The following is a 72,089-nucleotide window of genomic DNA, read 5'->3' as shown; positions in this document are numbered from 1 at the left end:
CCACTTTTATGGAGATCTAAAGAGGCAGGATTTCAGTTCCTCTTGTCACTTTAATCCCTTTCTTGCCCCTCTCTTTCTCCATCTTACTCTCTTAGCAGATAATAAAGCCCTTTACTGTATTTTCTACTTGCCAATCACTGTTCTAAACGTAGTACACCTAGTAACTCAACAACATCCTGTGAATATATGGCAGAGTAAGATGCAGGTAGGTTGGGAGACAGAGCATAAAAAAGCATAAAGAGGTCCATATAAATGCTTCTAGTCTCTCTGTAAGTGAGCAACAGGCTCTATTCATTTTGCAGATGAGGAAGCTAAAGCACAGAGAGAGTAAGCTGTTGGTTGGCGACCACATAGCTGCAAAGTGATAGAACCATGATTCAACTGTGAGCAGTCTGATTGCAGAGACTGTACTCTTAGCCTTCAAACGCTACTGCAAAACTCCTCCTTGGTTGAATTCAACTCTGTACTCCCCCCTGCCTGTCCTTGGGAAGATGAACAGAATGGAACAAAATGATCATGCTGATTGTTCACCTTCAAATGCATGGCTTGGCAGAGCCCTGAAAGCCTACTCTACTTTCCAAGTCAGCTCATTTGTGCATTATTGCATGCCTCCTCTCTCTTCAAGCCTCTGCTGTGCTTCTCCAGTCTTCACTCTGCTGAGGACTAAGTTCCCATTTCACTGAGAAGATAGAAACAATCAGAAGGGAACCTCCACATGTTCCCACCAACACATCTGCAGATCTACTTGCACTGGGCCCAGTGTTTGCTGCCTGACCTCTTACCATGGGTGAATGTCTATGCTCCTGTCTAAATCCAATAGCTTCTTATTATGCACTGCATCTCATTACCTTACCTTCTCCAGGATTAGTGTCTTTCAAATCTATGCTCTTTACTGTATCATCAATTCTCCTACTTCTACTAAATCATTGCCATCAGTATACAAATATTCTGTACTCTCTCCTATATTAAAAACAAAACCAGACTTTCTGGGTTTCTGGTCTGTCACATAAAGAGGTAAGCAATTGTCAGTCTGTCCTAACAATAAGTAAAAAGCTGAACACATTGAAAAATCAACAACTTTTCTTAGATCCATCTGAGAAGTGAGGTCACTGGCAAACCACTACCTCCAAATTGGAGAGACAGACAGGCAAATATAGAGAGTAACATCTTACTGGAGCAGAAACCTGCATAAGAACCATTGTTGCAATAGGAAAACCTGAACTGGACTTGATGAATTACTGGGAGCTCAGTGTGGACAAGGCTGAGAGTTAAAAACTCCAGGGCGACTCAAGCATTGGGAGCTCCCCCCCCCCCCCCCCCCCCCAATTTTGTGAGTTTTATCTCTAGGAACTTGACTTGGTTCTCACAGTGAATATCAGAAAAGAATCTGCTTATGCTTCTGGCAGGGGGTGGGGAGAGAAAAGAAACTATTCTGAATTACACAAGAGCATTCTCTTCTTAATAAGGCCTGCCCACAAGAGAAACTATATTATAGAGCCTAAGCTATTGAGATTTTAGCAGAAGGGAAATACCCAATTCCAGTCAGCTCTAGACTTCCATATGGGAGAAGGGAAATACCCAACCCCAATCCCTTCTAGCCTTACACATGCGGGAAGGGAAGTAGCCCCCTCCAGCTCCCACTAGCCATCTTGTCCCACCTGGGGGGCAGACACTGAGAAGCATTTGTGAAGTTCACAGTTTAGAGTACTTACTAAAAGACTACGACCTAATCGTGGACTTTAGAACACTTTCTCTCCCCCCACACCTCACCACCACATTACTAAAAGCCTATTTAATTTACCACATTTACTTTTAACCCATACATCATGTCTGGCTAACAAGAAAAAATTAAAAAGTGTACTAAAAGGCAAAAAAGTAAAAAATAAAAACAGTCTTAAGAGACAGCATGCATTAGAACTAGACTCAGATATCTTAGAGATGTTGGAAATATCAGGTCAGGAACTTAAAATAACTATGTTTAATATGCTCAGGACTCTAATGGATAAGGTAACTAGCACGCAAGAATAGATGGGCAATATAAGCAGGGAGGTGGAAATTCTAAGAAAGAATAAAAAAAGCAATGCTATAGATCAAAACAGCTGTAACAGAAATGAAGAATGCCTTCAGTGTGCTTCTTGGTACACTGAACACAGATGAGAAAAGAATCTCTGAGCTTGGTGATCTCTTAATGGAAACCTCCAAAACTGAAAAGCCAAGAGAAAAAAAGATGGGGGTGAGGAAAACAGAGAATAGAATAACCAAGAACTGTAGGACAGCTATAAAAGGTGGGATATATACATAATGGGGATAACAGAAGGGGAAGAAAGAGAGAAATGAAAGAGGGAATATCACCACAGTTTCCAAGGACATTTAAAGGATACACTGTTCACGAAAACTAACTCAAAGTGGATTATAGGCCAAAATGTAAAACACAATCATAAATCTCCTAGGGTGACCTTAGGTATGGTGATGACTCTTTAGATACAACACTGAAGGCATGACCCATGAAAGACAAAAATGATAAGGTGGACTTCATTGAAGTTAAACACTTCTTTGCAAAAAACAATGTCAAGAGAATGAGAAAACAAGCGTCAGGGTAGGAGAAGATATTTCCAAAACATATCTGATAAAGGACTGTTTTCCAAAATATACAAAGAACTCTGAAAACTCAACAATAAGAAAATCAACAACTGCATTAAAAACTGAGTCAAAGACCTGAACAGAGACTCTATCAAGGAAAACACAGATGGCAAATAAGCATATAAAAAGATGCTCAACATCATTTATCATTAGGAAATTGCAAATTAAAATAATGAGATACCACTATACACCTCTTAGAATGGTCAAAATCCAAAACACTAACAATACCAAAAGCTAGCGAGACTGTGGAGCAATGGGAACGGTCATTGCTGCTGTGAATGCAAAATGGTACTTTGGAAGACAGTCTGACCATTTCTTACCAAAGTAAACATATCTTACCATGGGATCCAGCGGTTGCACTCCTTGGTATTTACTCAAAGAAGCTGAAAAGTTATGCCCACACAAAAACTTGCACATGAAGATGTTTCTAGTGGCTTGATTCATGATGGCCAAAATGTGGAAGCAATCAAGAGGTCCTTCAGTAGTTGAATGGATAAACTGTGGCACATCCAGACAATGGTATATTAGTCAGCACTAAAAAGAAATGAGTTATTGAGCCATGAGAAGACGTGGAGGAAATTTAAATGCATATTACTAAGTGAAAGAAGCCAACTGGGAAAGGCTATACTGTATGATTCTAAATATGTGGCATTCTAAGAAAAGGCAAAACTGTAGAGGCAATAAAAAGATCAGCTGTTTCAAGGGTGGGGTGGGGGTGAAGATACGAATAAGCAGAGAGCAGAGGATTTTTAGGGAATTTGGTTCTGGGAAAGCCAGTTTATGGAGAAGGTCAAAGGATTGATGGTTGCTAGGGTTTGGGGGAGGAAGAGGAGGAGGATGAATAGATGGAGCATAGGGTGTTTAGGTCCATCAAAACATTAGGTGGGATGCTTTAATGGTGGATACATGCCATTGTACGTTTGTCTAGGCCTGTATAACGTATGTCACCAAGAGTGAACCCCAGTGTAAACTATGAATTTAGAATGATGAAATGTCAATATAGGTTCATCAATTGTAATAAATGTACCAATCTAATGTGAGATTTTGATGGTGGAGAGGGCTACGTGTATGTGTGCTCAGTGGGTGTATGGGAAACTTCCGTACCTTCTTTGCTATAAACTGAAACTGATCTAAAAAAATAGTTAATTTAAAAGCAAAGCAAAACAAAAGCAAAAACAAAACAAAGAACCTCCCTGGATCTCACATTCCCTTCCAACCACAACCTCATTTATCTGCTCCCTTTTAGAGACAAACTCCTTAAAAGAGCTGCCTATAGTCACTAGCCATTTCTATTTCCCTGCTTCCCATCTCTCGAATCTATTTGCACCAAGGGTTTGCCCTCTTTCACCAAAAATGTGAAAGTCCTCATCTTACCTGAAATGTGAGCAGCTTTTGACACAGTGATATTTCAGTTTTTTTGATAGACTTACTTTACTTGGTTCCTGGGGCCACCCATTTTTAATATTCTCCCCCTCCCTTAATGGGCCACTCTTAATCTCCGTTTACTAATTTCCCCCTCATGTCCCTAAATGCCAAGCACTGGAATGGACTGAGCTCAATCTTTGGTCTTCTTTTCTGTATCTATACTCTCTCTCTTTGGTGATCTCATCCAGACTTGTGGTTTTAATTAATATTGATAACTAATAATGATGCCTCAATTCAAAACCCCCAATTTATGGGGTTTTGGGAGAGTTGACTGAGCTAATATATATAAGCACTTAAATGACAGAGCTAATATACATAAGCACTTAAATCTGCATCTGGAACAGAATAAGCACTTTATATAATCAGCCAGAAACTTGCTACCTGTCTAATAGGCATCACAAATGTTACATGTTCAAAATCAAATTTCCAATTTTTCTCCCTTGGGTTCCTGCTCCTGTAGACTTTTCCAAATATCCCTAACTCTTTACTTCCTATCATATTTGCCATCTAGTCTATGAGAAAACCCTGGTGGTTCTACCTTCAAAATATATTCAAGACTCAACACTTCCCATTCTCATCACTATCTCTTTGTCCAAGGACCTTCCACCCACTCTTTTGTAAATTTACTGACCAGTCTCCCCACTTTCTCTCATCTCCCTCTGGTCTAGTTCAGCACTGCAACCAAAGTGATCCTCTTAAAATGTAAGTCAAATCATGTCACTCTTTTGTTCTAAATCCTCCAAGGGCTGTGCATCTTATTCAGGGCAACAGTCAGTATCTGTGCAATGATGGCCTACAAGGCCTTACATCAACTGGCTTGGTGCTCCTCGGATTTCATCTCTCCTCATTCTTTGTGTAGTCCACTCTACTTCAGCACATTAGCCTCCTTGCTGTTTCTCAAATATACCAAATATATTCCTCCTTCCATTACTTTTGCATTTCATTTCCCTCTGTCTAGAATGTCCTTCCTCCAGATAATTTGCTCAAATGTTTCTGCTCATCCCTTCTTGCCTTCTCCAGTATCTCTCTTAAAGAATTTTCTTCTCTTTTACAGCATCACAGCCACCAGGAGAGGACTTAGCCTGTAGACAAAGTTAAAACTTCAAAACCAGGTTCTTGATGACATCTTTTGAGCATCTAGATTAAGCCTTGCCTAATGACAGCCGTACCCTTGGACTGTTACATGAGGCAATCATGCCCTTTAGAACTTATTACAATATCTGGCAAACAATTTGGAATGCATCGTATGTGAAAAATATCATTAGCATTAGTATATTTTAATCATAATGTATTATTGTTCATATTCTAATGTGGTAGAATTGTATAATGATGAGTATTAGCAAAAAGAAAATTGTAATTTGTGTAAACAAAGAATGGAGAAATATATTGTTTAATCTTTTCTTCTAAAGACATTATTATGTTGTACAACATGAAAAGAGAAAAGACAGGGGAAGGAGACAAAGGGAAGGGAGCTGACAGTTATAAACTGTCGGGTTTTGTGCTGAGTGCTTCACATGCATTTTCTTCTTTAAAATTCAGCAACCCCAGGGCAGACTTTTTCTCCACAAGTTACAGATGAGGACGGTCAGAAGGTTAAGGTCAACGAACTATTCACGGGAGTAGTCAGCACTTGTGACTAGGGCTGTGTTACTCCAAAACAAGCCATTTTCACCATGCTGGGTTTGGTCTTTAAATCTTTCTACAATAAATAAGTACTATTTATTGAGTCAGTGAGTGAAGCCAGAAACCAAGCGGGGGAAAAAAAATTCTTTTCAGTCTGCAAATGTCAAGGGTGATAATATGTAGCTGTGTTCTTACCATTGAGCTTAAAATCTTGCAACTCAGGCTTTTGTGAAAATATGAGGAACAGAAGAAATTTTCCATCACCACTTTTAACTAATTAAAGAGTGATAAAATGTTACTGCTTACGGGGACAATAACCCACCTATTTCTTGGAACCCATTCTATGATGGAGAAGGATATGAATCAACTACAAACAGAAAAATCAACTCATCAGTTTTTATCAGATGCAGTGAAATTTAGTATCTAGGGTAAGTGTTGGTTTAAGAACTCCCTGAACTTTCTTTTTAGTGAGCAAAAATTTTCGAACAGTATATGTCTAAGAAATTATGATTATTCCCTGTTACATTGTGGTTTAAAGTATATTATATTAGAGACATTTAAAGAAGGATAATTTGATATCTGTCCCAAGAGAGATTCACTTCAAATTATGGTAAAAAACCAGGTTAGTTTATTCAAGTAACATTACTCATTAAGTGTCTATTTGGGCTTTGCACTCAGTTGGATACTATGTACAAAGAGATTATGGTGTACTCAAACTAGTCCATAGCCTCTAGAAGTCCTTGAGGGGCCCCTTCTTTTGTGAGTTCCCAGGCAATGCAAAAGCTATTTGGGATGAGCTATATATCCTGGGCACAAAGCAAGCATTTAAGTGGGCCAGCTTACCTCCTTCGTGGAATAAGAGAACTGAAATAAGGGCAGAGTATGCTTTCAAAATCCTTTGCACAACCAACGTACAATTAATCCTTTAAATGTCTTCTAAATTAAAAAGTCTTGCATATTAATTACTTTCATTGCTATTCTTTGAATCAATGCCAAAATACTTTATATATTCTCAGTACTGAGATACAAATGGACACAAAAATTTTCCAGTAATTCTTATGAAAAACATATATATTTAAAAAGTCATCATTTGGGGTTTTCATTGGGCTGGTGCCATAGCAAGATTTATTGTTGATATTCTAGCCATGTTAGTTTGATACCTACTTTTCCTTTTAGATCCAACGTTTCGTTCATTTGTTGCTGAAAATGTCCTCACCTCCATTAACATTTTGTGCCGTGCCAATTAAAACAAGTTTTTAATCTATATAACATTTTTGTTTGCTTGTTTCTGCCCTCTCAAGAATTTGTAATCGCAGCCAATCTCCATTTAGGGCCACCAGTGTGTTACATGCTTTCCTTTCATATAACAAGGAAGTTGTTCATGGTGTTATATCATACAGTTGAAAGATTCCAAGAAAAAGCGTATTCAAGTCCAAATTAGCCACACCTTTCAACACACATATATAGCAGTATCTGTACATGGATGGGAAAACCACTTGGCAAACAAGACGACAACACGGCTCAGGGAGGAGAGGGATGACACCCTGGCTATGAATTTTCGCTTCTGAAGCCAAGAGAGCCCTTAGGCCTGCGCTTTTGCACTCTTCAATCCACTCTGGGTTTCCGATGGTCCAGATTCAAGAAACCCTTATTAGTGCTGGGAGCCATGCCTTGCTTATATGGCTTCTATGGTTTCTGGAGACTGGGTGAGGCACCTATGATTGTTGTGAATGTGTTCGGGTATGATGAAATTTTCAGGGACCTGAAGAAGCGAGAAACCATGGCTACCAAGATTTAAAATGGTTACCATGATATAAAAATCATTTTAATCTTTCTTCTTTATCCAGTTATGGAATACACAACTTTGTCAATTTGTGGTCCTTGCGTAAGTATGGGGGGCAGTGTGGAAGAATGTAAGGAGAAAGCAACATTTCTTCTATGTTCAAACATGAGACTCCAAAACATATTTATAATAACACCTTCGAATTTAATGGGAAATATTAAGTTCTAACATGTCATTTTACTATTTTTATAGAAAGAAAAACCTAAAGTAAAATGTTTGAAAGACCTTCAAAGTTGCTAGAAATTAACTTGAATTGGGGTAAACTCTGGAAATAAGATTTTTTTTTTCATTTAATGTTGAATATGTGAAATAACTCAAGAATAAATTTTGTATTTTTACACTGGATATGTATAACTTAATCCATTGTTCCAAAATTTTTATTTAACAGGTTAATTAGATAGTACTGTTTAATTCTTTTTTTCCTGGGTTATCTAACTCAATAAATACAAGAAAATTTGATCAATGTAGTTAAAGCAAATCTAATTTATGCTCTGTACATGGGATAATGTCTATCGATTTTAGTATATTCGACTGAAACACTAACAACAGCTGAGTAATTCATTAAGAATTGGAGGAAGATGGAGTGCGTGGGATATGCAGGTAAGGGAGAAAATCCACATATTAGAGATCAAAATCTGACCCTTTCTGATGGTGCAACATAGTCAATAGAATGAACTTGGCTGCTTCTTGGGTTTGAGGGAATTGACTGCTAAATAAGATCACCATATCTGGTAATATTCAGGACTCAGTAGGCAGCAAGGCCTTTTGAGCCATTTTAAGAAACAGGAGCTGATTAACTCTGCTGTGTGGGCTCTTTTCTTGAACCATCTCAGGAATGAGCCTTACTGTAGTCTTCATTCTCCTGCACAGACCACCCTCAGGACTTCAAATCTTACTTCTGGCCTTATCTAAAGGCCAGCAGTACTTGATTTACTTAAGTCGTTAAAAAGCCTTAGAAGAATCCAAGAATTTGATCATTTTGGAAAAAATACCAAGCCTAGAATACTCCTTTGCAATGTTCCTTTACAATATTCCTTCAGCAATGTCATTTGACCGTGCAAACTTGCTTTTGGATTTTTATGATCCAGAATCTGTTATGGTTTCCTTATGCTTACAATGTTTTCAACCACGAAATCAGAAATCGCTCATGACTCCTCCTCTCCTCTGATTATACTGAACTACGGGCCATAACTGCTCACATTTCTGTCCCTCTGCATGTCAAGATTTAGTTAAATAAAGTATTATTTCTTGTTGGATATCTTCAGGTCCTCCCCATTTGAGTTAGGCACTCATCTCACATCCACTCATACCACACGTACATATCTACGACACTATATTAAATTCACCCATTTATTTTTCCATCTTCCCCATTGGACTGGGGCCTCGTGAAGAGGTTTTTTTTGTTTTTTTTTAATTTAACCTCTGTTATCCCCAATACCTAGCACAGTGCTTGTACATGATACCTGCACAAGTGTTTGTTGAATAAATGAAAAAGTTAAGATGCTTAACAAAGGAACAAAACTGTGGGCATTTGACTATTTTTTTTTCCTCCATGCTTGACTGAACTAGTCATTGGTAAGTAAACAGTGGTCAGTTTCTACGCTGATTCCTTCTCCTATAATGATTTCAGGTGAAATACTCTGCAGTTAATGCTATATATAATGACAGCACCTAATTAAAGCTATATATAATCACAGCACATTTTGGTCATTCTAACTATAAAGTTCTAGTTATAAAGACTATTGTGAGGATAATGTTACACTGAAAAGAAGGAAATGAGTAGATCACAAAAATTGAACGAATGGATTCATTAAATGGCTAAGTTTTTGCCTTGGGAGTTCACTGGTATCAGTGCATAATCATTTGGGTCCCAGGGTTCAGTATTCATTCTGAATGAACCTGCTGTGCCTTTGCCCAGTTAATTCATCTTGCAGATCCACTGCCCAGAAGTGAGTAGTTGAATACTCAGATAGTCTTCTAATTAAATCATAGTAATTTTGATTTTTGTATTGATAACCACAATACCCCCACAGTACACCAGCTAAGGTTGAAAATAAAGAGCTATTCATAAAATAATGCCCAAAAGACTGAACTGAGATTTGATTCTGCTTCTGACACTTAGTAGCTATTTGGCCTTGGGACATTTTCTTAACCTTCTAGGACTCATTTGCTTTTAATGGAACATAGGGATAATAGTACTCAGCTCACAGTGTTCTTGTAAGGAATACATGGAGACTAGCATGCAAAGAATTTAGCATGATGCTAAATAAAACATGATGCTTACTGGTACACAGTAAGTGCTCAATAGATATAAAGTGCTATCATCATCATCATCATTATTACTACTGTAACGGGCAGTTTCAATGTATATCAGTTGTCCTAGTATAAGTATTAAAAGAGTCTCTTCACTCTCCATGGTATCTCTTTCACACTCAAAAATGTACCAGTTTGGAAAATAAGTAATATGATTAATTATGAAAAGAGTTGAGAGCCTGAGTAATACAGGGTAGTAATATAGGAGGATGGATATGAGAGAAATCTTGGTGTGGTAGAATAACCAATAGGTATTTTTTAGTTCAAGCAGCTGGATAATGAAATCTCAATAACAAGGAGGACAAAAGAAAGAAAATAAGAATGAAGATTTAGGAGAGAAAATGATGACTTTAGCTTGGAATCTGATGCTCCAGCAGGATATTCAAGTTGAGTGGTGTGGTAGCTTATTGGAAACGTGAGGCTGAAGATATAGTTGCCCATATGGAAGTGATTACTGAAATCATGAAAGTGAATAAGATTTCCAAAGAATAGGGAATAATTTAAGATGGCAAAGAGGCCTAGAGGACCTCAAGGAAGGCCTATCTAGAAGATTTCTCAAATTGTAAATACTAAGTTAATAGATAGTTAATAGATAATTCTACAATTACCTGATCATCTTGAGCCCAGGCAAAATTATCAACAACTGCCTATGTGGAATGAGTCTGAAAGTAGCTGGTCAAGAAACCAAAGGGCAACTTCATAAACTTCCCTGCTTGTTATCATTTCATGACATTTGCATCAACATTTTTCTTGTGAATGTGAATTCCTCCCAAGTGTTAGGTTATACACATATTCTTAGCCCATGACTAGAAGTGATTGATATGTAGGTGAATTTCCCTTCCTCCCTTCTAGATTCTTTGGCTGGTCTAATAATTAAATTGGCATAAAACAGATTAGCAGGAGAAAAATAAATTTAATTTTGTACTCATGGGAGCCCCAAAGATAAGTAACTTCAAAAAGTGACCAAATCAGGCAGTATATCTTTCAGACAAAGAAACAATATTTGTGAAGATTTGACAAAACAAAGAGGTTTGGGCTTGAGGTAACAAACTAATGAAGAAGTAACAAAATGTGTGTGTGCAGCCTTCCTGGCCTTGAATTCCCTATCTTTGGTGATAAGAATACATTCTACCTTCTTGGTATAGGGAGGATACCTTCACATGGGAGATTTATTTCTTGCTTCCAGAGGGACACAAGAGGATCAGAGTGTCCTTGTTAAGTAGCTTTAATTCAAAACAATCAAAATGCTGACATGGCATAGTTTGGGGTGGCATATTCTGCTCCGCCCCAGATAGAAGGTAAATATCACAGTAGATGATGTGAACCACCTAAGTATATACATTCTCTGTCACTCACTTTCCTGTACATTAACATATGTATAAGGATAATAATACTGTTTCCCACATAACTTGCCATAGACTGTCAAGTTGAGAGTTTGCCCACAATTTATCAGTGATGACATGAACACTAAAGAACAGAATTAGGTCTGTATTACCAGCGCATTCAGAACTACATGGTATATTGACAAATTGTTTAGCCTTCATATGTGAAAGCCCATGACTCACTGTTTGATTTATATAGAGATGAAAGTCTCACCCACAGAAGACCAGGTATACCTTAAAATTACTATATGAAATTGATACACATTTATAAAAAGACATTTGAATTTAATTTTAAGGCTGCTTTGATAAATGAGAAAATAATCTTAAGGCTGTTTTGATAAATGAGAAAAAAGTACACTTAAAATGTTATATTTTAGAAGACAAATTCATATTCTTTTGCCCTTAAAACAAAGCCATGAAAGCATTTCAAATGCAAAACTTCATTTAACTGTGCAGAAAGTTGAAATTAAATAGCAGGAGTTCCCGCATGGTTTTTAAACTTGTCTTTTATGTGCTTATGTACATATGTATGTATTTAAGTAATCTCTGCACCCAATGTGTGGCTTGAACTCATGATGCCACAATCAAGAGTTGCATGCTCTACCAACTGAGCCAGCCAGGCGACCTAAACTTATCTCTTTTTTAAAAAAAAACTTTGGATGTTTCAGTAAATACCAACATTTGTAATTAACTACAAGTCTGAAAACAGTGACTTTGAAACTTCTATGCTATCTTTCCCCTCCATTTAACAAAATTCACTTTTGGGAGTAAAAACAGTTTAAAGTAGACAACATATTTTTCCATCTATCTGAAAACAAATGACAGCCCACTAGGAATTAATTTACGAAGGAGAAAAAAGAGCAGTATAATGAATCTTTCCAAGCAATTTCAATACATTTCAAACCTTAACCTACCGTCAAAAAGACAAATTGCACAGCAACTCTGCTAAGACTCTCTGAATAGCAGACGATGTGTTTTTAATACCTGCTTGGAAAAAAAATATATGTGTCAAGAATTCAGAGTCTTTGCCAATATTGTGAGATGGGCTTAGGTAACATGGCAATCTGCAATATGCAGAGCTCATTACTCATCAATGCAACCAATCCTTCCAGGTTGGCACTGGGATTTTTCACATGTAAAACTGAAAATTTGTAGTATGGTCACCATGGGAAGCTTATTCCTGATGGTAAAAAACACATACAGTAATAAGTTGTCAACAGTCAACAAATAGCTCTAGCCAGTCACTATGTTGTTTGACATTAATGGCCTCATCTTTGTTTTTTTTGAAAATGGACTACAACATTCATGTTATTAACAAAAATTCTGTAAACCATTTTTGGCAATGTGCTTAGTAAAGAATTGCCTACACAGAGCTGAGAAGTTTTCTCTTTTCCAGGATTAAACACCTAAATGATTATGTCAATGATATGTTCAGAGGATAAGGCAAAATAAACTGCCATCCTGTATGTTCCCTGACTTTCTAGAACCTAATTTTTTTTTAATGTTTATTTTTGAGAGAGACAGAGTGCAAGCAAGGGAGAGGCAGAGAGAGAGAGGGAGACACAGAATCCGAAGCAGGCTCCAGGCTCTGAGCTGTCAGCGTAGAAGCCCAATGTGAGGCCCAAACTCACGAACAGTGAGATCATGACCTGAGCTGAAGTCGGACACCTAACCAATTGAGCCACCCAGGCATTCCAGAACCTAATTTTTAAGGTGGAGACCTTGAACAGACCTCACAGTTCACTTCAAATGTTTTCTCCATTTTTAGGATGGCATTAACTTCAGTTTTCATCATTAACATATAGGCAAGTAAATGAACCAAGAAACCAAAAGTGGTCAAATGTGCCAAAATATTTCTTAAGATCCAATTTAAAGCAACAGCTTTTGGGGTGCCACAACTTCTGGGGTGCCTGGGTGGCTCAGTCAGTTAAGCATCTGACTCTTGATTTTGGCTCAGGTCATGATCTCATGGTTGGTTGTGAGATTGAGCCTGCTGAAGATTCTTTCTCTCCCTCTGCCCCTCCCCTGTTCTCTTTCTCTCTCTTTCTCTCAAAACAAAAAATAATAAAATAAAAAAAAATAAATTAACCAACAGCTTTAAATCCAAATATATGGAAATAAAAACAAAACATAAAAATATGTATGTGTCTTTTCTGAGAAGGCAATCCACTAAGTATTTCAGTTTCTATAAATTTCTATAGTTTTAAATAATTTGTTGGTAGTTACTATGGCTTTTACCTGAAAAGTCTTGGGAAAGATAAAGCAGTAATTTGGGGGGAAACTTTTCTGTTTCACAGAATCACTTTTTTTTTTAAATGTTTTTAATGTTTTTATTTATTTTTGAGACAAGAAAGAGACAGAGCATGAGCAGGGGAGGGGCAGAGAGAGAGAGAGAGACACAGAATCTGAAGCAGGATCTGTCCAGCTCTGAGCTGTCAGCACAGAGCCCGACGCGGGGCTTGAACTCATGGAGTGTGAGATCATGACCTGAGCTGAAGACAGACGCTCAACCAACTGAGCCACCCAGGCGTCCCAGTTTCACAGAATCACTTTAAGTACAGATAGATCTTTCTAACAGTGAGTTCAAAGCAATTATGTACTGTAACAAGATCATACTTTCAGCCACTCTGTAGACCCTTTTGTTAATTTCCCCTTAAGTTCTTGACATTTACTTATATTACACCTGAGTTTTCATGAGATTTTAATATTTCATACTATATTCACATACAGACTTTTTCTACTAAATGTTTAGCTATTAAAAAAAGAATCTTAATAGAATAAAGCAAATTGCTTTTTTTGAATATGAACACTCTTATATTTACAAAACTATTTCTGTCAAGTAGATTTTACAAGTAGTACTGCCTAGAAACATAAGCTACCTGGGTAAACATAAGGATCTGTGGTGAAGAATTAATGTGGGGGGGGAGAGGATGGATTTGGTACTTTATGAATCCCCCCAGTTCTGTCAGGTTTTGAAGAGAAAATTCATCAGCAAGGTTCAATCAAATATATTCTGTATCAAAGAAGTAGTGCACAAATCTAAATTTAGACTTCATTTCCATATCTGGCTAAGAGGTCACAATGAATTAGATTTACCTCCTGTTTGAAACAATTAAAAAGATGTCATATATAAAACAATGCTTTTCAAGACACTGAACATCAGACAATAGGTAGTGATCCCTAATAGACGGAAAACAAAGGTGAGTCCCTTGATTGCTCCCAGCTTATTGCCTGAAATTTCCAGGCCATAGGGCAGGAACGGGAAACCCAGGAGGAGATGGGAGTCCAGGAAGGCGAAGGCACCTACAATTTGCAAGACAGAGTACCAGAGAGAAGAAAGCCACACACAAAGCCACTCTAGAGATATACAGAGGGTCCCCCTTGTGTCTTCAACTAAGTAGTACTGACAAGCCCAAGCATTTCAGGAAACTATACAAGGCTGGAGGGAAAAATCACCTAAAATTTTAGAGAGAATAATACCCAGAGTTGATATAGAGCCAGAATAGTTCCTGCTCTCAACAATCAGAGAGGAAAATCTCATAATTCATGAGGCATCTGGCACAGTACTCATAAAGTTTTTGCCTCACTTGTGGGGAAAATTAGACCTAGACTAAATCTGTGCCTAGTAACTTAACTACATACAAAACTCAAGTATATTTACAGAAATACAAAAATATCCAGCCCTCAACAAGGAAAAGTTCAAAATGTCTAATATCTAATAAAAAATTCTCAGGTGAAAAAAGAAGGAAAATATAACCCATAATGAGAAGAAAACTTAATCAAAATTAACACAGATTATAGCTAAGAAGGGAGAAGAAATAAAATGAAATCATACATAACATTCAACCTAAAAACAAGGTAGTAAAAGGAAAAAAGGACACAAAGAACAAACAGAAACAATAGCGAGATGGTAGACTTTAACCCAATTGTATGTGTAATCACATTACATGTAAATGGTCTAAGCACCTCAGTTAATAGGCAGGGATTATTAGATTAGTTAAAAAAGACCCAACTACTTGTTGTCTTAAAATAAACCCACTTTAAATATAAAGACACGGGGGCACCTGGATGGCTCAGTCAGTTAAGTGTCTGGCTCTTGATTTCTGCTCAGGTTATGATCTCATGTTTCGTGGGATCGAGCTTCACATCAGGCTCTGTGCTGTCAGCTTGGGATTCTCTCTCTCTCTCTCTCTCTCTCTCCCACACCCCCTCTCTGTCCCTCCCCCACTCATGCATGCGTATGTGTGTGTGTGCACAGTGCGCTCTCTCTCTCTCTTTTTTTTTTTTTTTTTTTTTTTAATTTTTTTTTTTGTTTTTCAACGTTTATTTATTTTTGGGACAGAGAGAGACAGAGCATGAATGGGGGAGGGGCAGAGAGAGAGGGAGACACAGAATCAGAAACAGGCTCCAGGCTCTGAGCCATCAGCCCAGAGCCCGACGCGGGGCTCGAACTCACGGACCGCGAGATCGTGACCTGGCTGAAGTCGGACGCTTAACCGACTGCGCCACCCAGGCGCCCCTCTCTCTCTTAAAATAAATGAACTTTAAAAGTATATATAAAGACACAAATAGGATAAATGCTAGCACTTATCAGTTATGACACAAAAGGGCTGAAAAACCCTATTGACCAACTTGACCTAATAAACATTTATAGAACACCAACCAACAACAGCAGAAATGCACATGGGACATTCACCAAGATTAACCATACTCTGGGTCATAAAATAAGTCCCAATGATTTTAAAAGGATCCAAATTTAAAAAGTATGTTCTCCAGTCACGATAGAACTAGGAATAAGTAACAGAAGATTCTTGGAAGTTTTCCAAATATTTTGAAATAACACATTTCTAAATAACTCACTGGCCAAGAGAAATTAGGAAGTATTTTTAATCTGGATAAAAATGCAAATTTATAAGATACAGTATATCAATACTTATGAAATTCAGCTAAAGCAGTAATTAGAAGGAAATAAATAAATGTATGCTAAGATACTAAAAAAATTATGAAATGGCCAAACCTTGAAAGACACAAACTAACAAAGCTCACACAAGAAGAAATAATGTAAGCATCCCAATATCTATTAAAGATAATGAATTTGTAATTAAAACCTTTTCCATAGGGGCACCTGGTGTCTCGGTCAGTTGAGTGCAGACTATTGATTTCAGCTCAGGTCATGATTCCAGGTCATGGGATTGGGATCAAGCCCTGCACTGGGCTCCTGAGCCTGCTTAAGATTTTTTTTCTATGCCTCTGCCCCCTCCCTCCACCACTCGCACAAGTGGTACTCTAGATAAGCAAACAAGCAAACAAAAAAACCCTTTCTCCACAAGGTGGTTTCACTGGTGAATTCTACCATACATATTTAAGGAAGACATAATACACTGAATCTTCCAGAAAGGAAGACAAGGAGATATTTCACAAGATATTTCACAACTCATTCCATAATGCAGGAACAATATTATTCTGATCCCCAAACCAAAGACATTACAAGAAAACTACAGACCAACTCATCAGTTATGACCATAGCCATAAGTTCTCTAAATACAATTTTATCAAATCAAATTTAACAGTGTATTTTAAAAATTACATAAGAATCAAGTATAGTTTGTTTCAGGAATCAAAGCTGGTTTCACCACATAACATGTTACAATAAGAAAAAGCCATATGATCACTTCAGTAGATGCAAAAGCCAACACCTATTCTTCATTAAAACAAAACAAACTCCTCCAACTTTTAGTAAGTTAAGAAGATAACCTGCTCAATCTATATAAGGAATCCATGAGAAATCTACACTTAACATTACTTCATGGTGAAAGACTGAATGCTTTTCACCTAAGATCATGAACAAAGTAAAAATGGTTTGCTTTTACACTTCTATTCAATACTTAATAAAAGTCCTAGCCAGTACAATAAGGCAGTTTGGCCTTTTAAAAATGTTTTATAAAGGGTCAAGTAGTAAATAAGTCAAGCTTTGTGGGGCCATTTGATCTTTGTGGCAACTACTGAACTATCCTTGTAGCATGAAAGCAGGCAAGATAATACACAAACAAGTGTTTCAGCATAAAACTTCATTTACAAAAACAGGTTTCTTGATTCATGCACAATAATGCAATTATGCAAGAAAAAGAAACAAAACATATCCAGATTGGAAAGGAAGAACACTGTGTTTATTCACATATGACTCTCAGATGATCATCTATGTAGAAGACATGAAATCTACAAAAAGAGTTACTAGAATCAGTGAGTTTAGCAAGGTTACAGAATACAATCAAAATGCAAAAATCAATTGTATTTCTGTATACTAACCATCAACAGTAGCAGACTGAAATTTTAAAAAGTACCACGTACAGGGGCGCCTGGGTGGCTCAGTCAGTTAAGCATCTGATTTTAGCTCAGGTCATGATCTCATGGTTCATAAGTTCAAGCCCTGCATTGGGCTCTGTGCTGACAGCTCAGAGCCTAGAGCCTGCTTCTGATTCTGTAATTCCCTCTCTCTGCCCCTCCCCCACTCACACTGTCTGTCTCTCTCAAGAATAAACATTAAAAAAATTTTAAAAAGTACCATGTACAGTAATATCAAAATATATGAAATACTGAAGAATATGACAAAAGATGTGTAAGAACTACATACTGAAAACTACAAAACACTGATATTAAAAAAGACTTAAATAAAATGGAGATAGATACCATATTCATGGATCAGAAGATTCAATACTGAGATGTCAACTCCTTGCAAATCTGATCTACAGATTTAATGCAAGCCTGATCAAAATTCCATAGTTTTTGGTAAAAATTGGCAAGCTCATTATTCTAAAATGCACATGGAAATGCACAGAATCTAGAATAGCCAAAGCAACTTTGTAAAAGATTAACAAAGTTGGAGGATTATTCTGATTTCAAGACTTTATTAGTATAAAGCTACAGTCATGAAGAAAGTATGGGATTGATGTAATGACAGATACATGAATCAAAATACAGTTAAAAAAAAAACAACAGCTGAATTGTCAATGATGGTCAACAAAGGTATAAAGGCAATTCAGTGTAGAACATTCCTCCAATAAATGGTGCCGGAACAATTAGGTTGTTCACCGTGTGCAAAAAATTTAACTTATACCTATACTTTGGACAAGATAAAAAAATTAACCCCAAATGGGTAATAGATCTATATTAAAACAGACCACAAGTGTTAGTGAGAATGTGAGGCAAACAGAACTCTTATAAACTGCTGGTGGAAGTATAAAACAGTATTAACCACTTTAGGAACATTGTAGAGGGGTGCCTGGGTTAAGTGTCTGACCTCAACTCGGATCATGATCTTGTGGTTCTTGAGTTCAAGCCCTGCATTGGGCTCTGTGCTCACAGCTCGGAGCCTAGAGCCTGCTTCAGGTTCTGTGTCTCCCTCTCTCTGTCCCTCCCCTGTTCATGCTCTGTCACCCTCTCAAAAATAAACAAACATTAAAAAAAAAACAAACATTGTGGAAATTTCTTAAAAAGTTAAAAATATGAACTACACATTCCTCTTTTATGTATTTACCCAAAAGAAATGAAACCATATATTCATACAAAGACTAGTATGTAAATGTTCACAGTAACTATAATAGTCCTAGGAGATAAACCTAAAATCTACCAACAGATTAATGAATAAACAAGTTATGTTATATCCATACAAGAAAATACTACTTAGCAACAAAAAAACAATACACTATTGATACCTCCCGTAACATGGATATATCTCCAAATAATTATGCTGAGTTAAAATTTAAAAAAGAGGGGGCACCTGAGTAGCTCAGTCGGTTAAGCATCTAGGACTGACTCTTGGTTTTGGCTCAGGTCATGATCTCACAGTTGGTGGGTTCAAGCCCCACATCAGGCTCTGTGCTGACAGTGCAGAGCCTGCTTGGGATTCTCTCCCTCTACCTCTCTGCCCCTCCTCCACTCACAGTGTCTGTCAAAAATAAACTTAAAAAACATTTTTTAAAAAAAGAGTACATATGATTTTATTTAAATAAAATTATGAAAAATGCAAACTAAACCATGTGTTGAGGTCTTATTTGCAGAGGTAAGGACTACCAAGCCATGAGAAATATTCTGGTGGAGATGAATACATACAATATATCCTGATTGTGATTATTTCACAGGTACATACATTTATCAAACATAAAATGTATAGTCAAAAAAATTTTTAATGTTTATTTTTGAGAGAGAGAGAGAGAGAGCAAGCAAGGGAGTGGCAGAGAGAGAGGGAGACACAGAATTAGTAGCAGGCTCCAGGCTGAGGTGTCAGCACAGAGCCCAATGTGGGGCTTGACCTCACAAACTGCAAGATCATGACCTGAACCAAAGTTGGACACTTAACCGACTGAGCCACCCAGGTGCCCCAAATTGTATAGTTTAAATATGTATAGCTTATTATGTCAATTATACCTCAATAAATCTGTTTTGAAGACTTATGAAAAGAAAGCCATTTAGTTTTATCAAAGAAATTAATTCAGACATTTCTATCAATTTACCTCTGAAATTTGGCTTATTTTACACCTTTAAATGTTAATAACTCTATAAGCTCACATTTCAAAGAATCAGTCTCCTATAAAACTGGCAAATTTGCTACTACGTGGATGGAGCTAGAGTGTATTATGCTAAACGAAATATATGTGCTGCCAAAGCGAGTACTATGCTAAACGAAATAAGTCAGAGAAAGACAAACACCATATGATTTCACTCATCATGTGGAATTTAAGAAACAAGACAAATGAACATACGGGATGGGGAAAAAAAGAGAAATGAACCATGAGAGAACTGAGGGTTGATGGAGGGAGGTGGGTGGGGGATGGGCTAGATAGGTGATACATATTAAGGAGGGCACTTGTCCAAAAAAAAGGAATGTCTTCCTGCCCACGGTTCCAGTCTCTGTGCTTTAATAAAATTACTTTTCTACATTAAAAAAAAAAAAAAAAAAAAGAGGGCACTTGTTATGACAAGCACTGGGTGTTGTAAATGATAAATCACTGACTTCTACTCCTGAAACCAATATTGCACTGTATGTTAAATAACCAGAATTTAAATAAAAGTTTAAAAAGAAAAAAAAAAAAAACCTGGGGCAAAAATCTCCATGTCACAGCTACTGCACAACAAATTCCAACATATTATTCTATTTCTCATAGAAAAGCTCAGTTTCAGTTCTACACACAAGTATGATGACTCTTACTTATGTATGCAATTGAATCAGATACAAAAATAGAAGTACAAGAATAAACCTGTTGGCAGCCTAAGTTTCTTGTCAAAGCCTCTGAAATATTATTGAAATACTATTGGCTCACTTTAATTTTTTCCTATGCTTTTCTTTTTGCCTCTGGACAAGTTCTGAGAGTCAATTTTGCATTCACTCTTCTGATCTTCAACTATCAAAGGGAAGAGAAGATGAAAAGATGGACAGGCTTTTGAAAACTGTTAGCACCACTCAACTCTGTTCAGGAAGTATGAGCAGTAAGTGACATCTCACATTATGCATTTAAGAATCTGAAACTTAAAAAAAAATTGGTTATTTTCATTTGAATTCAAATAAACTGGCAGAGTTCTAGACAGCATAGAAAGCGCCTATTAAATTTCAATAGGGTGACATATGCTAACTAACTTGAATGTAAATTAAACAATAAATTAAAAAAAACCTAAAAAAAATTGAATAGGTTCAATTTCCAATTACATACAGCTAAGTAAAAGTAGACAAAATAAAGACGAATGATGCTTAAGTAACAGGCTTTATTGCTGTCAATCATATCTCTTAACTTTAAAATGTTAATTGGCTAAATTCATTCAGGAAAACTTAAATTACAATTTTGCTGTTTCTACTCTTTGAATGGCATGTTTTTGGGTGGGGGGGGAAGGGGTAGTGATAAATATTTACCATTGTCACTATCTCCTCCACATACTAGGTTTCTTCTAATTAAAATTTCCAGATATGGGAGCACCTGGGTGGCTCAGTCAGTTAAGCATCTAACTTTGGCTCAGGTCATGATCTCACAGTTTGTGAGTTCAAATGCCACATCAGGCTCTGTGCTGACAGCTCAGAGCCTGGAGCCTGCTTTAGATTCTGTGTCTCCCTCTCTCTCTGCCCCTCCCCCGCTCATATTTCTCTCTCTCTCAAAAATAAACATTAATCTATAGAAATGACCTGAAAACTGTCTTTTGAAGATTTAAATACTATCAAAAAAATGATTTGAAGAAATGTTTTTTCAAACATAATAAAAAAAATTCTAGAGTGCCTTTCTGTAGCACTTCCAATTTTCCATGAAAAATTTCAGAGTGCTTGCTAAAACCACACAGCATTTTGGTATGGCTTATTATTATTATTATTTTGATATTCACGCCTTTGAAAATTCAAACTCAATTATTTGCAAACAACAGAATACTATCTGATATTCTTCTCTTCAACAAATGTTTACCTTATTTCATCTTGTATTTCTTTGAATAATTGTGTTTACATAAACTGTGGGGTGGGGTGTGAGGGGACAAAGACATGTGAACAGGGTAAGTTTGGTTCTTCTAATTTTGGGAATTTTATCATAGTTTACTCCTTAATAGAAATAGCTGATTGAAATTAATTGCTAAGTGTCTGGTGATATTCTTCAAATTTGAAATATGGGGGCATGGAACTGTGCTTTTTCAAATGTTATAGTTAGCATTAATGTATTTCATTTAAAGTGAATTTATCAGGTGGAATTCATCATGCTTGTTTGTAATAATCAAGTACGATGTTCTCATACCCAGTTTTAGAAACCTTAAACGATTTCTTTCTTCCTTTTACATGCACATGACACATGTAAAAGATCAAAAGTGTATTTATGCTCTTGCCCAGATGAAACCTTTTGACTTCATGCAAATGAATTAAGAAAACTGATCCTAAACCATTTCCCTTGTTTTTAAAGAATATTGTTTGTACAGTAACATGCTATATATGGATATACGGTTTTTTTTTAATGTTTATTTTTGAGAGAGAGATGGAGTGCGAGTTGGGGAGCAGCAGAGAGAGGGAGAGACATAGAATCTGAAGGAGGCTCCAGGCTTTAAGCTCGAACCCACCCAACTACGAGATCATGACTTGAGCCAGTCAGGCACTTAACCAACTGACTGAGCCACCCAGGCACCCCCATAGAATTCTATGACTAGCACGTTATAAGACTACTTGTTCCAGTGAATGTCTTCCCAGTCTTCTAAATACTATTTTCTTATAGATAACTCACCTGTGTTGATAGTTCCCTGTCAATTTTAATAGTGATTCTACTGGCTTTTTAAATAAAGTGTATCTACTTTTATCCTTCATATGGTGTTGACTTTTATACATATCATCAATCTGAAACCACATGGGTAATAAACCTACAAATTAAATAATTTTTTAGTTACCTCTAATGTTGAATGATCAATATTAAAAATAATTCTTTGCTGCCAAAAAATCTTCTTGGGAGAGGGGAGGGGTAAGATGGGTGTCAGGGATGAATGGGGTCTCCTGTATATAAGCCATTTCACACATCTAAGGGTTCTTGAAGGCTGCATATTAAATAGTTGAGGCTTTACCCTTCCCATTAAAAGACTGAGCTGGGGAAAAAAATGTAGAAGACCAAGCAAGTAATTAACAAATGGCAATGATTAGCCCAAACTAGATTATATCATAATTCTTTTTGGTCCTACTTTTTTATTGAAGATAAATAGGCTGCAGCTATTAGCAATTAATTTCCACCCCTCCAGGGGTGGAAGACAGATCTGGAGTATAAAGAGGTTAATTAAATATTTATTTTTCCTCCCATGATGGGTAATCAGTGCAAGAGATATAGAAATAGCTAATAATTCTTAGTATATTAGAAGAAAATGATCCATGGAGTGACCCACCAATGTAGTTGGCTAATCTAGCTTGAATACAACTGAATGGGTGACAGCTGGTATAGTTATACATTGTCTCCACAAATTAACTGGCTTCTCACTCATGTTAATTCACAAAATTATGAAATGGATATAGTTACTACAGTCTTTACTTTCTTTCTTTTTAAGTCTTTATTTTCATTATCTATTCAATACTGAGTAAAATTTCAAGGATGAACATTCCTACTAATGCAATGGATTCTACTTCTACACAGAACTTTTCTAAGTGAAATACACACAATATATACAATAATGCACAAACATGAAGAGATCTACACAATTAGTGTTTTATACACTACATTTTTTAAAATTTTTAAACTTTTTTTTCATTTTTGAGAGACGGGAGGGTGGGGGGGGGCAGAGAGGGAGACACGGAATCTGAAGCAGGCTCCAGACTCTGAGCTGTCAGCACAGAGCCTGACGCAGGGCTCGAACTCATAAACCATGAGATCACAACCTGAGTTGAAGTTGGACGCTTAACCTACTGAGCCACCCAGGTGCCCTTATACACTGTACTTTTATAAATTTTTTTTTTTTCAACGTTTATTTATTTTTGGGACAGAGAGAGACAGAGCATGAACGGGCGAGGGGCACAGAGAGAGGGAGACACAGAATCGGAAACAGGCTCCAGGCTCTGAGCCATCAGCCCAGAGCCCGACGCGGGGCTCGAACTCACGGACCGCGAGATCGTGACCTGGCTGAAGTCGGACGCCTAACCGACTGCGCCACCCAGGCGCCCCTACACTGTACTTTTAAATTGAGGGGTCTCCATTACTCAAGTACTTTCAATGATGCATTCTTTGATACTACATTTCTATACATGCTACAGACAAATTTACTCAAAATGAATAATTACCAAATATGGAAACACCATAAAATTCTTAAAATATGTAGAGTAGTAAAGGTGGTAAGATGACCTTTGTCACTGAAATACAGATCCTTAAGACTAAGATAAAAAAAGAGATAATTTCAAGGATTCACAGGCAGAAATCTGCACATGTAGAATGAAACTGATGTATGTTCCTTTGAAAACATTAGTATTCCCTAGAGATTAACTACCAAAGAAATGGTAAATAGGATAAAAAGAGTGAGGGCTGATGAAATCTCCTAGGTTAAGGAGAAAATGAGAAGTTGTTACATTTGGGAAAAGAATCTCATTTTATAGACTATAAGGAAATAAGTGCAAAGCCATAGTTCCCCTTCTGAGGAAGGCTTAACATTGTTAAGTTCTTAATGTTTAAACCACAAATCTTTTATTTATTTATTTATTTATTTATTTATTTATTTATTTATTTATTTATTTATTTATTTTTGAGAGAGAGACAGAGAGCATGAGTTGGGGAGGGGAGGTAGACAGAGGATCCAAAGTGGGCTCCACGCTGACAGCAGAGAACCCAAAGTGAGCCTGAACTCGTGAACCGTGAGATCATGACCTGAGCCAAAGTCAGAAGCTCAACTGACTAAGCCACCCAGGAGTCCCATAAACCACAAACTTTAAAAATGAAGCTACGACATATAACTGAAATTAGATTACAGAGATGTACTGTTAATCATGGGATATACATAAAAGAACAATTTGTAAGAAAAAACTACTTAAAGTTATGTGCAAATGGGTTTGAAAAGAGGAGCCATTTTCACATTTACTGTACCAATATAAGGAACTGTACTGTGAACAATACAAAACTCTATCTACTGGCCTCTGAAATGTTATTTTAGAAGCGGATTTAATTTTGTACTTTTTCTCATATTAAAATACTTTTGCGTTCTCTGAACATTTTTGATTGTATTTATAATGGAAGAAACCTAAGGGCAAGATAGATGAAGACCACCTTAGATTTAAGGAACTGTAGATATCAAAAATTGCCTCCACTGTAGCATCATCTCTTTGACTCACTTATTAAAGAAAATGTGGGTTTTCAAAATCATGTTTGCTGTAAAATAGTATTTATTTATTTAATGTTTATTTATTTATTTTGAGAGAAAGTGTGTGTGTGCATGTGCATGCACGATCGGGGGTGGGGCAGAGAGCGAGAGAGGGAATCCTAAGCAGGCTCTGAGCTGTCAGAGCAAAGTCTGATGCAGCGCTTGATCTTGCTAAACTGTGAGATCATGAGATCATGACCTGAGCCAAAACCAAGAGTCCGTACACTTAGACTGAGCCACCCAGGTGCCCCAAGCTAGTAATACTTTATACCATATACATTAAACATACACACAAACGCCTTACAGTCTAAAGTAAATGGACTAAAGGTAGGGTCTAAGGTAAATATAATTATTCAGAAAAGTTTTAGATGGCTTCAAAAAAAAAGAAAAAGATTGCTTGGGTTATAGCTTTAGAAAGATTTAAGCTCTCTGGATTATTTTGAAAATGTTTCATTATTAAAATAGTAATTACTAACATTTAAAACTTTTGTATAAAGAATGAAACACATCTTTCTTAGATAAAAACTTTAAAATTCAAGCAGTCTTTTTTTTTTTTTTTAATTTTTTTTTTTTTCAACGTTTATTTATTTTTGGGACAGAGAGAGACAGAGCATGAACGGGGGAGGGGCAGAGAGAGAGGGAGACACAGAATCGGAAACAGGCTCCAGGCTCTGAGCCATCAGCCCAGAGCCTGACACGGGGCTCGAACTCACAGACCGCGAGATCGTGACCTGGCTGAAGTCGGACGCTTAACCGACTGCACCACCCAGGCGCCCCTCAAGCAGTCTTTTTATATGCAGAGTATTTCAGAATACTTTCATTGCATATGGGAAATAAACTTGGCTCATGTTCTACATCTGAAAAGTGTCAGTACTAGTACTGAATTGATAGAAAGTCTATTTCATTATCAACTTTGATATCATTTGACAAGATTTATAATAATCTTAGGTTTTACAATTAAGAAGCACTTTAACTGCTATAGGCAGATGAAGAAACTAAGATTCAGATTTAAAAATCATACAATTTATCTGAGGCAAAAATGAGATTAGGGCTCAGGTCACCCGACATGTTAATACTATGTTATCTTGATTGCTTTAAAATCCATTTATACTTGCAGATAACAAAAGAAGCACTGTATTAATATTTGAAAATAAAGTGACAGAAAGGTGTTAACTAGTACAAATCTGTCATTTGCAAATTATGTCCATTTAAAATGTATCACCCTTGGGGCGCCTGGGTGGTTCAACTTCGGCTCAGGTCATGATCTCATGGTTTGTGGGTTTGAGCCCTGCATAGGGCTCTGTGCTGACAGCTCAGAGCCTGGAACCTGCTTCAGATTCTGTGTCTCCCTGTCTCTCTGCTCCTCCCCCCACTCACACTCTGTCTCTCAAAAATAAACATCAAAAAAAATTATTTTAAATGTATCACCCTAATTTTTCATGGGAACTCAATGACAAAGACCCTCAGCTCAGTTTTTTGGTGGATTTGTTTACATGCTTTCATAGTAATCAAACTTCAGTATATACTACTATAATATCAGCCATCTCCACAATGATGCTAAGCAGTTTTTAGTTCAACTGTAGGGTGATATTTAATTAGGCTGGTATCTATCAATTCAGGAAATTAGACTTGCCTGTAGCATTACCTACAGTCTCTTCTTAAGGCCAAATTCATAACAGTTTACTAAACTCATAGTAGTACTGTCAGTATTGTACACAGTTCCATATCCAGTTAAGAGAATCCTTAAATGTCTGTTCCTTCTGTGGTAACTATAAGAGATAATATTTAATTAAAATCCTTAAGCTACAGGTTTTAAAAAAATATTCATATAAAAACTTAAAAAAAAAAAAGGACCATATTTGGATTTTAATGTATGATGGTCTTTATTTACAACTTTATTGGCAAAAAAGAAGAGGGAAACATTTAAAACAGTTTAACACAGGGCATTGCAGCTGATTCTGTCAGGTTAAAGAAGTTTCCTTTTATATGTTCATCTAATTGTCCCAAGATATACAATACTGAATCTGCATCTGCAGTTTCCTTTATGAAATACAGTGCTCATATTTTAAAGGCAGTCTTTAAAACATATAAATACAAAGAAAATGAAATCACTCATTAAAAACTGCATTAAATGAAAGGTATTTTAAATTTAAATTTATGTTGTTCTTATAATACATGCCCAATGAAAATCAAAAGCTGGAAAAGCAGTTACACTTCCTACTTGAATGGACAGTTACAACAATCATTTTCTGCAATGACCATTATATTTTCAATTTATCATGAACTACTCTGAACTTACTATGAGATGTAGCCAAAGTCAGAAGACAAGACGTAGGGAGAATATTCCTTTTTGGGAGGAGAGTAAGCCCTCCAGAATCAGCATGGGAAATAAACATCCTGTTGAAGAATTCTAGGTGGAAAAAAATTACTGTAGTCAATTTCAACTCATGCCGAGCTGGCTTAATTTTTTCAGACTTGTTTGGTGTCATTCTTCTAAATCAAGTGTGTTTAATTCTTCTTCTAGTTCATCCAAATCTTCCCCAGTAAAAAGATTTTCATCAACAGGAACAGCATCAATGGCTCCATTTTCCTGTCCCTCCCCTTCGTTGTCCTCTTCCAAATCACTTCTTTCACCATTTTCAGCCCTACCTCCGGAAGCTTCACTTAATTTGTTTTCTAAAAATAAATATTGAAATCAATAAGGCCCAGAAACAAAAAACACTATTCCATTAGCAATTGATAGTCACAGACTTGATACTACATTTCTTTTCCTTTTTTCATGAAAGCCTTCCCTAAGATTATTCCACCAAGAACTGATCTTTCTTTTTCTAAGCTTATTTGTGACAATTACCTAGACCTAGTGTAAGGTATGTCTTGTACTATAGACATTTAACTGCTTAACAGTCTATACATTTGAGAACAAGATTTACCTTATACAATTTTGTTTCCTACCTGACCTAGCAATTAGGTTTTAAACGGTCAACTTCCACATATTTTATTTGAATAATTATGGAATCAAAAAATGTTTTAAGCAGCTACTTAGCTTTTGGTTGGGGTAACAGTAGTTAAATCACACTAGTTGTAATGGTGCAAATACATGTGAATCCAAAATCATTTCATCCTGTCATCAAGCTGTGAAAAAAGAACCTAGACTAGGGCTATGCAGCTACTTTTCCTTACAGGCTCGAAAAGACTGAGAAAACAAAAATGCAGTCTTTAATTTTTAATAGCCTAATGTAGATTTTAGCTATTTCAAACATCTCTGATCACAAAAATCTTAGGGATTATAGCCTTGGAAGTTCTTACAATCATACCTACTGTCACCAAAGTCCTACTTGTAAAAGGAGCAAATCGGTCTCCATACTGGCATTAAGACAATATTGTCTTACAGCACTTGGATCTCAGGAAGGCAAGCCAGTTTTTCAAGTTATAACTTGTATTCCTTTATTGTAAAAATAAGTTTTAGTTTTGCTCTCTCAACCTTTGCCTTGATTAGTATTCTTCCTACCTTTTTCTCTCATACTAACCATGCTGAACTTTCACTTCTCTTCAAACTCTTCAGTCATGGCACTATTACATATGTGCTTATTTTTCTCCTCATTCCTCTTATCATCACAGTCCTGATGAAAACTGGTACCCTGTTCCTACAACTTCTTCCCTAACAGCAACTGAAGAATTATTTCCAGTTCTCATCCTACTTGATTTTTCTAAAACTTCTTTCTTAATTTTCCTCTGTCCTTCTCAGTGTCTTTCCTAAGCTTTCCCTCTTTTGACTACTCCAGAACACTGAGGTCTGCAGTGTGTTCTAGAATGTTCTCGTATCATGAGATCCCAAACTGATTACCTACATCTCCAAACTCATTTCTGTCCCCTTCTAGTTTCAGTTAATGGCTTCAATATCCACCCAGTCACCCATTTCTACAGCTTCCACTATTCACTATTTCTATATACAGTCAAACCACACATTTATGTTGCCAGTCTGGTCCCTGCAGGCATCCAAGTTTGCCAGTGTGGTCTAAACTACCCCCTTCCCTCTTTAGACAAAATCCTAGTTCTTCAAATTACACACAAATTAGCATACTTACCATCCTTTTCTGAAGTATATGTGCTGAATCTTTCAAGACTGGCTACAGTAATACCTGTCTCATCTACATCTCTTGGGATATACAGGCTTAAATCTATGTCATTTACACTCACTGAATCATCAACCTTAAAAACACAGAAAAGAAAGTTGTTACTTAGGAGGACAGTTTTCATAAATTACTTGCCTTTTACCTCTGACATTTATCTTAGTGAAACAAAATTTTTGCTAATGCCAAGTGAAAACAAATGACTGACAACTGTCAAAATTCATTCCTTTTTCTAAACTTGAGAAAAAGAAAAGCAATGCCATATTTCAAGCTTCTTCCTCTGACATATAGAATATGATGTTTTTATTTTCAACTCAAAGACAGAAGTCAGAATTTTATACCATACCAAGAATGAATAGTCAGCTACGTTTACCTATAACTAAATGATTCTGCTGTTGTCTCCTGCTTCCTACTCTGTACTTTCTTTTTCAGTATAAAATATTAGAAAACAAACAAATCTTTTTTTTCTTTTAGAGGGAAAATAAAACACATACTTTTTACAGCTAATACATACAGGTACTTAACTATACCAGTCACTGTTCTAATTTATTAAGAATTATAATTTTACTAATCCATTTAATTCTCACAAGTACCTTGCATGTCTCTATTATAGAAGAGTGTGGAGACCTATAGTATAGGTAATTTCTCAGGTTAGAGTCGATCTGAACCAATGTCCCAGTGTTGCTACTCTTAACCATGTTATTTTGTTACTTTCTATCGGCTCTCTCCATCAACATGAGCAGAAGTGCCAAAGCTTCCTCTTACCTCATCACCACCTGTTCCCTGGGTGTAACGGGTATCATCTGCTTCCTCATCATCATCATCAACCAGTTCAGGACGAAATTCAAACACTTCACGACCACTAATCTATTCAGGTACACAAACATATCAACTCAGGGCAAATTTCAAACATTTCTTGGTTACTGATTTCAGACATACACATGATTAAGTTACAATAAATTTTGCATGGCACAGAAATTATAAAATGAAAGAAAGAATAAAGAATCTATTCGGGTGAGTTTGGGACATACCACTAATGCTTTCCCTGCTTTGAAGTCTGCTTTTCTTCTTTCCATATCTTGCTCAAGTTTATCAATCTTTTCTTGTCTTTTTCTTTTCTTCCATGCAAGAAAAGATTCTAGAGTGATTTTGGTAACATTTGGACCTAGGGCAGAACGCTGCAAAGAGAAAAGAGTTGTTTTTTTCCCCCCACCAAATCACCTTTAATAGTATTTAAGAGTTTTCTCTTAATGCAAGTAAGTCTTTACCTGTGACTGTTAAGACATCAAATTTAGAATAAATTGATTCATTTTCATTTTATGTAGCAATGAGCAAAACGAGTGTCCAGAGAGACATTTTTTTAATGTTTATTTTGAGAAACTTAATGTTTATTTTTTTTAATGTTTATTTTGAGAAAGCACAAACGTGCGTGCGGGCGAGGGAGGAACAAAGAGAGGAAGACAGAATCTCAAGGAGGCTCCATGCTGTAAACACAGAGTCCGATGCAGGGCTCGATCTCACAAACTCTAAGATCATGACCTAAGCTGAAATCAAGAGCTGGATGCTCAGCCGACTGAGCCACCCAGGTGCCCCAGAAAAACAAACATTTCTAAATGCAGTAAAATATATTATCCTGAGCTGGATTTCTTTTCAAAATTGAAAGTGAGGAAAACTTGTCAGGAGAAATTGTAATGTAAATTAACTGATGAAAACAAAAAAATATGAAAAACACTATGACAATACCCAGGTTTCATTTGTGTTCCTCAGGAGATGAGGAAAAAAACTAAGCAAAAACACCATCTCCTCAGAGCCAATAATCAAGTAATAAATGTATGGAAAAATAATACTTGCTGACCATCTGCCAGGTATTTGGTACTGAATGCTTTATACACATATGCTACCACATTGATCCCCACAAATAAGCGAACAGAAAGAGATTGGAAATTTACCAAAGGTTAACAGCTAATATGTTGTAGAACTAGGATACAAACATTCTCAAATATACCTGACTCTGAAGTCTGTATTTTCTATTATAGCATATTGCCTCCGTTGAGACACTAAACAATATGACCATTTAAGAACAAATATATATAATCCCAACCTTAGACATTTATACAACATATTTAGGTTATCCAAAAAAAAGGGAAAACTGGACATAATTTGAAATATCCAACCCTAAATCTAGAATTTCCAATAATCTCAACATTTTCCTGTCACTCCCAAAAGCCATATCTAACTCAGTAGCCGTGTCTACTATTTCATGGAGTAAACCTCTTTTGTGCTGAGCCAGAAATGAATAGCGGAAGATTCTCTTCAATGAGACATATTCCCCTCTATCAACAGAGTGAGTGCTTTGAGTCCAGGAATGATGAAAAAACATGAACTGAAAAACTGTAGAAGTTGTCTCCTTTAACACGTTTGATTAGTAAAATAGCTAAAGAATAAGACCTCAGGAAAAACATCTAAAACTTCAAGTTCAATCTGAATATTATTTTAATGAATATACTAGTATATCAATCTTACAGAAAGAATTTATTTGATAAGCCAATAGCATTAGAAGTTATTTTATAATCCCCAAATTAATGTCATGATGGGCTAACGATTATGGCTAGGTTTACATTTTAGACATACAAAAAAAACTAAATAAAAAGTAAGGCAACTTTGGGAAAAGGTCATTTTTTTTCCCCTTTCATAACATGCTAATGCCCCCAAGTGGTAAATATTATAATTTCCCAATAAATACTGCTTTAGTTTCATAGCATGAGAAAATTCTAGTTACCTCTCTTTCAATTAGATCTTCTAATGAAATTTCATCTTCTTTCTCTTCTTTTTTTTTATCTTTTTTCAATACAAATCCAGGAGGAAGTGCATGACGATACATGCAAATATCACCACCTCCAGGGCATACCCAAAACCAGCCATATTTGTTGTTTTCAATAGCTTCAAGGAAATGCTTGCACACCTATAGAGACAATAATATTCACCAGTAGTGGCTCAGCGTAGTCCATTTCCAAGGTAAATGCTGAAGTTTATGGAACAAGTACATTCTGATTCACATCCTTATGCTACTCACTTACGTACAGAGCACACTTTGTGCAGAAATGTACATATAATCTTAAAATTCTTAATACAATGGCAAACTCCCTTTAGAGAGGATCTACATAAAATTTTCAACGCTGTTCCAAATTCTGTATTATACAAAAGGACATGTCTCAGTTTAGCCTTTGTAAATATACACCCAGTCTGATTTTTAAAGAAGTGAAAAAATATAAATGGTTATAAAAAACTAAAACCAATGATTTTGTTTTGGCTTGATCCTTCTTAAAAACTAATTACGTGCAGTAATGATACATTATTTGAATTATTTGAAATTATAGTCAATTTCTCACATCTATGAAGAAAGGAAGCAAGGTACAAAAGGAACAACAAAGGATACAACTGTATTGAAGCCTCATGTAATAAACTTCAGAAATAAGAAAAACTGACTAACAAACAATACTCTTTTTCCGAAAAAATACAACAGATATAAGTTAAACTAGTATTCAGAAATTTTCTAGCACACCACAGTTTTTCACCATAACCTCCCTACAGATAAATATATGGACATGAATGGAAGGTCTGAGAAACAGGCACCGATTTTTAAAAGTACATTTCCTGGAATACTAGAGCCATTACCTACCCAAAGCTCATTTTGCAATTCATAATGTCACAATATTTTCAACCTTCTTGATTTAAAGTCTACCTACCACTAAAACAGAGTGTTTATCGATTCTCCTTCCATTCATTTTGCACAAAAAAATAAGGAAAGAATTCTTATCTGAATATGTAATTGTATTCATCCATATTTGATAGAAAGTAAAATCACCTTAAAAAATGGTATTTGAAGACTTTAGTCACATGGTTTTCAAAGGTTACTTTTGAATTAAGAATCTAATTTTATATAACTTACACTTGTAAATTCCAAAAACAAAGCTTGATGCACTTTATCTTTATCAAAAGATCCAATAATTTAAAAAATAATCCAGTAGAAAATGGCAGCAAATACCTTGCCACATAATTCTCCCTAATGATAAATATCACAGCAACTCAATTCAAGAAAAGGACATACTATTTGAGTTTTTGGTTTTTTCTTTTCCGCCTCACCGTGCTTCTTGTTCACTACTTCTTCCAGTTTTTTCTCATCCCAATTATCCATAGTATCTAAATAAAAAGAAATATGAAAACTAAATACTATAATTTTATCTGTTTCCAAAACATATTGCATATCTCCTTAAACAGGAAAACTGTATCATAAGACTTATGACCTAACACATTTTCTTTAAATTATGCCATAGGTAGGAATAAACAGTGTTATGAAATTATTCACCAAAATCCTACGTAGTTTAGACAAGTAAGAAGGTGGTACTGGAAGAGAGGGTGAGAAAAATTCAAAATTCATTTAATCAAGGACATAATGCTATAAATTCAGGCTTTATGGAAAACAATTTTATCTATCTATCTATCTATCTATCTATCTATCTATCTATCTATCTATCTATACAAACACAACCCTCATAAAGACCAAAATATTCTTCAAGTACTAAATATCTTGGTAACAACCAAAAGATAGTTTTAAGAAAAGGTCTTTAAAAAATACCTTTTTCAAGTTCTTCATCTCTTGCATCAATGTAAACACTTCGCTTCTCACACTTTCTCTCCAGAGTCAAGTCATGAGAGAACTTACATTTATCTCCTTTAGTACACTGTCCTTGCTTAAAAAATGCACACACCACAGACTTGGGATCTGCACCTATGTCAAATGGCACACGATATTTGTATTACAATCTGCCAGATCACAAAGTATAGCTTCTGAGATATAATTACTGTTGGTGAACTGGTTATTTTTCTATTCACTGATGTGAGAGGAAAATACCACTTACAAGTGACTGTTAAGACATTTCTTTAAAGTCCCTTCTACAGCATTTCATATCTGTATTTGTTTCTTTTATTCTTACCGTTCTTACTCTTATTTCCAGGGGTGGGAAACCAAACAAACTCCTACACATTCCACAGTCATTGTCTAGTTGGAGTCAATGAAGCAGAGGCAAAAGAGAAATATACATGGAGGTATACTGCCAAGAGTTTAGAACTTACAATTTATAGAACCATAGGTTTGCCTTGGCCACCACCAAAGAATGGATATTATAAATCAATTAGTGGACTGTCTAATCCTTAATTTTGCCTTAAATGGGGGGCTAGCAGCTGGAGTTATAGTTGTACAATCACATAGCTGAGCAGATAAACAAAGGACTCATAAAAAAGTCACTGATACAGATTTTGACAAAGGAAGGATCATTTCCATAGCAGACACATCAGCTTATAATCTGAAGAAAATAGACATTTCAGGAGTACAACCCAGTGATTTGACAAGTCTGTATGCTATGCTCACCACAAGTATAGCTGCCATCTGTCACCATGCAACACCATTACAATACCACTGACTACACTCCCTATGTTGTACCTGTTATCTCCATGACTTATTCATTCCATAAATGGAAGCCTGTACCTCCCACTCCCCTTCACCCTTTTGCCCATCGCCCCCTAGTCCCTTTCCCTCTAGCAACCATCAGTTTGTTCTCTGTAATTTATGGGTCTGTTTCTGCTATTTTTTTTTTTGTCTGTGTATTCATAAAATAAATTAAGAGTTTTTAACTATGAATATTTGATATTATTGATATTGATATTTGATATTATTTGATAAAAATAATACCCTCACATTTAAAGTTTACCTTTACTTATTTTTTGAGCAGCAACTACAGGTTTGAACAGCTCATTTAGTTCTTGCAATTCTTTCTTCTTGTCATCTTTCTTCAACTTCTTTTCAGCCTCACTTTGTGCTACCTATAATATTCCCAGGTATAATATGTAATTTGATTTCATATAATAAAATTGTTTTCACTATACAATAGTACATTATAACAAAACATTCACGCATGTACACGTACATAGTCCTTACCTCTTAGTATCAGTGTTACAATGGCTTTTCGTATATATTAAATAGTGTGGTTAAACTTTTAAACGAAACTGCGAGATTTTATATCAGTTGACTTTTAAAAAAATTTATAAATGGTACCATGCCAAGTAAAAAGCATATTCAAAAGCTTACAGCAATAAGCATTTATTAAGCATTTGCTACATGCCCAGCTTTTTTAGTAAATGGTTCTCACCTGGGGTTTTCTTATGACAACCACCCACTCCCCAGAAACATGTGGGTGCGTTTTGAAGATCAGAAATGCCAACATTAGGAAATGCGCAGTCCCACGCAATAAAGAACTGTACCACCCAAAATACCTACAGTACCCTTGTGGGAAAACACTGAGCTAGGTCAATGTGGGAGATTAAACAAAACAAATATGACATATGACACAGTCCCAGGCACACGATTTACATACCTAATATGATTAGAGGATTCATCCAAATATTTATATGTCAGGTCCTATGTTAGATGACAGGGAATACAAAGATGAAAAGATAAAGATGCTTATTTAAAGAAGCTCAGAATTTAGTGGGAAGACAGACATGTCAACAACTATAATATAATATGTGGTTCTCTGGGAACAAGGAATGCCTACCTACATGCCTATAAAAATCAGACTGAGCTAATACTTTATGGATGAATTCTTCTGATGAGCAAGGAAAGGAATGCAGAGAGAGCCAGCCAATGCAAAGATACAGGGACCAGAAGGAACAGGGTATGAGAAACATCAATGAAAAGTTTGGACTGTATCAGTAGGTGACAGGGAAAATTCAAAGGCTTAAAGTAAGTCAATGACATAATCAGACTGTGTTTTATAAAGATCACAATGGCAACTGTGTGAAAAGTGGACTAGAAGGAGCCAAAGAATGGCAAGGAAAATTAGGAGGCTAATGCAACTGCTGTAGGCAAGAAAACACAAGAGCTTAACATAGACATTAGTAGCAAGGATGCAGAAAAGATGAGAGAAGTGAGAGAGAGAGCTCTTAAAGAGGCAGAACTGACACTACTAAGTGACTGACTAGATATAAAATGCAAGCTAGAGGGTGGAGTCTAGAATTATTACATTTATGGTTAGTGCTGTTAAACAAGACAGGGAATACAAGAGGAACAGGTTTCAGGGTAGAAATTAGAGATGAGCTCAGTTTTAGACATACTGAGTACGAGATGCTTACAGAGCATCTGGATAGAGCTAATACTCAGAAGGCAAGTGGACATGGATCTTGGTATCTGGAGAGAGGGTCTGCTTTAAAATAAAAATTTTAGAAACAGCTTATAGATAATTAAAACTTTAGGGTATATGAGATAGGACAGCATGAAGAAGTGACAAGGAAAAAAAAGTGACAAGAGCACAGTTCCCTGAAGAATACCAATATTAAATGAGGCAACAGAACCTTAAAAAGCCTACAAAAGGGTCCAAGAAACATCAAAGAAATAGATAGAAATCCAGCACAAAGAAGTATTCATGGAAGAAATTTTAGGAAGGGAATGACTAAATGCTACGTTAAAGACATCCCAAATCCTGACTTCGATGATGTGATGGGATGTGTTTAAACAGAAAAATTGTAAACCATTTTTTAAAAAGAAAAAATTTAAGTCATTTTATCTTAATGAAAATATCTTTTGCTCACTAGGCACATGTCTAACATTTATGGGGCCTAGAGCAAGAGTACAACGGAGGCTTCATAAACCATTTTTGTAAGTTAGAATGTTTGTGAGTTAGAAATCAAGCTAATGCTAAACAAAGTATGGTTTATACCTGTTTAAGAAATATACCTTGTGACCTGGAAGGACAGGTTCAAATTTAAAATGCTCAGGTTCCATGGAGTTCTACACTGGAGCATGGCAGTAAAGCAGCAGTCAACGCCTTCCTCCTCCTCCTCTTCCCACCCTGAATTTCATCCCATCATGTGAGTGCATGAAGGTGGAAGGTATGGGGTAGGATATGGTGTGGATTCAGGCTCTGTCCACACTCCTAGCACACACCTTTCTTTTGTCATACATGTGTCACTGAAGTGAACACATACCCTACCTTTGACTACTTCAGGCATATGTGCTACTTGGCAGCACAGGATACTCTAAGATAAACATGGGTAACATGACCTCTGCAGGCCCTGAACTATTGTGGAGAGAGATGGTACAAATTCCCTTGACCTCACTGACTCCTTGCCTGTGGGAGAGCTATGTCTGGAGGCGAAAGAGTAGGGTCATCCTCTGCAACACAAGGCCTACAGTAGGGTGCCTACTGCCTGGCTCTAACAGCAGGACTGCTGCTCATTTCACAGATAAAAGCCCAGGTACCCAAGAAATTATCAAAAAATATAATCCTGAATGTACTACAAATCCCAATTACCACCACCACAAATGTTATGACTTTCTCAGGTCTATGAAATATAAAATTACCAGTCAATATACTTCCCACAAGTGAAAATATGGAGAGCAGAATAGGATTGAAAAAAGGGATAAGGGAAGAAAAGTGAATTATTTCCACACACCTGTATTACACCAGAAGATTTATGTTATGTTCTCATTTAACCACCATAGGAACCTTACAAGGGTAAGTGCCCTTCCACTGTACACATTAAGACCAGTGTTGCTAAATAACTTGAGATCATATAACAAAGATAGGGGAATTCATACCCAAATTGATCTGACTCCAAGATCTCAGCATGAGTTTTTATTAAACCAGGCTACTAAATTAGCACCATGGAAGATTAATAGTTTTTGGCTGTGTCTCTATGTTGGAGGCACTAACTTAAAGAGATAATCTGAGTGACAGAAATTTGTTTCAGACTGGGATCACAAATATATATTCTGATATCACAGATGAAAAGAAAAGTATTTCCAAAAGTTAAGAAAAAGGACAGAGTGGTGAAAAAAGTACATTTTAAAAGTAAAGATGCAGGTCTGTAAAATCTTAAATTCAAGAAAGTGAAAGATTTAAATAACTTGAAGAAAAGGGACTTTTTTTGAATGCACTGCCAATAGATAAAATTATTTCAAAATCGTATGAAGAATAAATGCCTAAGGTAGCCAAGAAAAATATAAAAGGAGTAACATCTGGGGGAAAGGACTCCCTTTAATATCTAATAGAATATGTTAGTAGGCCACAAGAATCAAAATCAATGTGACACTAGTTTATGGACATATAATAAATAGAACATAAAAGAAAATCCAGAAATGGATCCTAACATATTTGAGACTTTACTATATGTCAATAGTAGTATCTCAATTCAGTGGTAAATGATGCTGGTATGAGTGCCTATTCATTTTTTTTTTTTTTAATTTTTTTTTTTTTTCAACGTTTATTTTTGGGACAGAGAGAGACAGAGCATGAACGGGGGGAGTGCCTATTCATTTGAAAGAAAATTAACTTTGTGACATAAAAATTTATGACAAATTATAGACTGTAAGAAAACATACATGATCTAATAGTGCAGATTATTTAAAAAATCTAGACATATCTAACAATACAAAAAGTAAAAATTGTTGTATAGCAGATATAATAGAAACATCACAAATTATCTGTAATGCAGACATAAAATGTCTCTCATAAATGACAAGAAAAAGACATCCAGAAAAGTAAAGGATATGAATAGACAAGTCAGAAAAGTACAAACCCAGACAGTCAACAACCATATGAAAAGATACTCAAACAAAACAAAAACATACCAAACCAAACCAAAAGATACTCAAACTCCTAGTAGTGAGGGAAACAAAGTAAAAATGAGATCTCATTTTATACTTACCAGATTGGAAAACCTTAAAAAGAACTTTAGTATCTATAACTCATGTACTGAAAATGAAAATGTGAAGTATTACAATCTCTACAGAAAGGGACATAATTTATTAAATTAGAAATCCATTTCCTTTGGAAGAAAAAATGAAATCCATTTCCCTTGATCTAAATGTGTCATAGATAATTTACGCCACAGGAAAAAAAGCACAAATGTCTATAAGAACACATGTACAAGGATACTTATTGCAGAATTGTTCTTAGTGTCAAAACGCTGGAAACAAAGAGATCATTTATAAATAGTTGAAACAGATGGATATAGTACATCCACATCCTAGAACAGTACGCAGCCATTAGAATAAATTAGAGCTATATCAAAATGGCTTGGAGGAATATCTAAGAGGTATTGCTGAGTAACAAAGGGAAGATGCAGAAAAGTTTTAGAGGAGGATTACATTTTGAAATACAATTACCATGCCAAATACTTTTATCTGTAACAGACGCCTTATTACATTCATATGAAGAAAATGCAGAAATTTAAGTTATTTACCTGACGTGGATTTTGTTGACCAAACTTAACTTGGTGAGTGACAGCCTTGATAAATTTCTGTTGCTTTGCTCCTTTCTTATTCTTTAGACCAAAAGTTTTATCCTGAATGAAAAAGAGTACAGAAATAACTTAGCAATTTATATTATTTTTTATCTGTTTTTTTTTCAGTCATATCTAAAAGTCATTCTTTCATTTAATTATTGGTAAGAAAACTATTCCTTCTTATGCTATATAGACATGCAAAACGCTAAAACATCAAGTCAAGGCAACATATGACCCAGGATTCTTTACAATTTAATACATACTTATCATTACTAAACCTGTTACTCTATGATGCTTTTTCCAAAGTCTGTTTCTGAATATAAATTCTGGATGTGCAGAATTGTGATACATGACAAGATGACCTACAGTCAAGCAAGTTTAGGAAAATGCTTGGTTAACAGTATTTTTAATTCTTAAGCGTACAATATCTTAGAGCCTTTACCAGAAGGGATATAGTTAGGAGCAATTCCACATCTTATTTTACCTCAGAATGCATTCTTCTCAGAGTATCCTACAGGATTATGTAGTGCTGAACACATTTTGGGAAATACTGTATAAGATACATTAAGTTCTGCACTGTTTTGTTCTGTTTTAGTAAGTTATCTTTTCAAAACAACTTTTTTTAAGTTTATTTTTAGTAATCTCTACACCCAATGTGGGGCTCAAACTAACAACCCCACAATCAAGAGTTGCATGCTGAGCCAGCCAGGAGACCTTCAAAACAGTTAAATTTATAGAACTCAAATTACTGAAACGTACACATTCTTAGCTGTTGTTAATATGGAAATACTAAAATTGAGGTATACCTAACTAAAAGCGATACCTTATTTAAATTTGGAATATTAATATAGTAATTTGTGAAAGCTATTAATATGATAGCAGCTATCACATATGGAATGCTTATTATGTGCAAGGCACTAATGATCTTTGGCTATCTATTCATAAGCATTTAGTACAAAAACATTCAGAAGCCACTCTACAAGTCTGAGTGTGTATTTGAGTAGGTATAAGCTAAGGAATGCCATGGAGTGCCAGAAACCACCAGAATCTTGGAAGACCCAAGAAAAGATGTTTTCCTAGAGCTTTGAGAGGGAGTATGACCCTGTTTACACCTTGATTTTAGACTTCTAGCTTCCACATCTGTGAGAAAATAAGTTTCTGTTGTTTTAAGTCACCCAGTTTGTGGCAATTTGTTACAGCAGCCCTAGGAAACTAATACAGGAGGCTTGCTGTGTGGGTTCCATCCTTAGATGAATGGGTGGCAAGGCTGTCAGGAAATCACCAAATACTGGTATCTGAAGTCTTTTTTTGTTTTTTTTAAATGGCTTTTCTGTTTCTCAGAAGGATCCTCTGCCTAGGAGTGCATTAAGCCTGACTAAAGATCTTGAGAAGAGAGCAGGTGAGAGAGAGTGTCTCTTAGCTCATTTCACTGCACAGACTCCTTTCAGTCTCATATTTTAACCACCCCCACTCCTACTCTCCCCTCCACCTCCTTTGTGCCTAGAGTTCCAGAAACAGAGGCTTCTTGATTTATTCCACCCCTGATTTCTCATTGGGAAAATTATCTGGCTTAGTCTTCGTAGATAAGAACCATCAGCTACTTCTAAGACTTGTAACCCTCAGTTTCCAGCCTCTCATCTTCTGCATTAACCAGTGCCTCCCATTATTGAGTTTTTCCAGAATTCTGCAGAGCAAATCCACTTGGTTCTTAATGACACAATCCTAGGTGGCACTCAGGCCTGAATGCTCTGTTCTACTGAGCCAGTTACCCACTTATCCATACACTACCAAACTTTGTAGGTTGAGGTTGAAACAGAAGTTTAATTTGTTTTAGTGTTTATTTTTTAGAGAGAGAGAGAGTGAGAAAGCGCATGCAAGTGGGGAAGGGGCAGAGAGAGAGAGGGAGACACAGGATCTCAAGCAGGCTCTACACTCAGGGCAGAGAGCCCGAAGCAGACCTGAACTCACAAGCCATGAGGATCGTGACCTGAGCCAAAGTTGAACACTTAAACAATTGAGCCACCCAGGTACCCCTAGATGTTTAATTTTAAAATGGAGTTTGCATCTCTTTCTCATTCTCGATTATGGGTGGGTTTGAAAAAGGAAGAAGAGGCAAAAAGGTCTTTACTTTTGAAAGGGACCTGAGACCCTCTGAGAGGAATTTAGTCTGAAATAAATGGACTATTTTAAGCCTTTATTTTGGTATTATTTCTGAGGAAAGGGACAAGATAATAGGAAGAAAGTATTATAGGTAAAGAATACCTATGTGGACAAGTTGGAAAAGAACAACAGTATTGATAGGATTAGTATGTGAAGACATTCCAACACAACATAACTTTGCAGAATCTCAGAATCAATAAAATAGATCAATGTTCTTAAGACTACAAGATGAAGAGGGGTTTAGCTCTACAAAGTTCTCTTTTTATTCATTCATCACATCTATATCCATCCATATATCAAAATCTCACTTTCCCCTACTTAAATTTCTATTCTCGTGTTTTAATATCCCATATTACAAAATTCTACATGAATTTTCTATAACCTATGTGTATATAAAAAAAAGATAGAAGGTGGGGAGCCTGAGTGGCTCAATTGGTTAAGTGTCCAACTTCGGCTCAGGTCATGATCTCACGGTTCTTGAGTTCAAGCCTCGCATTGGGCTCTGTGCTGACAGCTCAGAGCCTGGAGCCCGCTTCAGATTCTGTGTCTCTCTCTACCTGCTCTCCGCAGCTTGCACTCTGTCTCTTGCATTGTCGCAAAAATAAAAAAAAATTAAAAAAAAATTTTTTTTTAAAAAGAAGGTACATACAAGCTGAAATTGAGTTTTTTAATGGCTGGTTTTCCTTGTTTTTAGGTAAGAAAATTTAACATTCAATTCAGTAAGAAGAAAAGATGGTCAAGTATAACGTGACATATGAAGAGAGGTGAGGACATACATCAACTAGTGTGAAATGCCATACTTTCCTTTTACAAAAAGTGAGCTCTCATGGGGGGCAGGGAAGATGGAAAACCCTAGATAAAAAGAAATCAGTATCAAAAGTGCAACAGCATCTACATATGCCTCGCCAGAGAAAAGCATAACTGGAGTTCAAACCATGCCCCAAACGTTAACAACAGAAAATGAACAAACTATGAATAAACAAGGCCAAATATCAAGGCAGATACTGACATATAAAGATTTAGGAAAGACTAAAGTCCTCTAAGGGGACTTGACCAGCTAGAAAGAAGTACTCATGACAACAGATTCTGGTGGAGGTATATAAGCTCCAGATCCCTGAAGAAAAACAGTTTTTCAGGTTTAATTACACTGCTTTAGCACCTAATTAACCAGCCTAAGAGATAATGAATGAGTTGTGTTTTTAAAGTCTCTAATTAGGTTGGAGCTCAGAAATTATTTTTCCACGGAGACAGGGGACACATCCATTTAGCATTCATGAAACCTAAACACCTCAATATTATTTTACTGAATCCTCTTAACGATTCTATGATGTACTATTATCTCACTCCGTAAATGTGGATACTGAAGCTCAGAAATCTTCAATAATTCTTCTTAAGTCAGACTGTATAGTGTGACGATTTATGAGTTCTGGAGTCAGACTGCCAAAGTTCTAATCTCAAACAAAACTAGGGAAATTACTTTCTTTGCCACAGTTTTCTTATTTATAAAGTGGGTCTCACTCTAACCTCTTAGGATTGTTATGAAAGTTAAAAGATTCACTATAAAGAAGTCGTATAGCACACTGGTTAACAGTAAGGACTCTGCAGCCAGACCTACAGGGTTGAAATCCTGGCTCTGCCAATGGCCAGTTTAGTAACCTTGGGCAAATTGCTTAATCTCTGTTCCTGTTTCCCCAATTATAAAAAGGGTAATAATACTTATCTTACTGAGAGAATTAAAGAAGCTGCATAAGTTTATCACTTGTAGATGGCTGTCTTCTCTCCTTTCTCCAACACATTGATAACTATGTCTGGCTCAGTAAGAGTTAACTATTAAGTGACACAGATGACATGCGAACCAAGGTATATTTGACTCCAAGCAAAGTCTTTGTTCTTCCCACTGTGAAAAACTATTTCCCAGAGAAACCTAATTAGGTTATTGTGCAGGTTGGTACAAAAAAAGCTTTCTGAATACCACATTGTTGATCTGGGATATCAACAACACCTAGTGAAAATAGAATGGTTTATAATTTGGAATACTTTAAAAGGACTTTCTCCCTTTTTCTTGAATTTAGGACAAACACTAACCTGAAGATTATCCTGGATTTGGGGGTCTGGGGGATATGAGACAGGAAGACTGGAGGTTACAATCAAATCCAAATCATGGTTAAAATAAAACAAATAGTCCTCACTGGATCAATAAGGCCCCAAAAGTTAGGTTATAAGGAAGGAACAGTGTGTGTAGGTGTCTGTGTGCGTGTTTCAGATTTGGGAAACTGAATACAAAGGAGTTTAGAAAACAGGTAGTATTTCTTAAAAAAGGATGGCTCCCTGAGGATCCACAGCCTTAACATTCAGTGAACTCCAGACTTCATTTAAAACTAACCCTTTCTGGGGCATCTGGGTGGCTCAGTTGGTTAAGCATCTGACTTTGGCTCAGGTCATGACTTCAAGGTTCATGGCTTAGAGTCCTGCATCGGGCTTTGTGCTAACAGCTCAGAGCCTGGAGCCTGCTTCAGATTCTGTGTCTCCCTCTCTCTGCTCCTCCCCTGCTCACACTCTGTGTTGTCTCTCTCTCAAAAATAAATAAACATTAAAAAAAACTGAGCCTTCTTCCCTTTCCCACCTTATTATATATTCATGCTTCTTTTATAGCCAGCCTCCACTCCTTAAACAAGATATCTGAAAAAAGGAAGGGCTTGGGAAAGCAGGTCAATACCGACTAGTGCTCCAAGATAACTGTGGTCTACCTTTTGGGTCACTAGAGTAAATAGAGGCTACTAGCATTGTTTTATTTCATTAATTGGTCACGTTCACCCACTGCCGCCCCCCCCCCCGCCCCCTGTACTTACTGTCTAATGTATTTTTGTTGTCCATTCATACAACAGATATTCTGCAGCTGGTTAATCTAGCTTCAAGTAATCAACAGTTGATTTGGACTTAAGTTTTTCATTGGCAACCAATCATTTCTCTTGCTCCATCCTTCACACATCTAGATCCCATCTCTATAGGTGTCTTATTACTACTTCCTTGCTGCTACAAGTCCTTGGCTGGATATCCTTTATTTACTTGTCCCAAACACAAAGATTATTTCTCTTTCCATAATCAAACCCTTTATTTCTCAAAGCTGACTTCAGTTTAATAAATGTTAGCTGTAAGAAAGCAAATGCTATATGCCATTTGGGACAACTGCATGAACGTCTAACAGAACCATAACCTTTTCGATATACTCATTTCAGAAAAAAATACCTATTAATCCAAATGAATTCATAAATTTTGGGAGGTTTAAAGAAGGAAAGAAAAAATGTAGGCAATAGAAAGAAATTATTTCAAGTGACAGAAAGTAAGCCCTGTACAGACAGTATAGGTAAGTCTGATTATTTCTCCTAACTAGTTCTTATTTATAATACTAATAAATAATAGTAGCTGCCATTTATTGGGTATGTATCATATGTCAGGTATTTTACATGTCATCTCATTTAACCCATGAATCATATAACTCTGTAATACAGAAATTCACTCCATTTTGCTGATGAGAGGTACATCAGTTTTAGCTCCGGATAATCAATTTTTTTTTTTAATTTTTTTTTCAACGTTTATTTATTTTTGGGACAGAGAGAGACAGAGCATGAACAGGGGAGGGGCAGAGAGAGAGGAAGACACAGAATCGGAAACAGGCCCCAGGCTCCGAGCCATCAGCCCAGAGCCTGACGCGGGGCTCGAACTCATGGACCGCGAGATCGTGACCTGGCTGAAGTCGGACGCTTAACCGACTGCGCCACCCAGGCGCCCCCGGATAATCAATTTTTATCCTTAACCCCATGCACTAACCATCAAGACATGCTAGGGCTTTAGCAAAGTTAAAAAAAAAAAAACAAAACAAAAAAACAAAAGGCACCTATTATAGTATTTAACAAAAAGGAATATATTATTTCCTAACTAGGCTGGGTAACAGAATTTTCTCTATAAATCCAGTTTTACAACAAATGATAAAACTTAACACTAATTCACAATATTGTTGTACCTCTCAAGTGGTAGTAAATATCCATGCAACACACTTCCATCTGCAAAACCTTACATCCATTAAAATAAAAAAAATTTAAAAAAGGTGCTCATCATTTATGATAAATGAGAGTGGGGGGGACAGGCTAAGTTCACCACTCTGTTAGGGTTTTTTTTGTCAGTTAAAGAATGAAAGAATGCAACTGTCTTAATTTTGTTTTTTTCTTTGGCTAAGTCTTCATTAATGAAACTAAGGCTGCTTCCTCTTTACCTTAAGAATAACCTTGTACAAGATGAACAAAGCCATTATCGACATTCTTAGTTGATAAATACTATCAATGACTTTCATTCACAATTACTTAAAACAAAAATACTCCTACCAATTACAAATGAAACAAATAACTTCATAGAGTTAAAGCTCAATAATACATGAGGTACTTTGTCAGGTAACATTTAATTTCTTATCTACAAGGAAATTTCACTTTGTATCATGTTAATTCATTCTCAGTAAAGAAAACTGACAAGTAAAATGTCATCCCTAAAATATCCTTGGTTTACACAGCACTGAATGCTAGCAGATCACCATTCCCAGGGATCTACTTAAGTGCCAGTAGTCCAGATTGTTCAAAACGATAATACTAGACACAGATGTGAAGATGACAGTCAGTCTGCCTTTAAAGTTCTGGCTATGTTGCTTCCTCACAGTTCTAAATAGTACAAATTGGCAATTAGAATACAGGTTCTGCTTCAGAATTGGAACTTGGCCAAGATTACTAGAATTCTTTATAGGCAGGTTAAACCAGCAACGTTAAAAATTATGTGAAAAGAAACAAACACAAGTACTGATTAAGTTTATACTATGCAGCCCTGAGCGCTTTCATTGCTATTTTTCACGGCTGTAAATACCAAATATTAAAAATAGTAAACATTTATAAATAAACTTATCATTTCAAAACACCCAACAGGCATTTTGGTCGGGCTGTAGTAAAAAGTAACGATTCCACAAAGACTGTCCATTATTCCGGTATACCACACGCAGAAAAATGGTCATTTTTTTTTTCCAATTACATCCAAAGCTCAGGAAGAACTACTTAAAATTCACTGATGGTTCACTCTCTTCAGAAACTCACTAGCAGTCGTTGGAAGGCAAATACAACACATTCAAGAACGTCAACAGTATTCTCTGCCATTAAAGAGCTATATAGGTTCAGTGCGCTAAATGAATATATATAATAAATTCAGATACGACACAACACAGCCAGTGACATTGAAACGTAATCTCTTCAAGCACTGTCGATGTAATTTACAACGTATACATCAAGAGCTATGTACAAATCGGTGGGCTGCGACCTTAAAGAAACCTCCACTCTCTATGCAACTTGTACCAGTTTAGAAATGGATCGGAAAACCACGAAATGGTAATTTGTTGGCTCGAAAGAAGTAACTAGTACTCCTAAGTGTTAGGTAAAAAAAAGAACACAAAGCTCGTCCTGAGCCGGCCTGCTAGAAGGAGTCTAGCCCGACCCCATTCAGCGTACTTTTTAAAAACACAAGCCTAGAAACGTCTTCAATTTTAAGGACTGGAGGACAAAATCCCTGAAGCGGGCACTGGAGTGGGGGTGCCCTCTTGAACCGGGGTCGGCGAAGGCGGGCGTGTGGGCGGAGAAGCAAAGCAAAGGCTGGGTGCGGGGGCGCCAGCAGCGTCACTATAGCGATGAGAGGTAGCGAGCTTCATCACGGGGCTGGAGAAGGGGCAGTGGGCTACACAGAGCCAAACAGAGAGACACGTCGCCCCGGAAGACGCGAGCAGGAGCCATGGAGCGGGGGACCAGGAGGCTGCTTCCCTGAGGGCTCGCAGCATGAGTGGGGGAGGGGGGGTGGGTACTCACTTCAATAATCTTCTCCTTCTTTTTCTGCTCCGCCTTTTTGCTGCCCCCGGCCTGAGCCTGTTTCTTGGGGGGCATTGCGGAGAGAGGTGGCACCGGCCAGACTTAAGCGCAGCTGGACACCGTCAGGGGATCTGGCCCCGCGGCAGGAGGAAGAGGACACGGGGCCTCCGTCGCCGCCGCACCGCACGGAAAGCGAGGCGCTCACTCACCACAGAAATGCGGCCTTTGCGACAGGTCGGTGCCGCAGAGCATGGTGGGTAGCGAGGAGCGGAGCCCGGAAGTGGAGCTGCGCGTGCGCTTGTGCCGCGGCAGGCCTGGAGGGGGCAGGGAAGGGACGTGGGAAAATGACTTGGCGTCACTTGTGATGTCGCTCATCCACCTGGCTCTCTAGGTTGTGGCAGGCCTCAGGATCAGTGGGGCGAGCTGGTTGGTGCCGGCTGCGCTTGGGTCCTTCCTTCGCGTTCTTTTTCGCTGAAGATGGGAGATTCTTTTATCCTGCTTGCTCGGTTAATGGTCGCCCTTACTGTCTCTATCCTGAATGATCACCGAGCAGCCACCAAAACTCAGGGCCAAACTATGCAGTTACTTTCTTCTCGTGCACAGATGGAACAGGGCCAGTCGGCCGGCGAGCACAGCATGCTTCAGGTTCCTGTGAAGGTTTATAAAGAAATGAAAAAGTTTCATTTGAAGGGCGCCAGGAGTAACCTCCCAGAGAAGGGGAACTTGAAATCTTTTGATGTCCAATACTTATCAAGTTATTTTCAGATTTTAGGAAAGTGCCTAGATGAAACCTAAAAACCCAAATTTAATGTGAAATTAACCAAACGTAGTTTGTGTGTGAAGAGCACATCTCAACAGCTTTCATGAAGTGCTTGAAAGTCTGGGAACTACTGGGAACACTGCACACATTATTTTATTTAGTTATTACAAGGAATTTGAGGTAGGAATTGTTACTATTTGCATTTTATAGATGAAGTACAGAAAGGAAGGCACATTCCCAAGGTCATAGTAAAGGCTGAGACAGGGATTTAAACTCTGAAGTCTAAATTCCTATCACTAACATTACAAAAGTGGTCTTGTTTGAAAAAATACTTGAATGAGTGATTGGTGCCCATTAATATTTATATAAACCAAAATGCTATTTTTTTAAAAATATATAATGCTTGGCTGTTACTGTTCCATGATTATTAAACTGTTTTTGTTAGGAAGTATTGTCGTGCCCGGAGTCATCTTTATAGATACAGGTTTTAAATCTCTTTGTGGTGCCTGGGTGGCTCAGTCGGTTAAGCGTCCAAGTTCAGCTCAAGTCATGTTCCCACGTTTGGGGTTGGTTGATGGGTGAGTTCCAGCCCTGCATCATGCTCTCTGCTGTCAGCGCAGAGCCCACTTCAGATCCATTGTCTCCCTCTCTCTCTGCTCCTCCCCTGCTCTTGCTCACGAGTGCACTCTCTCTCTCAAAACTAAAACTAAAGCATTAAAAAATTAAAATCTTTTCCATTAATTTCCATAAGAAGAGAACTAGGAATCTCCTTACTTAGTGCAATTGATTATTTGAATAGTAGCTTTCTATGTTAAGATAGATAATGTTGAAGTGTGTATATACAGAGCTTCCTGAACTTATGGTTATGTCCTGATAAACCCATGGTAAGTTGAAAATATCGTCTAAGTTGAAATGCACATAATGTATTTAATCTCCTGATCATTATAGCTTAGCCTAGCCTACCTTAAACGTGCTCAGGGCACTTACATTAGCTTACAGTTGGGCAAAATCATCTAATGCAAAGCCTATTTTATAATCAAGTATTGAATAGCTCATGCGATCTATTGAATGTTGTACTGAAAGCATAAAAACAGAATGGCGTGATCATGTGGCTGACCAGGAGCTGTGGCTGCTGCTTCTGCCTAGCTTCAGAAGAGAGTATCTTATCACATAAACGCCTGGGAAAAGATCAAAACTGAAAATTTGAAGTATGGTTTCTGCTGAATGCATATCAGTCTTGTATCATTGTAAAGTCAAAAAATTGTAAGTGAAACCATCATAAGTTGGGGACTGTCTGTGTATACACTCATGAAATTTACTTCATCTGGTCTCCTGTCTCAGGTTGATGGACTATGCTGTCTTTTACTTACTTATTTACTTCCTTGTTTATCTTTTGTTCTTGTAGTTGTTCTTAGAGCACAGAGGGACCCAGCCTGCTTCTCCCTTTATTCAGTGTTATAATCAGTTTGATTCTTTGGAGATCCTCTCCTTTAAGACTTCCTGTAGGGGTGGAATGTAGTTGCCTTAATTTATTCTTTTTTTTTTTTTTTTTTAGTGCTTTCGAAGATACACTTTGGGTCCTTTGTTTTTTGAAGAATTTTTACTGGCAATCATGAAACTAATGAATAATAATAAGTAACAAGTATAGGGAAAATACAAAGAATCTAGAATCTCATAAATTATAACAGTCGCCCCAGGCTCATAATTCTGTTTTTTTTTTTTTAATGTTTATTATTTTAGACAGACAGAGCATGAGCAGGGGAGGGGCAGAGAGAGAGGGAGACACAGAATCTGAAGCAGGCTCTAAGCTCTGAGCTGTCAGCACAGAGCCCAATGCAGGGCTCAAACCCATGAACTGTGAGATCTTGACCTGAGCCGCAGTCGGACCCTTAACCGACTGAGCCACGCAGGCGCCCCCAGGCTCATAATTCTTATTATACCTTCTGCCTATAGCCTTTGCTTTTGTTTCTGCCCTGAAGTTGTGATATGTAGAGAAAAAAGATCCTTCCTGGCCTCAGGTGGAAATATATACATTTCTAAATGTGGTATCTTCTCTGATAGTTCTCTCCCTCTCATAGTTATTTCTTCATAGATTAGAAATAAGTCTCAGTCATTGAATTCACTATTTTCTGAAATAAGGTAATTCTTGTTTGCGGTCTCTAATAGAAAATGGCAATAGGAGTAGGGATGACCTTCTACTCTACTTCTTCATAATTCAAAGTGAACTTCCACTAAATGAAGTTTGATGTTGTAGTCTGGGGTTACAAATTCAAATGCCCAGAAGGCAGGGATATAAACTTGGGTGTCAAGATGAGTGAAATACATTAGGGAATAGTGGGACCAGGACCAAACCTGAAGTAAATGCCCACCATAAAAGAGCTAAAAAAAAAAAAAAAAAAAAAAAGATGCAAAAAATGTCTGGCTGATTTGAGGGACAGGCTGCGAATTTACTGCCTTGGATACCATTCCCAAAACTGCATCTTTAGAAGACATCAGAATGTATTTTTCAAACCTGAGTCACTAGGCTCTAGGAGATTTGGTATTGAAGTAGAATTTTTTTTTTCTTTTCTTTTTTTTTTTTTTTTGCTACCCAACATCCAAAGGTCCTTTCTGACCATAGTTGATAATACTGTTTTGTATACTTGAAAATTGCTGAGAGAGTAGTCGATCTTAAAATGTCTCTCACACATACAAAAGAAGTAGCTATGTGAGGTGAATGTGAGGTGAGATGAATGTGTTAACTAATTTTATAGTAGTAATCACTTTACAGTGTATGCATAAATCATGTTGTACACCTTAAACTTACACAATGTTATATGTTACTTGTATCAATAAAAATGGGGGAAGAAAGAGAAAGGGGTAGAGATCCAAGATCGAAAACAAAGCAAAGGTCCTCCCTGTGTGTGTATGTGTGAGCGAGAAATTCCCCATTACATTAAAATTCCTACTTTACCAGCTAAAGGGGGCAAGTTTTTCCTTTTCCCTTATCTCAACCAAATCCTAGATACATAATTTAGAGTTAGGCAGATTCTTCCTGTTATCTCCTACCTATGTGTAAGGCTTTTGGTCTCAAAGGAATGAGACAAGACTCTAGAAGCGTTGAGTTCGTTTTGTTTTGTTTCTTTTTGAATGATACTCACTTTTATTTTGGTATAATTTCATACAAATAGAGTTATAATTTGCACTGATCCTCAAATTGTCCCAGATTGGCCATTGGCAGGTTTTGAAAGTTACCCCCGAGCCATTTTGACACAACCCTTGTTTCATAACTATAAAATAATTACATGGCTCTAAAAGCAAAGCTACAAAAGATGTTATATTTGACAAACTCTAGCTTATATCCCTCCCCTCTGACCCATTTCCTTTCTTCCCCTAAAGAGCATTAAACGTATTACAAGTCCAGTGGTGGTAGGCCAGTGGCAGCATCTGTACTAGACTTTAATTGCATTCTTTGCTATTATCTCTTGCTGCTTTTGTTTTCCTAGCCTAGTTTCTAGGCTTCCCAAGATTCTGATTTACTAAGATTTCCAGGGTTCCTTAAATTCTGTGAGCAATCTTTCCAATAAATTCCCTTTTTACTTAAGTTAGACTTGATTTTAGTTGTCTGCAATTAAGGACTATGTCGTGGGATGAATTATACCCCCTTTATTCATATGTTAAAAACACTAATCTCAGCACCTCAGAATGTGACTGTTTTGGAGCTAGGGCTTTTAAAGATCCGATTAAGTTAAAATGAGGCTATTAGTGTTGGCTCTAAACCAATCTAACTGGTATTCTTATAAGATGAGGAAATTTGAACACACAAAGAGGTATTAGAAATGCCTACACTCAAAGAAAATACCACATGTCCACAGCAAGAAAGCAGCCATCTGTAAGCCAAGGAAAGAGGCCTTAGAAGAATCCAATACCTTGATCTTGGACTTGTAGCCTATAGAGTCATAAGAATCTAAATTTCTGTTGTTTAAGCCACCCAGTCTGTAATATTTTGTTATGGCAGCTCTAGCAATAGACCCTGACTGATAAAGGACCGATCTATGCTGTGGCTGTTGCTCTGATGGTGAGCAGAGACAGGACTGCTAGCTTTTCTAAATAAAGTCTTGTCATAAAGACAAGACTAATCTGGACATGTAAGTTACCGATGCATTTTATGAGTTGAGGCAGTACATATTAGAAAGTATTTTGATTTAAGTGTTGGATTCTTCAAAAAGCTTCTGACATGTAGGCAGTTTCCTTTAAGACTTTTTTTCTCTCCAAAATAATAAACTATTACAAAAGATTTGCTAATGTTTCAATAGAGCATGTAAAATCTCTTTCAACTTGTCAGTTTGAGTTTCAATTCTGTAAACTTTCACTTCAACCTACACTGACATAAAATTTTCTTAAATGGGTGACTTGTGTGGGTGACTTATCTGTTGCTATTTGAAATATTCCTTGGTGTCATTCTGATAATAGTTATTATGGCATTTGTCAAGATATCAAGATGTACAATTTCCAAATATTTTTTGCTTCATTGAAGTTAAAACCATTTCCCATCAATCATGTCATTTCCCTAGTAATAGCTTTCTGATGATTTCCCATGCCCCTCTGAATTCAATATTGAGGATTCTACACTTTCCTCAGCTCAAGAGTGTCTACTTTTCATCTGGTTATTTCAGTTTATACTCTCCATTTTAGGGGCGCCTGGGTGGCGCAGTCGGTTAAGCTTCCGACTTCGGCCAGGTCACGATCTCGCGGTCTGTGAGTTCGAGCCCCGCGTCAGGCTCTGGGCTGATGGCTCGGAGCCTGGAGCCTGTTTCCGATTCTGTGTCTCCCTCTCTCTCTGCCCCTCCCCCGTTCATGCTCTGTCTCTCTCTGTCCCAAAAATAAATAAACGTTGAAAAAAAAAATTTATACTCTCCATTTTAGGTCAACTTTTCCTATCCCCTCTGTATCCAATATATTCTCTACACTCTTAGAGCTTTTCATATATAGCCTTATGTATGTAACAGAAACTGTCTACCTTTTCTCCAAGCACCATAAATAGAAACTTTGGTTGGTTCCTCCTTCAACCTCCAAATCCAGTCAAGTCCTAATTACTCTACCTCTTAAATATTTTTCGAATTTTGCCCTTCTCACCTTACTACCTTATATCAGGACCACATCTCTTGCTTGAGCTGTTGCAAGAAAGTCTTTTTCTCAATCTCAAGCTTTCTCCCTCACATTTATTCTTAAAAAGTTAGTAGATTGCTACATTTTTAGTTAGAAGATCATCAAATGAACAAAGAGGCAACAAGTAGTAATGGATAAAATATTTCATGCGATGAAAGAATGTTGTGTATACATTACAAATAATCTGAGGATATTATATAAAATAGTCTTATTTTCTGTTAGACACATATCTAGGTTTTTGTGAAATGTATATATTTTTTGTTATTGTCCAAATAACACCACAACTTCCAGACGTCTGCTACCTGAACACATTTTAGAATAACTGATTTAATTAATCAAATACCATGTCACCTACATATCTGCTTTTACTGCCAATTATCCCAGAATGCTAAAACCTTTGAGGTGGTAAGTTTGTTCCTGGAAAGAACCATCAAGTTAATTGCTTGATTTTTCTGTTATGAAAGTTAGCTTTCTATTTCTCTGTGATACAGTGTTTAAAAGATCAAATTTTAGAGTCAGAAGTGTGTGGGTTAAACCTCATCCTTTCCACTTCTGTAAGTGATTTTAGGCAAATTGCCAAATGCCTCAAAGCTTCAGTGTCCTTATATATAAAAGTGAAATAATAATACTGTTCGTAGCTTATAAAGCTGTTAGAAGGATGAAATGATCTAATGCATGTGAATTAGAGTGCCTGGCAGATAGTAAGCACATTATTAGTTTATATTACTATATGATCCAAGTCATAGTGTAAAGAAGTAAGTTAGTGTTGACTCATTAATTTCTAAAGGAATTTGTTCCAAGAAATATTAGGAATGTAAAATTGAGAGATTGGGCTACTAGGTGTGGGAGCTGAGGGGGAAGAAGTCAGAAAGTAAGGAGAGGATTTCCATGTGTCAAGCATGGCCAAATAATCAGTTATGATGTTAGGTAGGTTACATCGGTAATGCATGGAGTGTGCAGACAAGGCAGGCAGTAATGTACACAGTTTTTGTTCTGTTGAATTTTGGGTGCTAGCAGGACATTCATGTGGAGAAATCCAATGGCATGTGGATATTTGACATATGGCTTATTGGAAACTCAGGAGAGACTTTGGAACATATGGGTGTCAGTGGGAATAGACAACTTTGAGAGGGAATATATAGCAAAAATAATAGGAATGCAGGGGAACAACATTTAAAAGGCAAATATAGAAAAAGCAGCTCAGGGAGGAAAGTGAGAAGAGGCAACTGTGACAGGGATACTTAGGAAGAAGAATCTTTCATGTAGGAGGTTGTCGACAGGGTAATTTTGACTTTGGAGTTGGTTTAAAAATATGGCTACACGTTTAGAGTTAGGATGAATTGCACTGGACATTCAATTTAAGACATGAAATTCTGATGTTAGATATTTCAGTCTTGGTCTATATTTCTTTTCTTGTATATATGGATACTGCCATCTGCTGGCAATCTGCATTTTGTGGTTAGGGTACCATTTAGGGTATGGTTGCCCTTGTTCCCTCTTTGGGGTATATATACTCTTCTCCCAGATCTCCACGTGTCTGGCTCATTTTCTTGGCAGAGGTCTCAGTTCAGATACCAATTCCTCCAAATGGCTATCTGTGACCATTATATACAAAGGGCTCCCATCCCCTGCTCCCAGTTAGTCTCTATCTCATTAGTCCTCAATTCTTTAATAGCTTTTGCCACAATCTGTAATTACTTTGTGCTTTTGTTTCTTTATTTCTTAATTGGTTTCTTAGTCTCTTGCCCTGGGATGTAGGCTTCCTGGGAGTAGGGATCCTGAGTCTCTTGCCTTAAAAGTGCCTAACACAACCTGTCTCTTAGAAGGAACTCCGTAAATGTGTTAAAAAAAAAAAAAAAAGTAAATGATGGCTGAGAACTAAGGTGAGAGATGAGAGTTCCTTCCCATTTTCTCTGTAAGAGTAAATTTAGTTTTGGTATTTATCTATGGAGATGAATTTAATAAAAGCCTCTGGGCCAAAATGTTTTGAGCATCCAGTTCCATCTGGGGAATTTTCCAGTAATTATGGAGATGTGCTATATATGTCACTAAATGCCAACATTCCACAAGAAAAGGACAAAATTAATAGATGAGATTTCTGAAGATAAACATCTTTAATTAGGTATAGAGACACATTTGTAGGCTTCCTTTCTTCCAGTTCTCCTGATGACATCTCAGCTGCTTATTATGAAATGTGGGTTTGCAAAGGTGTGTTGGGGGTTGTGGTAGATGAGGAATGGGCAATGTGGAGAAGGGTGTAAATGCTAATAAAATATTTACTTGTGCTCTGGGCTTGAAATGACTCTTTGCCTCTTTAATGGTGTGTGTCTGCAACATAAAATCTAACAATATTCCAAAAATTCTGTGAGAGAAAGTGTCTTCCTGCAATTAGTTATTCTGGAATTCCTAGAGGGTACAAGGAATGTCACGAGGAGTAACATTTTCTGAATTAAAAAGTGGGAAACATAGTCTGACAAATTTATTCATGTACAGAAATAAAGACAGAACATCTGAAATTGAAGCAGCCCTAAAAACATTCATTATATATATAGGTGACAAAGATATGCCATCAGTATATGCAAGATGTAATGGTGTGATAAAAATGACTTCACACCTCAGAAGTCAGAGAGAGGAGCTTAGAGGAGGTGCTGTTTGAACTCTGAATATACAAATTTACCAAGCAGAGTGGGGAGTAGTGGATATTTCAGACAGAGAAGATAGTATGTGCAAACATATGACTGTGAAAGCAGATGACACTTTTGGGGAACACCAATGATTTGGTGAAGATGTGTTAACACAGTGACAAGAGATGAAGCTAAAAACATTTTAGGATCAGATTTTAAAGGACCTTGTATATCATTTTAAAGGACGTGGACTTTAAATTGAAGTTATTAGTGAGCCATTCAAGGTTTTTATAGAGATGTATGATCTCAGATATATATTTTAGCCAAGATAAATCTGACAAAAGATAAATTAGAAAGAGGAGAGACTAGACATAGAGATCAATGATTACGCTATGGTAGTACAGAGATAGTGATGATGGATAGAGGAAATAAATTGAGAGTTATTTAGGAGGTATAAACAATGAGAATATATCAAAGAATATAAGAGGTGAGGAGAGGTGTGAATTGAGGATAATTTCATGTTTTCTATTTTGAATAACTGGGTTGAAGGTACAGAAGAAAGCTGAATTGGAAGCAAGGAGAGAGGAAAACAAGAATATGATTTTGTTTAGGCTGAATTGGCTTTCTGGTGATGTATGATAGGCAGTTGACATTACAAACACAAGTTTTGGGGGGCACCGGGGTGGCTCAGTCAGTTAAGTGTCTTCCTCTTGATTTCTGCTAAGGTCCTGATCTCACAATTTGTGAGACTGAGCCCTGTGTTGGGCTCGGCGCTGAGAACGCTGAGCCTGCTTGGGTTCTCCCTCCCCCCCACCCCTCTTTGCTCCTACCCCCCTCACACTCTCTCTTTCAAAATAAATAAATAAATATTTACAAATACAAGTTTTGGAAGAGGGGTCAGTGCTAGAATAATGAATCTCAAATAATGATTTGAGATTCAATATAGACAGATATATTCAACAATATAGACTGCGGTTGAAACCATGGGAGTAGTTGAGATCACCAAGAAAGAGCGAATAAAGCAAGAGTGCAAGAGCATGGAGATGAAACCCTTAGGTAACAGTAACATTCAAGGGATGAAACGTACAAGTCTGTGGTAATATAAAAATATGTCCACAAATTAACTGATACTTTTCAAGAGGTAGAACCTAATTCCTCTCTTCTGGAGTGTTGGGCTGAGCTCAGTGGCTAACTTCCAACAAATAGAATTAAAGTAAAAGTGGCAGTGTACAACTTCAGAGACTAGGGCATAAAAGGTATTGCAGCTTTTCTGTCTGTCTGTCTCTTTGCTTGATCTGGGGGAAGTCCTCTGCCATGTTGTGAAGACACCCAGGCAACTTACAGAAAGACTCATGTAGTGAGGAACTGAGGCTTCTAGCACACAGCTGGTGAGGAACTGAATCATCTGAAAAAAATGGAGAGGAACTGAGTACTTCTGCCAAAAGCCATGTGGAAGACACATCATTAAAGAGGATCCTCCAGGCTCATTCAAGTCTTTAGATGACTGTGGCCCCAATGTGTTAACTGCCTCTCATCAGAGACCCTGAGCCAGAATGGCCCCATCCCCCCACTCCAAGGTGCTCCTGAATCCCTGACCAACAGACACTTTGAGTTAGTTAAAATTTATTGTTTTAAGCCTAAATAAAATTTATTGTTTTAAGTTTTAGGGTGATTCATTACACAGGAAGAGATAACATAAAAAGACATTGAAGAAAACAAGACAACAAGGAGTTGCCAGAGAGGTTGAAGGAAAGCAAGGAAAGGACAGTGCTGACAAAACCAAGAGAAGAGAATTTCTGGGAGGAGAAGTGTCAAATGCAATGGGTGAAAGTACTACAATTGGAAAAGGCCTTTGGTTCTGGTTAGTGTTATGCCCAGAATTCATGATCCCCAAAGACCACCAGGGAGCCGAGTCTGATGCAAAAGCAAAAGAGCCTTTATTTGAGCTAGCTCGAGCTCAATCCCCTACCTGCACCGACGCAGCGGTGAGATGCCCAGGGGAGAGAGAGCGAGTTTCAAAAGCACAAAGGTTTTATTGGGGTCTAGGGGCAGTTGGTGAGGTAATGGCTGTGGCCTCAGCCGATTGGCTGGGGAAGTGTCAGAGTCTTGTTACGCAGGTCGCTGGGCGTGTTTTGATCAGGAAGTTTGAACGGGTGAGCAGGAGGTTACTCAAGGGGAGGAGGGTGGTCAAGGTGGAGGACACAGAACAAGATGGAGGGCTGGCGTAGGTCCGCCCTATCAGTTAGGAGGGCACTGGTGATCTAAATGAAATCCATTATATTAGCATTTATAATAATGAAAGTAACAGAAAAATCAAATAGAATATGAAGACAATAAATATAAATGACTCTTAAGGATATTGGCAGTAAAAGAAAAAAATGTAGATTGAGGGAATGATGAAAATAAGGAACCATCTAAGATATTGGGGAAGCTTGAATGTGTTTATGGATTGAGAGGGCAAAGACAGCCTAGATGTAGCATTATAAGTGAATTAGTCAAAGTCAAGGGGACTGAATATGATTGCATGGAGAACATAGGAAGACATGCTTTCCTTGGAAAGGTTGGGACAATACTAGTCCCTATAATCAGAAGAAATGGAGTATGAATGGGTACAATAAAGGTATTTGGAGGTAAAGGTAAAAACATGTTAAGTTTTTTTCCATAGTCCACTTAAAAGAAAAATCATTGGGTAAAGGTAAGGAGAGCAGGGTGGATAGGCAGGTAACTTTTGAGTTCACTGGGAAGCATTCTGCAGCCGTTCCAGACCAGTCTTTCCTTCCTTGCTCTGTCTCTTTTCACAATGGACCTTTCCTCTTCAGTTCATGTCCTATTGAATACTGTTGAAGAAAATCATGCCACTGGCTTTAAAAAATTTTTTTATAATGCTTTTATTTATTTTTTGAGAGAGAGAAAGAGAGAGAGAGAGAGAGAGAGAGAGAGAGAGAGAGAGACAAAGCACAAGCCAGGGAGAGGCAGAAAGAGAGGGAGACACAGAATCTGAGGCAGGTGCCAGGATCTGCGCTGTCAACACAGATCCTGATGTGGGACTCGAGCTCATGAACTGTGAGATCATGACCTGAGCTGAAGTCAGATGCTTAGCCCACTGAGCCACCCAGGCGCCCCACCATTGGGGTTTTTAATGTGTTTAAAATATATTCTTTTCTGTATGTTCTTGTAAGGTAAGGATTTCTCTTTAAAAGGAGTAGGTTATCTAACTTCTATTAGAGGAAGAAAATGCCAGTTGCTTCACTGAGGCATACAGAATAGGATATAGGAAGTGACATGTTAATTCACTATCAGTTGTCTTATTGAATGCTATAGCCCAATAGTGTGTGCAGCTTTCTGACTCCTACTTATTACTGAAAATTAATGGCTTAGTAAATCACAGTTTATTATCTGACTTACCTGCAGGTTTTTTTTTTTTAACCAGGTACAATAAACTCAAGTAAATTGGAGTGAGAATTGGAACATATTAATTCAAATGTCAAGTGCAAACAAAACTCAAAGATACACAGAGCAAATAGTCTCTTTTAGTAAATGGTCTCCTTTCCATATTGTGAGGCAAAGGTAGGTAGCACACCCAGATCTCAAAGAGCCATTGTGTGAAAGAAGTCAGTGTAAACTCAGCAAACTTTATTTCATGGCTTCGATCAAGTTATTGATTTCCTATGAAAATGCAACAGATTCTCCAAATGGAGTAACTTTCATATAAAAAAATCAAGGAAATTTTCTGACATTTATGTGTGAATCCAATGTGTAATTCATGTTTCATTTCCATATGTCAAGGCTAAAAATCAAAATACACTTTTTTGTCAGTTGCTTAGAAAGTAGGGTTTTAAGTTGCTGTAATCTGAAAATTAGTTTTGGTGCTTATGGTCTGATAGCCTTGCTTGAACAGCTACAAGAATTGTTTAGTGGTTTAAACATTGGCAGAGTGCTTTCACTTATGTTACCTAATATGAGCTCACAAAAGATATGGTTTTAAAGATGCAGTTATAATAACCTCAAGTTTTCAAGTAAAAAATTTAGGCTTATATAAAACACATTAGTTGTCTAGAGTCACCTATGTAAGTCAACGAGTCATGAACACTTTTCTTCAAAGTCTAGGTTTTTATGTAACTAGGCAGCACAGATTTTACTGGTATTCAGTTTTCCGTTTAACCTGTATATACTGAGAGCCATATACTTTTCGTACTGTGCTTTTATTTATTTTGGTGAAATTGATTTTTAAAATGATTAAATTATAATTTAAGATTTCATTTTGTAGTTTTAAACTAATTAGAAAACTACATATCTCTCTGTTTAGTTTCTTGCAAAAGTACTTGTTTTTGTGTACTGTTTTAATTTGTTAATCAATTTTTCTGATTTTGGTACTAACCCCCTTCATATTGAAAAAAATCACTTTTTTCATTATTAAATGATTTGAACAATTCCTAAAATTATCACCTCCTTCAGAAAGCTTTTTCCAGTTTGGAAAAATTTGGTCTTTGTCCAAAGTCATCCCAGACAAGCACTTTATAATCATGTTTTTATTCATCTTATCAAACATTGTCTTCCCGTATTTTACCTACATGTGTCTTGAAGTCTTTGCTTTTCTCTGAAAAAGGCTCATTCTCTGTCATGGCTTTATCTAATAACTGTATGTAGGTGCCTCAAAAATGACTACATGCAGTCTCCTTGGTTTGGTTTCTGGAATTAGCAGCTTCAACAGAATCAGTACATGTAATAGAATCTGAATGTGCTTAGACTTTGTAATCTAGACCAAATGTCAGTTACTAAATGAAGTCTTCTCAAATAGAGTTAGTTATTTTCTTTCTTATAGTCCTATGTAATTTTTTCTTATGTCATTATAGATATTGCATGTTATCTATTTACCTATTTATCTCCTTCACCAGACTGGTTTTTTGAGGGCAGGGCCCATGTCATAGTCCTATTGCCTTCTCCTCTCCTTGATTTAATGACTGGCACAAAGACATCCAATATATACTCACTGAACAAATGAATGAATGCTGAGAAACTATTCCCATCTGTATTAGTTCTTGATGGCAGCTTAATGAATTTCCCCAAAACTCAGTAACACAACAGCTTAACACAAAAAACGTCTATCAATGTCACATTTTCTGTTTGTCCAAAATCTGAGTTTGGCTTACTGAGTCCTGTGGCTGAAGTCAAGGGGTGGTCAGGGCTGTGATCTTATCTGAAGGCTTGAATAAGGAAGGATTTACTGCTAAGCTCACCCTGGTTTTTGACAGGATTCATATCCTTATGGGCTGTTTGGCTTAGTGTCTGAGTTTCTCATAGTCTGTGGGCTGAAGACTTCCCTCAGATTCCTTACTAGGTGGGTCTCTTTATTGGACACACAACATGAAAGCTGGCTCATATCAGAATGAGCAAGGGGGAGAGGAAGAAAGGGTGAACAAGTTGCATGCCTCAGACTTGTAACCTTATCTCAGAAGTGATAGTCTGCCATTTTTCCTGTATTCTATTTATGAAGCAAATCACTAAGTTCAGCCCACATTCAAGGGAAGGGACTTACATAGGGCATGAATACCAGGAGAGGGTTCCTGGGACCATTGATATTCATTTTATTAACATCATATAATCTGTATTTATTAATTTAATAGCAATAATTTCACAGACTAATGTGTTGACTGATCCACATTCCCTTTACTAAATAAGCATGTACTTTTGTTTTTATACATTAAAGATTTAAAATGCTAAGATTTTAATGTTACCCTTTGTCTTGTGCCTAATAGTGTTTATGACACAGTTGCCAGATACTATAGTGGTAATATGGTAAAAGAGAAAGAAGAAAGATGCACTACCAAAGAGGCAGGACAGAAATTTTACAATTTGTCAGTTTATTAGCATCCTCTCTCATTAAGAAAAAAAATTAAAGCTCCAATCTAAAAATTAAAAGGTGTCTAAAACCAAAGTGCTTAGAATACAGCTTAATATAATAGTAAAAGGTCAGTAAATGCCACTTATAGTTATTATTATTATTTTATTTTTCTTTTCCATTGTTTTCTCCTGATTGTACTTTTTATTCTATTTGTACCACCAATGTTGGACTTGAGAAATTGATTGTATTTTACCTCATCTCTGCCATGTTTTCTCAAAGCCAAGGCATTATTAACATGTTTACTTTTCCAATTCTTCTTAAATTGTTCGATATCTTTCCTTTTTTCTATTGTGATTTTTACTACCCTAGGTTCAACCTCCTATTAGATTATTTTTGAATGCTTGCAAATGCCCTCCTCCTGGTTTTCTTCTAATCTGTTCTATACAAACTTGGCCTTTGCATTCTGCTTAGTCTGGCATGGGGATTAATACATAAATTTGCAGTTATTTGGTAATGAGTTACCCACTTCTGTCAGGAGATAAATGGGAGAACTGTGCCAATTCCTTGGTTCCTGGTACTCTAATGTTGTAGCTTAGAAGTTCTCAAATTAAGGTACATAGATGTTAGTGACAGGGAGTCTCCAAAACCTTTAGGGGATCCATGAGGTCAAATTTATTTTCATAATAAAGTTGGGAATTTATTTGCTTTTTATATGTGTTAACATCTGTACTATATAATGCAAAAGCAATTTTTGGCAACATTACGAACTATTAATTTTATTAAAGTTTGACTCCTAAGCATGTCTTTGTGGCATTCTGTGTGGAAAAATCAAAAGTATTTATTTATAATTTTTTTTTAACGTTTATTTATTTTTGGGACACAGAGAGACAGAGCATGAACGGGGGAGGGGCAGAGAGAGAGGGAGACACAGAATTGGAAACAGGCTCCAGGCTCTGAGCCATCAGCCCAGAGCCCGACGCGGGGCTTGAACTCACGGACCGCGGGATCGTGACCTGGCTGAAGTCGGACGCTTAACCGACTGTGCCACCCAGGCTCCCCAAAATCAAAAGTATTTATAATGCTTTTCTGTTGCATACTGAAATACAATGGTTGTCTTAAAGAAAAGCATTTATGCAACTGTTAGGATTGAAAGAGGAATTAGTTGCTTTTCTTATGGAACAGAATTTTTGCTTGAAAGAGGGACTGATATGGGGCGACTAGGTGACTTATTTGGTTAAGCATTTGACTCTTGGCTTTGGTCAAGATCTCATGGTTCATAGGTTCAAGCCCCACATCAGGCTCTTCATGAACAGTGGGGTTCTCTCTCTTTCCCTCTCTCTTTTCTCCTCCCCCATTCATGCTCTCTCTGTCTCTCTCTCTCTCTAACAATAAATAAACTAAAAACAAAGAAAGAGGTACTGATGAACTACGTTTATTCAGATTTTGGGTATTTGGCAAATATTTTCTTGGAAAACAACTAACTGAGAAAATAGCTTCAAGGAAAATCATTGACATTATGTGTTGTCAATGATAAAATTCAATCTTTCATGCAAAATATAGAATTTTGAGAAACTTGGATTTGTCATCATGGGCTTGACAGCTTTATAATACTTAAAGATTTTTCTAATGACATGGTGGTAATATTAACAAATGTGATTTGTGATTATTAAAATAATTTAATAAATATGTGGAGGGAAGAGCTAAGATGGCAGAGTAGTAGGAGGACCCTAAGCTTGCCTTATGCCTGGAACACAGATAGGTAAATATCAAATCATTCTGAATACTCAAGGGACTGATCTGAGGACTAAGAAAGAACAAACTGCACAACTAAGAGGAGACAAAAGGCCACATCCTAGAAGGTTGGAGGTACGGAGTTGTGGTTTGGGGGAGAAACAGATCACAGGTGTTGTGGAGGGGAGGGAGCACTGGTTGTGGAGAGAGGCACACGCATGTGCATGCATGTGAGAGGAATGCACAGGAGTTTGCACAAGGAAAATACTTCCCCAAAGCCACTGATTGGGAAAAAAAGAGGGGCTGATTTTTGTGAGTTTTTGCAACCAGTGGGGCTCAAAGACTAGAGTTTTAGAGACCTATGACATGGCTGGTATAGAGCCCTGAGGGTGCTGCAGTGCTCCAGAAAAGATGGTTCCCACATTTTGGACTGCATCTGAGAAAGGTGGAATTTCCTTTCTGGGACAAAGGAACTGGTGGGTGCCATTTTCCTTCCCTGCCCCTCAGCATAGGTGCAAAGACACCTGCTAAGAGTGGCTAACCTGGACACTGGCTCTTTTATGTACTTTGCTTCTAAACAGCATGCTCTTGAGCTCTGGTGCAACTGCCCTCCTGAGTCAAACTTGCATCAACCCTAGAGTGTGGAGACCCTCTCCTAGAAGACCAACACAGGTCCCCACCACACCAGGTCCCTAAAGTTTGGAGCTTTAAAACCCAGCTGGCCTGGATGGGATAGAGCCAAGAATGCACTGTGTTGTTCCCAGCAGGCAAACAACCTGGACACAGACAGTGTGTAAGCAGCTATCTGAAAAACACCTAGGACTCAGGAGGGGAAACTATTTCCTTTTCTGGGACAGTTTCCCTGACAGCAGGGAGCACAAATTCCTTTCTCTGGGCACAAAGGAGCTGGCTGGTGCTATATCCTTCCCCCTCCTGTCAGCATAAACTAACTTCAGTAAACAGTACAGTACCAACACTAGCCACCGAAATTGCTTACACAAAATCCTACCCTGCAGTGCTCTTCCAGTAGTGCTTTTCGTGGGCAGGTGTGCCCAAGAACTAGCCCAGGAGGCCTCTCCCTCAGAAGACCAGCACAAACCCATGCATGCACCATGTCTACTGACCATAAAGTTCTCCAAAGCTTGAGCTTTAGTGGGAATAGCACAGGTCTTTTTTAACAAGCAGACCAGAGCACACCTAGTTAAAACTCACTATGCTTTGGCAAAGGTCCGTACACTCCTCACTGCAGGCAAGGAAAAACTAAGAAGAGGGCTAACCTGAGGGATAGAGAAGCCATAATACAACAGCAAGAGGTATATAACATATACCAGTGACATTTCCTGAAGTGCTAGGTCCAGGGCTCTATACGAACTCTTCTTCATAAACCCATTACTCTCAGGAGCAGGAAACATAACAGTCTTTCCTAATACACGGGAGAAGACAGAGACCCAGACAAAATGCCAAGATGGAGGAATTCATCCCAAAAGAAAGAGCAAGAAAATGTCATGAACAGGGATCTAATTGAAACAGATATAATAAGATGCCTGATTTAGAATTTAGGGCAACAATCATAAGGATACTATCTGGGCTTGAGAAAAACATAGAAGACATCAAGGATACCCTTACCACGGAGATAACAGAGCTTAAAACCAAGAAAGCTGAAATGAAAAATGCAATAATGGAGATTTGAAACTGACTGGGTATAATGACCACAAGGATGGAAGAAGCAGAGGAACCAATAAGTGACATAGCAGATAGAATTATGGAACATAATGAAACTGATAAAAAGAGGAAAAGAAAAATACTGGATCACAAAAGTAGATTTAGGGAACTCAAAATGTAATAACATTCATATCATACGAGTCCCAGAAGAAGAAGAGAGAGAAAGGGGGGCAGATAATTTATTTGAATAAATTAGAGCTGAAAACTTTCCTAATCTGAGGAAGGAAACAGACTTCCAAATGCAGGAGGCTCAGAGATTTCCCATCAAAATCAACAAAAGCAGGCCAACACCAAGATGTATCATAGTAAAATTTGCAACATACAAAGATAAGAAAATAATCCTGAAAGCAGCAAGGCAAAAGAAACCCTTAATATAGAAGGGAAAACCCTTAATATAGCAGGTTAGTGACAGATCTTTCCACAGAAACTTGGCAGGCAAGAAGGGAGTGGCATGCTATATTCAACGTGCTGAATGGGAAAAATCTGCATCCAAGAATATTTGATCCAGCAAGGTTATCATTTAGGATAGAAGGAGAGATAAAGAGTTTCCCAGACAAATGAAAACTAAAGGAGTTTGTGACCACTAAACCATCCCTGCAAGAAATATTAAAGTGAACTCTTTGGGAAAAAAGAACAAAAGCAACAAAAACTAGAAAGGAACAGAGAAAATGTCCAGAAACAATGACAAAAGTAATAAAATGGTACTAAATTCATATCTATCAATAATTACTCTGAATGTAAATAGACTAATTGCTCCAATTAAAAATATGGTGTGTCAGAATGGGTATAAAACCAAGACCCATTTATATGCTGCTTATAGGAGACTCATTTTAGACCTAAAGTCACCTGAAGATTGGAATTGAGGGGATGGAGAAACATTTACCATGCATATGAACATCAAAAGAAAGCCTGAGTAGCAATACTTATATCAGACAAACTAGATTTAAAATTTTTTTTTCAACGTTTTTTATTTATTTTTGGGACAGAGAGAGACAGAGCATGAACGGGGGAGGGGCAGAGAGATAGGGAGACACAGAATCGGAAACAGGCTCCAGGCTCCGAGCCACCAGCCCAGAGCCTGACATGGGGCTCGAACTCACGGACCGCGAGATCGTCCGCTGAAGTCGGACGCTTAACCGACTGCGCCACCCAGGCGCCCCAAGACAAGCTAGATTTTAAACAAAAGACTGTAACAAGAGATGAAGAAGGGCAATATATCATAATAAAGGGTTCTATCCAACAAGAAGATCTAACAACTGTAAATATTTATGCCCCTAACTTGAGTGGACCAAAATATATAAAACAATTAATAACAAACATGAAGGTACTCACTGATGATAATACAATAATAGAAGGGAACTTTAACACCCCACTTACAACAATGGGTAGATCATCTAAGCAGAATCAACAAGGAAACAATGGCTTTGAATGAAACACTGGACCAGATGGAGTTAACAGATATATTTAGAACATTTCATCCTAAAGCAGCAGAATACACATTCTTTTCAAGTGCATGTAAGACATTCTCCAGAACAGATCACATACTAGGTCACAGATCAGACCTCAATAAGTGCAAAAAGATTGAGATCATGTCATGCATATTTTCAGACTACAATGTTATGAAAGTTGAAGTCAACCACAAGAAAAAAATTGGAAAGACCACCAATACATGGAGGTTAAAGAACATTCTAGTAAAGAATGAATGGGTCAATCAGAAAATTAAAGAAGAAATTTAAAAATTACATGGAAGCAAGTGAAAATGAAAACATGATAGTTCAAAAACTTTGGGATGCAGCAAAAGCAGTCATAAAAAGGAAATATATAGCAATAGAGACCTACCTCAGAAAACAAGAAAAATATCAAATATTCAACCTAACCTTACAACTAAAGGAGCTAGAAAATGGACAAAAAATGAAGCCTAAAGCTAGCAGAAGAAGGGAAATAATAATGATCAGAGCAAAAATAAATAATATAGAAACAAACAAACAAACAAACAAAAACAGTAGAACAGATCAATGAAACTAGGAGTGGGTTCTTTGAAAAAATTAATAAAATTGATAATCCCCTAGCCAGACTCAACAAAAAGAAAAGAGAGGAGCAGCTGGGTGGCTCAGTTGGTTAAACGTCAAACTTCAGCTCAGGTCATGATCTTATGGTTCACAAGTTCAAGTCCTGCATCAGGCTCTGTGCTGACAGCTCAGAGCTTGGAGCCTGCTTCAGATTTTGTGTCTCTCCCTCTCTCTGCCCCTCTCCCACTTGTACTCTGCCTCTCTCTCTTTCAAAAATAAATAAACAATTAAAAAAATTTAAAAAAAAGAAAAGAGAAAGGACCCAAATAAATAAAAAAATTGAGAGAGGTGAAAGAACAAACAACACCACAGAAATACAAACAACTATAACAGAATATTATGAAAAATTATATGCCAACAAAATGGGAAATCTGGAAGTAATAGATAAATTCCTAGAAACATGTAAACTACCAAAACTGAATAAGAAATAAATGTAAAACTTGAACAGACCCATAACCAGCAAAGAAATTGAACTAGCAATCAAACATCTCCCAACAAACAAAAGTCCAGAGCCAGATGGCTTCCCAGGGGAGTTCTATCAGATATTAAAAAAAAAATTTATTTATTTTTGGGATAGGGCAAGCAGGTGAGGGACAGAGAGAGTGTGCTCTGCACTGACAGGCTGACAGCAGCAAGGCTGATGTGGGGCTTGAAGTCAGGAAGAGTGAGATCATGACCTGAGTTGAAGTCGGACACTCAACCAACTAAGCCACTCAGGTGTCCCTATCAGACATTTAAAGAAGAACTAATACCTATTCTTGACAAACTCTTCCAAAAATTAAAAATGGAAGGAAAACCCCCAAACTCATTCTATGAAGTCAGCAGTACTTTGTTGCCAAAACAAAGACCTCACTAAAAAAGAGAACTATAGGCCAATATCCCTGATGAACATGGATGCAAAAATCCTCAACAAGATACTAGCAAATCAAGGGGATCCTGGGTGGCTGCAATTGGTTAAGTGTCTGATTTTTGATTTTAGCTCAAATCATGATCCCACGGTTCATGAGATCAAGTCCTGCACAGGGCTCCACACTATCAGTGCTAGGGATTCTCTCTCTAATATCTCCCTGCCCCTCCCCTCACTTGCATACACTCTCTGTAAATAATTAAATAAACATTAAAAAGAAGATACCAGCAAATCAAATCCAACAGTGTATTAAAAAAATCATTCACAATGATCAAGTGGGATTTACTTATTCCTGAGTTGCAAGGGTGGTTCAATATTCACAAATCAATCAATGTGATACACCACATTAATAAAAGAAAGGATAAGAACATATGATCCTCCTAATAGATGCAGAAAAAAGCATCTGACAAAGTATAGCATCCATTCTTGACAAAAACTCTCAACAAAGTAGGGATAGAGAGAACATACAATATCACAAAAGGCCACATATGAAAGACCCACAGCTAATATCATCTTCAATGGGGAAAAACTGAGAGCTTTCCTTCTATGGTTAAGAACAAGACAGGAGTGTACATTATCACCATAGTTATTTAACATACTGCTGGAAGTCCTAGCTTCAGTACTTAGACAACAAAAAGAAATAAAAGGCATCCAAATTGTCAAGGACGAAGTCAAACTTTCACTATTTGCAGATGACATGATCCAGTATGTAGAAAATCTGAGAGATTCCACCAAAAAATTGCTAGAGCAATACATGAGTTCAGTAAAGTTGCAGGATACAAAATCAATGTGCAGGAATCTGTTGCATTTCTATACATCAATAATGAAGCAGCAGAAAGAGAAATAAAGGAATTGATCCCATTTACAACTGCACCAAAACCTGTAAGATACTCTTAACCAAAGATATGTACTCTGAAAACTATAGAGTATTTATGAAAGAGATTGAAGATGACACAAAGAAATGGAAAAATGTTCCATGCTCATGGATTGGAAGAACAAATATTGTTAAAATGTCTATACTACCCAAAGCAATCTACACATTCAATGCAATCCCTATCAAAATACGACCAGCATTTTTCACATAGCCAGAACAAGCAATCCTAAAATTCATATGGGACCAAAAAAGACCCTGAATAGCCAAAGCAATCTAGAAAAATAAAAGCAAACTAGAGGCACCACAATTCTGGACTTAAACTATGTTACAAAGCTATAGTCATCAAGACAGTATGATATTGGCACAAAAACAGACACATAGATGAATGGCACAGAATATAAAACCCAGATATGGACCCACAACTGTATGGTTAACTAATCTTCAAAAAAGTAGGAAAGAACATCCAATGTAAAAAGACAGTCTCTTCAAAAGTTGGTGTTGGGAAAATTGGACAGCAACATGTGAAAGAATGAAACTGGACCACTCTCTTACACAATACACAAAAATAAATTAAAATGGATGAAAGACCTAAATGTGAGACAGGAAACCATTAAATCCTAGAGAAGACCAGGTAGTAACCTCTTTAACATTGGCAAGTTTGACATAGCAACTTCTTACTAGACATGTCTCCTGAGGCTAGGAAAACCAAAACAAAAATAAGCTATTGGGACCTCATCAAGATAAAAAGCTTCTGCATAGTGAAGGAGACAATAAACAAATCTAAAAGGCAACCTATGGAATGGGAGAGGATATTTGGAAAAGACATATCTGATAAAGGATTAGTATCCAAAAATCTATAAAGAACTTATCAAACTCAACACCCAAAACACAAATAATCCAGTTAAAAAATGGAATGAGCAGAAGACATGAATAGACATGTTTCCAAAGAAGACATACAGATGGCTAACAGATACATGAAAAGATGACCAACATCACTGATCATCAGGGAAATACAAATCAAAACTACAATAAAACATCACCTCACACTTGTCAGAATGGCTAAAATTAACAACACAGGAAAAAGCAGATGTTGGTGAGGATGCAGAAAAAGGGGCACCCTCTTACAGTCTTCGTGGGAATGCCACTCTGGAAAACAGTATGGAGGTTCTTCAAAAAGTTGAAAATAGAACTACACTAGGACTTAGCAATGGCACTACTAGGTATTTACCCAAAGGATACCAAAATACTAATTCGAAGGGATACATGCACCCCAATGTTTACAACAGCATTATCAACAATTGCCTAATTATGAGAGAGCCCAAATGTCCATTGAATGATGAATGATAAAGAAGATATGATATGTACACACACACACACATACACATACACACACACACAGTGGAGTATTACTCAGCCATAAAAAGAATGAAATCTTGCCATTTTCTTTTTTTATTTTTTTTTAACGTTTATTTATTTTTGAGACAGAGAGAGACAGAGCATGAACGGGGGAGGGGTAGAGAGAGAGGGAGACACAGAATCAGAAGCAGGCTCCAGGCTCTGAGCCATCAGCCCAGAGCCCGTCGCGGGGCTTGAACTCACGGAGTGCGAGATCGTGACCTGAGCTGAAGTCGGACGCTTAACTGACTGAGCCACCCAGGCACCCCTGCCATTTTCAATGACATAGATGGAGCTAGATAGTATTATGCTAAGCAAAATAAGTCAGTCAGAGAAAGACTAATACCATATGATTTCACTCATAGATGGAATTTACAAAAAAAAAAAACAAACAGAATTTAAGGGGGGGGCAAACCATAATAGATTCTTAGCTATAGAAAACAAAATGAGGGTTACTGGAGGGGGATTGTGAGGGGGTGGGTTAAATATGTGAAGGGTATTAATGAGGGCACTTATAACCAGCACTGGGTTTGGTATGTAAGTGATGAGTTGCTGAGTTCTATACCCAAAACTAATATTACACTATGTTAATTAACTGTAAATGGATTAAATAAAAACTTGAGAAAAAATGAACATTTGGAAAATCGACACAACTAATTGAACTGATATATATATTTTTCTTCATTTTAGGGAGAGAGAGAGAGCGCAAGTGGGGAAGAGGGGCAGAGGGAGAGAGAGGAAATCTCAAGCAGGCTCCATGCTCAGCCTGGAGCCTTAAGTGGGGCTTGATCCCACTCCATCCCACAACCCTGAGATCATGACCTGAGCTGAAATCAAGAGTCGGATGCTTAACTGACTGCCTGAATCACCTAAGCACCCCTGAACTGATCTATTTAAAAAGACCAGTGCCTGGGGCGCCTCACTGGCACATTTGATTGAGCATCTGACTTTCAGCTCTGCCTGCCTCAGGCTTGCTGCTGTCAGCTCAGAGCCCCATCTCTGTCCCTCCCCTGCTCACACTCTCTCTCTTAAAAATAAGTAAATATAAACAAACAAACCATAAAGACCAGCGACTGCCTGAATTAACAAAATTACAAGTGGATAAAATAACTTTAAAAAGTGCAAGATGGATCATTTTAATGTAACAGATTAGGAAAATTTATTGATATATTTTCAGATTCCACATTACAACTAACCTTTTTAAAAAACTAGCATTTGTCGAGTCATGGTGTATTATCAAATAATGTTTTTTACAATAATTTTTTAAGAAAAGTGTCTTCTCGTTTCTAACAGTGTATCGGTGTGAGACTGAATTTTCATCACATATTTTAATCAAGAAGCAGATATGAGCATCCAAGCATCTTCCATTGACAGATATTTAAAGGAATTTACAAAAATATTTCTATTTCCATTTATTTTTTTGTTCTGATACATATTGT

At 37.1% G+C, this 72,089-nt stretch overlaps 1 protein-coding gene across 1 annotated transcript; it reads right to left on the bottom strand.

Moving 5' to 3' along the window:
- Positions 1 to 26,917: 26,917 nt before the first annotated feature.
- Positions 26,918 to 47,805, bottom strand: ZC3H15 (zinc finger CCCH-type containing 15). Its single transcript, XM_030325734.2, has 10 exons — positions 47,579 to 47,805; positions 39,489 to 39,590; positions 34,958 to 35,069; positions 33,826 to 33,978; positions 33,298 to 33,389; positions 31,969 to 32,151; positions 30,221 to 30,367; positions 29,955 to 30,056; positions 29,145 to 29,268; positions 26,918 to 27,735 (listed from the first exon to the last, which is right to left on the bottom strand). The coding sequence occupies exons 1-10, from the start codon at positions 47,651 to 47,653 to the stop codon at positions 27,545 to 27,547; spliced, it is 1,281 nt and encodes a 426-aa protein (XP_030181594.1). The 5' UTR covers positions 47,654 to 47,805; the 3' UTR covers positions 26,918 to 27,544.
- Positions 47,806 to 72,089: the final 24,284 nt, after the last annotated feature.

Source organism: Lynx canadensis, chromosome C1 (genome assembly GCF_007474595.2).
Source record: "Lynx canadensis isolate LIC74 chromosome C1, mLynCan4.pri.v2, whole genome shotgun sequence".
In the NCBI taxonomy this organism is placed as follows: domain Eukaryota; kingdom Metazoa; phylum Chordata; class Mammalia; order Carnivora; family Felidae; genus Lynx; species Lynx canadensis.
This window is presented reverse-complemented; position numbering and strand designations above follow the sequence as displayed.

Bases quoted from the DNA above. Each gene is read 5' to 3' on its own strand.
- ZC3H15 (XM_030325734.2), bottom strand. From the start codon at position 47,653: ATGCCCCCCAAGAAACAGGCTCAGGCCGGGGGCAGCAAAAAGGCGGAG. The intron at 39,591-47,578 runs GTGAGTACCCAC...TTTTTCATTCAG, and splicing joins AGAAGGAGAAGATTATTGAA to GATAAAACTTTTGGTCTAAA. The intron at 30,057-30,220 runs GTATGTCCCAAA...GTACCTGAATAG, and splicing joins AAGCAGGGAAAGCATTAGTG to ATTAGTGGTCGTGAAGTGTT.